At 45.7% G+C, this 67,845-nt stretch overlaps 2 protein-coding genes, 1 long non-coding RNA gene, 2 other non-coding genes and 2 pseudogenes across 5 annotated transcripts; 4 read left to right on the top strand and 3 right to left on the bottom strand.

The window, feature by feature from the left end:
- Positions 1 to 19,461: 19,461 nt before the first annotated feature.
- LOC136512164 (small nucleolar RNA R16) lies at positions 19,462 to 19,545 on the bottom strand. Its single transcript, XR_010772994.1, has one exon. It is a non-coding gene; the product is annotated as a small nucleolar RNA R16 (small nucleolar RNA).
- Positions 19,546 to 19,691: 146 nt separating this feature from the next.
- On the bottom strand, positions 19,692 to 19,785 carry LOC136512158 (small nucleolar RNA R16). Its single transcript, XR_010772992.1, has one exon. It is a non-coding gene; the product is annotated as a small nucleolar RNA R16 (small nucleolar RNA).
- A 1,981-nt stretch (positions 19,786 to 21,766) lies between these two features.
- On the top strand, positions 21,767 to 32,468 carry LOC136550645 (J domain-containing protein required for chloroplast accumulation response 1-like). The gene is made up of 9 exons (XM_066542276.1): positions 21,767 to 22,300; positions 22,638 to 23,239; positions 23,574 to 23,893; positions 24,060 to 24,153; positions 29,529 to 29,614; positions 30,692 to 30,751; positions 30,844 to 30,921; positions 31,249 to 31,425; positions 32,080 to 32,468. Exons 1-9 carry the CDS (start codon positions 21,963 to 21,965, stop codon positions 32,116 to 32,118), a joined length of 1,794 nt encoding a protein of 597 aa, XP_066398373.1. The 5' UTR covers positions 21,767 to 21,962; the 3' UTR covers positions 32,119 to 32,468.
- A 16,263-nt stretch (positions 32,469 to 48,731) lies between these two features.
- LOC136504839 (serine--tRNA ligase-like) lies at positions 48,732 to 52,452 on the top strand. Its single transcript, XM_066499869.1, has 10 exons — positions 48,732 to 48,959; positions 49,056 to 49,126; positions 49,226 to 49,393; positions 49,735 to 49,840; positions 50,249 to 50,442; positions 50,975 to 51,078; positions 51,164 to 51,347; positions 51,432 to 51,611; positions 51,736 to 51,957; positions 52,037 to 52,452. Exons 1-10 carry the CDS (start codon positions 48,827 to 48,829, stop codon positions 52,049 to 52,051), a joined length of 1,377 nt encoding a protein of 458 aa, XP_066355966.1. The 5' UTR covers positions 48,732 to 48,826; the 3' UTR covers positions 52,052 to 52,452.
- A 1,986-nt stretch (positions 52,453 to 54,438) lies between these two features.
- On the top strand, positions 54,439 to 54,980 carry LOC136504831 (uncharacterized). Its single transcript, XR_010771001.1, has 2 exons — positions 54,439 to 54,485; positions 54,565 to 54,980. It is a non-coding gene; the product is annotated as an uncharacterized lncRNA (long non-coding RNA).
- Positions 54,981 to 57,168: 2,188 nt separating this feature from the next.
- Positions 57,169 to 62,124, top strand: LOC136504827 (deSI-like protein At4g17486; annotated as a pseudogene).
- A 1,122-nt stretch (positions 62,125 to 63,246) lies between these two features.
- LOC136504816 (homeobox-leucine zipper protein HOX12-like) lies at positions 63,247 to 66,420 on the bottom strand (annotated as a pseudogene).
- Positions 66,421 to 67,845: the final 1,425 nt, after the last annotated feature.

The following is a 67,845-nucleotide window of genomic DNA, read 5'->3' as shown; positions in this document are numbered from 1 at the left end:
CTCCTGTCTTCTCCAGTCATGTCTTTGTCTTTCGTTGCTGGCCATTGCACTATTTTCCCTCTGCAACTGCTGTCTCCTATCATCCTTCCTTGCTCTCCTTTTTCTTCTACTAGGCCAACAGCCGAAGCCGTCCACACCAATGATTTTTCCCCTCCTCGGTTCCTGCCTGTGCTCCTGTCCTCGCTAGACCACTGGGTGCCACCAAGGCACAGCCACGTCGCTCCCCTGCCTCCTCACAGTCGTAGCCTCGTCGGCGTCCGCCCCACTCCCCTGTCTCCAGCGCCTAACATCCCGCTGCCTGGTTTTTCCTCACGTGCCAGAGCGCTTGACCCTAAGGCCCCGCTCGCGGGCTCCCTCGGCTTTTTCCCCACACGGGCACACGCGCAGCCCTGCTCGTCCTTTCTCGTCCACGCCGAACCCGTAGAGCTCCTCGGCTGCTGCACCCGTGTGTCCCCTCTGCCTCGCCGGGTCCACGCGCAACTCCCTGTGCCGCGTTTCCAACCACGTGCGAGCGTGCCCCTTTGCCCTGCTCTGCGCCGGAGTCACCATGCTGCGGTCCGCGGATGCCTTGGCACGCTCCAATGCTAAGGCCGCACCCGCCATGCCCGAGCACGGTGCCCCTCCTTTTCCCATGCTGCTCCGCTTTCGTGTGCGCCGTTGCCGCCTCGAACTCCCGCGGCTGCCGTGGCTGAGCGTCGGGCCGACGTGCCACGTCCGTGCGCCCGCACCCCGCCACTACGCCGTTTGGCCTCCTCGTCGTCGTCAACGAGCGCGCGGCCGGGTTTCGCCGCCGGCCGGTGCTCCCTCTGCTCCGTGCGCTCTGTCTCTGGGAAGGAGGAAGGTGAGACGGGTGATAAATCCAAGAAAGATTTTATACGGGGTTCTTTCCGCAAAATACTAGACTCAAGTAAATAGTGTTGTTGGACCTTGCCGTAATTTAAGGAAAGTTTAGTGGCCTTCTCACGTATGTGCCGCGCCTTGCCCCGCTCCTGGGCCATTGCTTGGCCGCTTGGGCCGGAGTCGGCCGTGCAACCCGCCCGCGCCAGTGTTCTGGGCCGCCGACCACGCCCCGCTGGGCCGGCCTATTTCCGCTGCATGGGCTGGCCGCTCAGTCACATGGGCCGCCCACGTTGCTGACGTCTGCTGGGCCTCGCGCCTCTGTGGGCCGCGCGCGCCGCACGTCCTGGCAGGGCCACGCAACGCCCTGGGCCACCGTCGGATGGCCGGCTGGGCCTTGTGCGACTGTGGGTTGCTGAGCTAGCTATTTTATTTAATATGGCTAAAGTTTGTAAATCTGTAATAAATCAAATAAAAATCATAAAATTGTGAAACCAATTTTGTTAGATTCCTAAATTCATGATCTACATGTTAGTATATTTGTTCACGTAGGTTGGTAATATTTTTGGAAGCTATATAATTAATCTATGATACTTAATATTGTAAAAAGATGAACTTGTAGGAATTTCCGTGGGAAATTGTTAATAGTGTTGACTCTAAAACTTTGACAGTAAACTACTACTATTTATAATCTACCCACTGTAAATTTAGTAGCTCAATAATAATTAGTTTGCTAGGTAGCTAATGATGCTCTATTTTGAATAACGATTAAATCGATAGATAGGAATAAAGAAACAACTTGGGTTTATATAACTAAACTAATTGTTGGGAAATAACGCCTTATCCGACAACGTGTATATGTAGTCTAAGTACGGACGTCGTTAGAATGAGCCGTAACTCGAGAGGCGTACGTCGTAGTTTACGAGTTACGATTGCAGTTGATTAATTACATCTTTGCATTGCATCGCATGCATATCATATAGGTACGATGATGGATCAACGGATCGCTCGAAGGATGATTGGAAATCCAAAGATGGTGTAATGGTATTCTCTCTAGGAGATGATGCAATGGGCTTTCTATTCAGATGCTGTGGATGATCTGAGGATGCTGATACTAACTTTTAAATATATCTTACCTAGGCAGGCCCCGGTGCATAACTCCTACTTTTCTGCAGTTTAAATTATATTTATGCATTAAGTTTCAAGGAGTTGAATGAAGCCCACTTGCATATATATCTTTATCCAATGAGTCTTACTAGTATGACATGATCGTGTAGAATGCTATGCTATAGGACTCCGGGAGAAGTTGAGTGATTGCCTGTCCCTCGCGAGAGATAGGAAATATATTATTAGATTACTATCACTCGGAAAATAGGAAAATGGTGGAAAGGAAATGGTGATCGGACAGGGATATGGTTTGGGTATTGGTGGGTGTAGGAAGTTGTGTCGCCGCGGAGGCGGGTCATAGCTTGGTTACACCGTTTTCCCTGTCTGGTCGGTTAAGGACCGATCATTGCATATGACTCTAGGTAGGTCACAGACTTATTATCCCGAGCACATACTTGTGTATGGGCGCTTGGAAGACTTGTTGCTCTCTTGTCATGGATCCGGCTCTTTCCGGACCGACTGCTAGGGTTTTATTTTGGTAGAGGTCCTTGCACCGCACTGAGTCCGGGACTCAGGGACGGGGGCTTGGAGTCCTAGTTTGGATGGGGACCTGGACACACGGGACAGGAGAGTGATGGGTTGGTCCTACTTGTGCCCAGGGTACAAGCGGGGCGTGTATTTTCGGGGTACCTAGCTGGGGGCATTGATTCGCGAATCACCGGGCTATCCGGTACGGCTTGTCTACGGTTTAACATCGTAGTAAGAACTGAAGATGAAAGATGGAAAAGGAAATATGGTTGCTTACCACCTGCTTGAAAGTAGCACAGGTGCTTACATAGAATGGTTAGTTAATGAACCAATGCGGCTATTAATAAAAATCGAACATAAGGACGCACGCTTAGTAATGCTTCCTGCAAATGTAATAAACCCACCAGCCAGATAGCCTTGCATATCCTTGGAGTCTTTTCTTTTCTCCTGTCGGATAAGTCTTGCTGAGTACAATTGAGTACTTAGGGTTTCGTTCCCCCTGTTGCAGGTGATAGGTGGACGCTTGAGCTGACCTTTGTGTGTGAATTCCTCCTGGTGGGCTCAAAGAGGATTTCCTTTACACTGTGATCGTAGTTGTTATTTATAACTTTCACCAAATGTTTTTATGAATGATAGTACTACAACTGTGTCATAATTTACGTATCAATAATTCATCATGCCATGATTAGATATTTATTTCCACTGTAATTCTGATCGCATGTCTATATTCCGCTGTATATTAAATTGTTTATAACTCTGATAACATGATTTCATCCTGCTATTATATTAATAAATATTGTACTTTGATGTTGTATTAAAAGTGATGTAAGAAATGGTTACGAATGATGTAAGCTTTATTCTCTCATTTGTGATCCTGATGACAAAAAAATATGGATTTTCAGGTTCTCCCCTGGGGTGTGCCTGACGGAACCAAGTAATTTAGTGTTCTCCCTCGAGTGCTTAGTGTCTAATGGAAGACAAGCACTCCTGTGAGGCATTAAATTAGGCGGTTCTACCACATGTCATTGAGCTACCCTCACTTTCGGGGTAGGTTCTTGTGGTGCCCGACATGTGGGCTTGGCGGGTGATGCCAATTAGCCGCCGAACCACCAAGTGAGCGGTCGACACAATGGGGACTAGCGTGTTGGCAAACACGTGAACCTCAGGAGAAAAATCACCGTGTCAACCTTGCTCTTCCCGTTGGTTTGCATCCTCGTTACACAAGCTTGTAATTACTTTTGCATACATTATGCTTATGTAGTTGCTCTTGTAATTAGTTAGCTTGTGTAGCTTACTAGTTGCCTTCTTGCTTGTGTAGCATAGAAGTAGCTTCCTTGCGTGGCTAATTTGGTTTGTGTGACCTTGTTAGTCACATTGCTTAGTTTGTGTAGCTAAGTATTTGCGCTCTCTAATTTGGCATTGGTTGCCTTGTTATTGAGCATTGCTAGTGAGCTTAGTTAGCTTTATGCTTTTGCTTACTAGCATGTGTAGGAGCTCCCTTGTTGCTTGAAGTACTAGTGGCATAGGTTTATGTGACATTGCTTCTAGAATTGGTTAAGTGAGCTCTTGCTAGCCCGGCACCTTTGTTGCTTAATTAGTATCTTTGGAAGGTGCTAGAGAACATAGATAGAGGGGTGTAGTCTTGGCTAGACCGATAGTTTTAATTCCACAAATGTTTTGGTTAGCCAACACAATTAATTTTAGAAAGGACTATTCACCCCCCCTCTAGCCTGCCATCTCGACCTTACAGCTACGCCATGTCCTCATGTTGTTTTGGTTGCTACAGCGCTCGCCCTCAGCCGCACAACCCACCTACCGAGCCCGAGGCCGACGTCGTACATAGTTTATTGCATCGCGACGCCGTGCTGCTGCGTGTGCGTGGCCGCACGTGGGCACACCTTCAATGACTCTATCCAAGCACTAACCGATGCATCGCCTATCCTGCGCTCTAGCGGTCATATCCCCACGCTGTTGTGCCTTGTCGGGTCATGGTCGGGCCATCTCTGCCGAGACCGTTTCCCACGATGTGGTGGTGGTAGTGCACCGCTATTTCTCTCCCTTTATTAATCACCAGCCCGAGGCTTCCCAGTCCAATTCCTCGCACCGGTGGGTAGCTTAGCAAGTTAGCTAGATGTCGCATTCTCATCGATCCCGACCGTGGTCCATCAATGATCAATTTCGATTTCTCCTCACCGCCAGTCATGTGCGCCGCTGTGACCAGAGGGTTGGGGGTAAGGCCCATAGGAGTGGTAACTGTTCAATTGCTCGTAACCCTGAATTCGCCTTGACTGCCTCCATCTATTGCTCGCGTTATTTTGGCCAAGGTGCTCATCGTCGGTAGGGTGACGCGCCAGTGTCCATCGTAGAGCGCCACCACCTCGTTCGGTCGCACGTGGCCAGACCGTCATAGCGCTCCCCTGCTTCAACCGTCAGTAGGGCATACCCCACAGTGAGCCACTGATGCTTATCCGCCACTTCTACTTTGCTGAGCGTACGTAGGCTCACCGGAACAGTCGTGCCGCCGCCGTGGATAGTTGCTCGCTGCTGCAGTCTATGACAGTGCGCCTCTAAGTCCCTAACCGCCACCCATCCTTGTGCGGTTAGTTGTAGATGGTGGTCGCCCCCTTAATTTCATCGTTGAGAACCTAGTTTGCCCGCCGTAACCACCTTGTGCCGTTGACCACCGCGGCAGCGCGTGCGGGGATCCCAAGGACCTCCCCATGGTAAAAGTGAAAATATCCAAGGGTATAGCTGCAAGATTACTGACGATAGGAATAGTGCTCATAGTAGTCATGTTATTATCTAAAAGCACGAGGGCTTTTATGCAAAGCTGTTGTCGCGCGCGGGTGCCCCGGCCTTGAGCCATGTTGGGCCACCGTGACATGCGCGTAGCCGCGCCACGCTGGGCTGCCGGGCCTAAGGGGGCTGCTGTCGGCCCTTTTCTTTTTTCTAATGCAATTTTAATTTAGTTCTAAGGTAAACTTATAAATTCAGTATAAAATTGTGTAGTTAACCAAAAAATTATGAAACCAGTTTTGTTAAGTTTCTAAAGTCATGATCTATCTGCTAGTATATTTTGTTCACATAGTTATATAATATTTTTAAGAGTTACCTAATTAATTTAAGATGCTTAATATTGTAAGATATAAACTTATTAGAATTTTTATGATAAATTGGCGATAGTGTTGGCTCTGAAACTTTTACAATAAATTCCTCACATTATTAAGTGCTCACTGTAATTTTTGTAGCTCCATAATAATTAGTTTACTAAGGTAGCTAAATGAGCCCTAGTTCGAAAATATATGTTTAATCAATAAAATGCTGAAATACCTTGGGATTTATAAACTAGAACATTTTTTCAGAGGCGAAGCCTTACTTGACGATGCGGATATGTAGACTAGTATATTAGTCATTTAAGCTAGCTCGTTAGCTTGCAGAGCGTAATAGTATTTTTAAGAGTTACGGTTACTGTTGATTAATTGCGTCTCTACATTGTATCCACGTATATCATAATAGGAACAACAATGGATCATGGAGTCGACTGAAGTAGCAGAAAAAGATGATGCCTTGATGATCGTGTCACTATGATGCAATGCAAACTTTTGATTATATCTTACCTAGGCAAGCCCCAGTGCATAACCCCTATTATTTTATACTTTATCTTATGCTTGTGCATTAAGTTTTAAGAAGTTGAATAAAAACCATTTGCATATATACATCTTTATCCTATGAGTCCTACTAGTATGTCAGGATTGTGTAGATTGCTATGCTATAGGATCCGATAGAAGTCGAGTAATTACCTATCATTTGCGAGAGATATGAAAGATATTATTGTTGTTATTATATTACTATCACATGGAATATATATGAATGATAATTGGAGATCGAGCGGAATGGTACTTTGGATCTGGACTTGGTTAGGCATTTGAGCGAGACTCGGATTGCACTTGTTTCGTCTGTGTAGATTGAGGACCATCTGTTGCTGTGGATGGTAGTCAGGTCACAGACTTATCATCCTGAGCACGTACTTGCTTATGGGAGCGGAAAGACTCGTTACACTCTTGTCATTGGTTCCGGCTCTTTCTGGACCGACTGATTGGAGGCGAGGAAAGGTGGAGGTCTAAGCACCATACTGAGACCGGGTCTCAAGTGTGGGGGCTTAGAGTCCAAGTTTAGATGGAGACCTGGACCCTGTGACAGGAGTGAAATGGGTTGGTCTTGTTTGTGCCTGTGGTACAAGCGAGGCGTGTATTTCGAGGTACCCAGCTGAGATATATTGATTCACGAATCTCTATTTCTGTGAGACGATACGACTTGGCTATGGTCTAGCACCGTAGTAAGAACTAAAACTTGAAAGGTGATAAAATGGTTCTGATCGCTTACCACCTGCTTGAAAGTAATATAGATGCTTACATAGAATGGTTAGTTAATGAACTAATGATGACTGCTAATAAAATTGAATATAAGGACACATGTTTAGTAATGCTTCCGCAGATGCAATAACCCACAAGCCAGATAGCCTTGCGTGTCATTGGAGTATTTTATTTTGCTCATGTCGGGTAAGTCTTGCTGAGTACAATCAAGTACTCAAGGTTGTAAGGAAAATGGACCCTTGGTCCATTTACTTTGGATTTTGGTGTTTGATGACCAACACAACCAAATTGGACTAATGAATTTGCAAGTGTTTGTTTTATAGTGCAATAGGGTGCAAGACGTGACTTGGACGAAGGCGACGTGATGATCCGATGATCAACACCATAAGCAAGACCTTAGGAGCACAAGAAAAGACACAAGATATCAAGCAAAGTCCAAGCACAAAGATAGGAACCAAGCCAGATGCAAGATTGCGAAGAAACGAGCTCACAGAAGGCATAGGACGCTGCACAGGACGCTCCGATCAAGCAACAGCAGAGTCAACAGCAGCGACCGGACGTTGCATAGGACGCTGCACAGGACGCTCCGATGCACAGGACGCTGCACCGGACGGTGCACATGACGCTGAGTGCCAGAGTCCGGTAAACATCAGTAAGGTTCCAGAGAGCTGTTTTCATGACCGGACGCGTCCGGTCAGTACTGACAGGACGCTGGTCAGAGTCCGGTCAGTAGCAGAAAAGCAGGATTTCGTCTCCAACGGCTATTTTCTCAGTGGGGCTTATAAATAGACCCCCCAATCGGCCATTTGAGTAGTGTGAAACTGAGGAAACATATCAAGGGTGTTGATACACTATTTTAGTGATCTCCACATGCATAGTGCTTAGTGTTTTATTAGGTGATTAGCATAAGTGCTTTGCGAAGTGCTTAGGTTGATTAGACCACCGCTTATGCGCTTGCTCTAGGTTTATGCCTAGTGTTTAGTGTGGTTTGCATATCTCTTGCCACCCCGTGCTTGCGAGCATAAGTGTTGTACATCGGAGGGGCTTGAAGTCTTGCGAGATCACACCAACCGTGTTTGTGGTGTGGCCGCCACCGTGTACCGGAGGGAACAAGGCCCGCGGCGTTTCGGCCGGAAGCTTGATAGTGAAGACGGCGGGGAGCATCTGGGAGAGGCTTGCCGAGAGGCACATCGGAGACCCACTTGCGTGTGGGGAAGGCCCGAGGCTATCCACGGAGTTATCAGACCGGGAGCTTGGCCCTTGCGAGGGATTCCTTGCGAGGGGCTCCAACGAGGACTAGGGGGAAGCTTGCGCGCTTCTCGATACCTCGGTAAAAATACCGAAGTCATCAACGGGAGTTTGCATATCTCTACCTTGCTCTTTAGCTTCCGCATTTATATTGATTACTTTACTACTTTTGCGGTAGAGATAGCAACACACTAGTAAAACCGTAGTTGCACATTTAGATAGTCTATCTTTTACATATGTTTTGCTATGGTTAGAAAAAGAGGCCATAGTTTTGAGTTAGTATTTTTAAGTTGCCTAATTCACCCCCCCTCTTAGGCGTCATGGTCCTTTCAAGGGTTTTATTCTCCTGTTGTAGGTGATCGGATGATACTTAGAGCTGACTCTTATGTGTAGAAACCTCCTGCTGGGCTTAGAGATGATTTCTTTCCCGCTACGACCATAGTGTTTATTTATAACCCTCACAAAGGTTTTTATAAGAAGATATAAAATCTGTTAGCATCTCTTGTATAAAAATGTCCACTATGTTAATGCTCCACCATGTCATTAAATTAATCTTGCTTGCTCTGTAACTCTGATAACATTGTTATATTCCGTTGTTATAATAAATTGAGATAATATTCTGGTACTGTAATAAAGTGATGTAAGAAATGACTTGAGAATGATGTAAACTTTATTATCTCATTTATGATCCTGATGGAAAAATATGGATTTTCGAGTAGTCCTTTGGGGTGTGCTCAATGAAAATGCGTAGTTTAGTATCCTCTATTGAGTACTTATTATTTAATGAAAGACAAGTACTCCTAGAAAATATTAGATTAGACGGTTCTGTCGTAATTCTAAACATATGTGAAGTATTATTAATGTATATTGCACCTCCCCTCGCCGGATAAAAAGCCAATTATCATGGCAATTCATCCACGAGTAAACGTCACACGACCTGATGATTTATTCCTACCTTGGGGTTCAAAATATCACTAGAATATCAGCAAATCCTTTTTGGAATTTCAGATTTTTAGCAAGGACCGAAAACCGTACTGAAATGAAATCCCAAATGTTGGTTTGCATTGCCTTCATCAACGGAAGGTTTTAGGCAGCTTGACATCCGGCGGATCGCAAAACTCGATCGATTCAAACTTTGTTCTTTCTCGGGGACCTAGAAGGAAGAATAACGGTCGAGCAGACTGCCCCCTTCATGCTTCTGAACATATGCCTAAGTATATCATTCATTATTTTCAACGTTTTTACACTCGAACTGTTCGTCGTTTTATCAGATGGTCCGTCGTTTTCGCGGACTGTCCATCGGTGCCAGTGTTCGTCCCAACGCACGTGTTCGTCCCTGGCGGACTGTCCGCCGCTCGCGCGTAGAGCTGTACAGGAGTCATAGCTGGCCGGCGTGGTTCCGGTGGCTCTTTTCTTCATGGATGCAGAGGAGGCTGTGGGTACCGCGGTTGGAAGGTGAGTGGATCAAGCTCAAGGTCCCCTCGGCGTCGGACGACGGCCGATGGCGAGCTTTGATCTAGGGGTAGAGAAGCTTGGGGTGCGTCCCCGGCAGATGGATTTGCAGCGATGGCTTCATCTACTGCGGCTCTTGTCAAAGCCTTTGTGCGAAGGAGCTTCTCTTGATCCAGGGCCATGGCGGCTTCATCGGCGGTGTCAGTTGGCGACCGAGACCTCTGGAGTTTTTGGGGAGCACAGGGTCTAGGGACCTTAATGTAATTTTTGTTTTCTTTAGGGGCTTTTGTGCAAGTTGGTCGGGACAGCTGTCCCCGTATCCTGATCGTACGTACCTGTATTTGTACGCGTCCCTATACATTTTCCTTACCTAGAAATACAGATACATTTTATAAAAAAGCACATTTTGTTTTACTATTTTAATTACGATAACGATCCAACATGAGCGTTCGTCCGTAACTCCTGTCCAGACGTGGCTCCATTAGAGTGGGCCCCATCTATCTCAGAAATAAAAAACAAATCCCCACTCTATGGTATGCTTATTCGCTCAGTCCCGAAGTAGCGTGGTCGCTCATGCGTCCGCCCTCTTCCCCCACCATGTGCTCGTCGGCTGCCACACTGTGCCCTTCCCCCATCATCGGCTACGCCATGCGCCCTCACTCCCTGTGCCGCTCACCTGCATCCTAGTCACTTGTCCCGCTCGCTCCCTCGTTGTCCATCCGTCGCCCATCACCGTCGAGCATCGCTGACCCTGCCATGGCCACTGGGGTGCACGTGCCGTGGCGCCCCAGGTCTTCCCCAGCTAAGCCAAGGGTACCCACGAGTGTGGGCGGTGCTGGTGGTGCTTGCGCGTCGCCGCTTGCGCTAGATCCCATTCCGACGGCTAAAATTGACCGGCCGTAGCCTTTTCCTCCCCTATATTGCAAATGTATGATTCAAGTATTTCAGATGCTTCAGATGTATGTTGTAATTGTTACATATGGATGTTGCAAAAGTAGATTGGGATGTTGCACATGTTGCATATTTTTGTAAGTGTTTTCAGTGGTATGTTGCAAGCGTTTTGAAAAAAAACATTTCATCTGTTTCAGACGTATATTGCAGCAAGTGTTTTATCTGGATGTTGCATATGTTTTACACACATGTTGCAAGTGTTTTATCTTAATGTTGCATATGTTTCACACATATGTTGCAAGTGTTTTATCTAGAAATTATAAATGTTTCACAAATGTTGCAACAATATGTTTCAAATATTTTATCTATGTTCGACGTATGATGCATCCAAGTGTTTCATGGGGGCACGTTGAGTGATGGGCGCACGGCCCAGGCGCAGGGGGATGGGGCGCGGTAGAGCTGGGGACTAGCGGACGGGGGCGCATCAAGCTGGGGCCAGCTTCCATGTCTCGCATACGCAGAGAGAGAGAGAGAGGAGGGGGTAAGGGGGAGGACCGGGGCGCAGTGGGGTGGGGGGGCAAGGTTCCAAGGTGCGAGTGCGAGGCGGATGGATACGTGTTGTGCGCGCGTCCGTCCAGATGTCCGGACACTAGCCACGCCGTTTTTATTATGACTTCCCACTCGTTGTATGGATATGCATAACCATGTTAGGTACTTATCAAGATCAAAATACTCAAAATTGGTAAGTACGTTTTGTAGAAATCTCTGTTAAAATATTGCTAACCCCCAGTAAATTTCTAAAATTTTCATGTCTTCAGCAAAATCCAAATCCAATATCCTACCCCCATTGTGATTATGTGCCTGTTTAATCCTATGGCTAAGCGTCCACCTTGTTAAATGGGTTAAACATAGACTAAGGGCCTGTTTGGATTAACTAAACTAAAGTTTAGTCTAGGTTTTGAATGCCAATTAGAAGACCTAAACATTAACTAATTATGGTCTAACAAAAACTAATAGAGGCTAATTGATGAATAGAACTTATTAGATTCTTTTTAATTAGACCATGTTTAGCCTATTATCTAACGACGGACTAAAGTTTAGTCCGGTGATCTAAACATGCCTTAATTATGGGATAATAAGTGCTAATAGACTCTAACCACCAATTAGCTAGCCTTCATTAGTTTTTATTAGCTTACATTTAGTTCTTTTATTTGGCATCTAAAAATAGGAGCTAACTGTTAGTCCCCTGGATCCAAATAGGCTCTATGCCGGTAATTTTGAGGAAGTAATCAATTTTAGATGTGGACAAAATTGAACAAACAAGACAATAAAGATCTTGTCGAAGTACCAGGGGCTTTCAAAAGTGAACTCGCAAAAGATAGTAGGGACTATAATTTTTTTCACCCATTCTTACACTCATCTTGACATCTATCACAATGCTCTTCACCGTTAAGCTATTTTCATAGTTAAATGAGACCAAATCGCATGGACGGGGACTTTGCGTATGCCCTGGAAGTATAAAAGAATATTATGCACCAATATTCGTCGACACTTAAAAGGCTTATATATTTGTTACCTTAAGATCTCCTTGGTATAAAAAACATATACACATGAGGACTGGGATATCGGTATCACACTAGAAAACATGGCGCGTTTTTGCCGTGCCCTGTAGCACTCCAGCCCATGGTTCTATCGCTAGGTTAATTTTTGTTTGTTTCTCTCCAAACAACGATGTTGTGTACTCCGTATATCTTTGTGGAGTTTTACTATCCTTTTTGCATACATGCTTTCAGATTTTTTGCTGGCCAACGGTACAATATTCAAGTAGTAGCAGAGATTGAGATCCCAAGGAAACTTTAATAAGAAAAGGTAGAAGATGAAAGTCAAACAGGGCATTTGCTGCCGTTTTTAAGAATGGAGCCAAACAAATTATGTTGTTTTGACTTCAGTTCAATGTCATTGGAAGAGGGACTTGAGTTTATTTTACCAGAACTGTAAGTCAATATACAATTGGGTCATATATAATTTCCGTGTTTTTACAAACTCTACTGCCCCATTTACATCCCTTGGCTGATTGGCCGAGGAACAAACGGCAGACAGTAGCAAGCTTCATAGTTACTATCTAACCTGGGCATAATTGACCGAAGACCGAACTGACCTAACTGAGGCCGAAGTTTTCGGTCACTAGTTCGGTCCTGAGTCCATACTACCCGAACTTTTTACGGTTAGTTCGGCTATATGGCTCGGGTAACCAAACTAACCGAACATTTGGATTTCGTTGACAAAATGTGTGCTTTAGACTATTATTAGTGATATAATATTAATTCTAGTGGGTTTATATCAACCATGACTCTTATCACTTAGTTTAATCTATATTTTGTATTGTTATTTTTGCCTTAAATAGAAAAAATATTGCTAAAATTTGCAACAAATTATAATATTTAGTAGTTGTTTTGTCTAGTCTGGTTAGTTCGGTCATGACCGAGACCGAACCAAACTAACCAAGACCGAACTTCCTTGGTCGTGAGTCCTAAATTAACCGATCAGTCTCCATTTTTAGATGACCGAACTTTCCAAAAGACCGAAGAACCGATCAGTTCGGTTTGGTCAGACCGAACGCCCAGGGTTAGTTACTACAGCAGGCAGAGAAAACTTTTAGTTTTTGCATTCTCATGTTGAGTCATGAAACAACAAGCAAGCGCACATTTTTGTTTGTATATCTTTGAGAAAGGGATCAAAACTTTAAAAAGTACACAAGTTCAGAGAAAATAACTATGTAATATTTTAGAACTTCTACGTCTTCCTGCTTGGACCTTCCTATGCCTTTGTTCAAAAGTGATAGCAGCAGGAACCGTTATTACCTGTATTTTTTTTTGAGCAAGCAAGATTTCTCATGTGCTGATTGCCAAGAAACATTGCTAGTTGCTGCCTCATAAATTATTACCTGTATTTGTTTAACCTATGCATGATAATAAGTGTCATTCATCACAAATCACTGGAACTCTGGAAGGTACCTTTCCATGGAGAAGGAAGGAACAAAATTTGCAAGCATACATGGGCACGACCCTTGGATGCCTGAATTGCTGTGCAGCGGTGCAAACACCGGAGGTGGACCAGACAACGACATCAACTCAGCTGATATCGGTGAGCACGCCGTCCAGGTTAAGGTCGACAATAACAAATTCACAATCAGGTGCTTTGGCGGCAATGGTCCATTGGTAAGCAATATATTGCAACAAATAGATGTTTCAGGTTCAAAGTGAACAATCATCTCACAGAGGCAAAGCATTGAGCACTTGGTGTGCATGTTTGCCCAGAAAAGACAGAAACAACGAAGTGGGTAGCAGGGGACGGACCTCGCAGCGTGGCATGCCGTTCCTTGCATGTGACGGACCTCGCAGCGTGGCATGCCGTTCCTTGCATGTGTTTAGGGAGTGTCTGCCGTAGCCTACGGGAGAGCAGCAACAGCTTGTGGATGAGCGAGGCACGAACCGCTCAGTGCCAGCGCCAATGGCCCGCCGCTCGCGCCGCCCCGTGCTTCACTCAGTTAGCCGGGGACAGGTGCCATCACCGCCACCCGCGCCGCATGCCCACATTGCGTCTCGTCGCTGGCCAGCGTCGCATGAAACTCGCGCCAGGTGCTGTCGCCGCTGGCCGCAGGGCTGGACCGTGGACGCGCCGCATCGCGGTATCGACTTTCACCATGTTGGCTGGTGGGTTCGGGTGCTGGTTTGGGCTGGCTGGTGCTGGTTTTTTATGAGAGTAAAATACTGTTGACTGATTGAATAAGCTTGGCTGAAACCAACAAGCAAACATGGTGTTTATGCCAAATGAGGAAGACGGGCGGAGACCCGCGAAGGTTCCCGATCCATCGGTCGAAGCCTGAACCGACCCGCAATTGAACGGCCCACATAGCTTCATTGCCAGATCCAACATCAACGGGCTAACGGGCGACGTGGCTTAATCGGGTGTCCGAATCAAGAATGGTTGGCATTATCAGCACATTTGCTACTAAAGTCATTGGACCTGAAGATTTGGCACATGAAGAAGGCCGGTGGAAGTTGGGCCTCGTTAAGGAGCATGTAAATAGCTGGCCCAATAGTGTAATACACGTATTAGCAAACTCAAAGTGGACCTAGCCCATGCGAGAGGCGGTGTCTTGTGCATCTACCCCGTTGGTGCTTCTTTGTATTTATAAACTTGACATGGGAGAAGAGAGGGTTATGTTATAGTTTATTTTTTTCTCTATTAGAAAGTTTTTTTAGAAGATTCAGAGATCCCTATGCTATTAAATTTTCATGATGTCTTGTCTTATTTTGGTATCTAATCTCTATTTACGATTCTGGCACCAAAAGCGGGCACCTGATAGTGCCACGTCACCCGCTAACCCGCGAGCCATTGGATCTAACGACGACGCGAGCTGGACCGTTCAATCTGGGTCATAGCGGGTCGTTCCCGTTAATCCGCGAACACAGTCGCGAAACGTCGCGAACCCGCTCGTCCTCTGGGCGCTAGCCTGCCCGCGCGCAGCTCTCGGCCCCCTTCGCGGCCGCCTCCTCGGCCCCGGCGCATGGGCCATGGCAAGCGGCAGCTTGTCACATTCCTTGCATCCCCAGATCTAGATCGCCGCTCCCCACTGCTCGCAGCCGCGGCGGTGTCGCAGTCGCACAAATTGTCCATGAGGCTGCGCCTAGGACAACGAACTGTGCTTCCTCATCCCCTCTGTTGCCGCGGCCCCTCATCGCCACACACAACGGCACCACTTTTGCAGCCACAGAGGCATCAAATTCGGCGGCGGCGAGCACATAGTCTTCCACGTGGCAACCATTGGCCAGCAATTCAGCCTTGCTGCCGAGACGCTGCTCCTGCTGAGGTCGTCATGCCGTGCGATGCGGCCAAGGCCGCTGCCGGCACGGAAGGCTACCACGCATGTCGCGCTCCAGCAGAAGGTTATCAAGGCGCATCACGAGGCCCTAGCTGTCTCCGTCGCCGCCACCAAAGTACGAGCCTCTGGTTGTCTCCGTCGCCATCACGATGGTACGAGCCGAGCTTGAGAGTGAGGTGGAGCCACATTGAGGTTCAGCGACAGCGTCAAACTGTTAATATTCCACGCCAAGACCACGGGCCTGCTTATGCTCAAAAGCTGTTTGGCGAAATGCTGCAGCACAGATTCTTCCAAGTGCACGCACGGCGTGGTATGGTAATGCAGGAGATGGCTGTGTAGCTTTTCCACGTGATGCAGACAGAGGAGCTGGCACTCTGCAATCATCTCCAAGCACAGCCAACAAGGGCGCATCTCTTGGCAAAGTGCCATCACCAAGAACCTACTCCACTATGCCAAGCAATTTCAGGTATCAAACACTTATTTGCCCCATTCTAATTGTATTTTTTAATCTGTGCTCCACACATTGACATTTGTGCATGATTCACTTTGCAAAATCTATAGGGTCTGTACCCTCTTCAAGTTAATATACAATCATTGAGTACCTTTTTCTTTAAATTTGTCATCATGGATCATAAACGTATAAACTAACTTATCCTATATCTTAAAAGTTAAATCTTACTCTCTCTCTCTTTTAAAAAAAAGAGGTACTGTTAATTTATCATTCACCTTATCAAAAGTTCAGCCTCTACAAAGGATTAGATCAAAAATGATATTCACATTTTTACCACTGCTCTTGAACCATACTTGCAAGCACACACTTTAAATCCATACTTGCAAGCTTCTCACTGCTCACTTCGGATGGAAACTACATATTTTTTCTCTGGATATGGTTCAAATAGAGCTCTATTTGTGCCACTCCACTCACAGCCGTGCTCAAACATGTTTCGCTTCCATTTTCTCATTAAACCTATGCTTCCTATTATCCTTAAATTCATAAATTAAATGTCCTAAATAGCATGAGATTCCACTATACCCTTATGAAGTATATAGAGTACTACATGCATTTCTATTACAAGGAATGCAGCTACCAGTTGCACATCTGTGCACCATGCCAGTGTGCTACACTGTGACAATGATCGTAGTGTCGTGCCTTGGCGCTATCTTCATACACTCGAACTTGATCTGCAATTATGGATTTAGCTATACAGCATATTCAAGTTTGACCTCTACTTACATGATGAAGCCCTTCTTATCATCCTTTGCTTTACAATATCTTGCATGTTGCATGATTGAGTTGAAAGAAGACAAATCTAGGTATATATGAGATCTATTAGGTGTGGGAGGAAGGGAGGGAGGGATTTTGATTTTCTGAAGCATGGTTCACAGATTAAATGAGGACGGTACAAGGTCCATACAAACTCGATCATTTATTACTTTTTCTCAGCTTGTCAGTACTCTATCTTGCAATTGCTAAAAGTGTGCCAACTAAATAGAAACCACATAAGTGAATATTCATCTGCCAATATTATTGGCTCGCAATTGTTATTGCATATTTTAGCATATCGTCACAACAGCATACACATATGTCAGTTCTGTGAAACACAAACAGATTGACTCTCCCATTTGTGCTGATCTTATCAAAGTCAAGAACATTTATTTACAGGGGAGAAAAATGAAGGTGAAGAATGGCAAAAACATCCTGGTCTTCAGAAAGTTGACAAGGAAATGTTGATTAAAGGCGTCGACACCATGATCAAAATTGCACTACAGCTACTGTCCAAGAAGCATCAAGCGGTGACTCGTTCCAACTTATTGCCAGACCCCGCTGATGAAGATGACGCAGAACAGGAGCCGGATTGCTGATGGAGCCTGGAACTTGCCGCTCTCTTTTCAGCCCAGTGTTCTTTTGTTGGCTGTAGTTATCAATCTCAGGGTTGTAATCTGGCGTGGTCTGTTAGGCTTTTACTTCATACTGTGTTCTGGACGTCTGTCTGTTCTGTTTGCTACTCTGATCAGGCCTTAAAACTCTGCTGTATTTCCGTTCTTCGTAATGGAAATGGGGAATATCCCTAATTCGAAAAAAAAAGCATACACATATGTCAAAAACTTTAGAGCTCATGTCCTAAGTTCGGATCGATCACAACTCACAGGCCACATGAAAGGACGACTCAAAATATGTCTTGGCTGGCTTGCTACTGGCAAAGGTGCGGCATTTGCTACTGGCAAAGGCGCGGCAATGCCTCGCCTGGTTTTCTAGTATCTTTGAATTTTGAATCATTTCACAACCCCTGGATATCAAATGAATTAAACTGTAGAGAGTTGTCAATAAGTTCATTAACTTCCCATTGGGTGCTTAAACATTGGATATCAGATGAATATTCTAGGAAGTACAAATTCTTGAATGTTAGGCTGTTTTCAGGTTAGTACGAAACCGTGTGTCTATTCTGTGGGCTAAGACTAAACGATTGAACTGATATTTGATATGAAGTTCAATTCTGATTGACCTTCGCCCATCTGTTGTATGCATCGTTCCCCTTTGTTGGACACTTGCTCTTGATCCTCGACAATTGGTCACCTCATGAAATCAACAGAGGGCATCTTGGACACATAGAATTCACATGTTTTAAATTAATTAGCCTAATGGCTACCAACCTCATTTAGACTTGTCTGAAGCTGGTAACTTGGCCTTCACTAGCCCAACTATACCCAGTATTTCAGAGCTTTTCTTGCCCAGCAGGAATATGCATGAATTTTTTCGTTTGTGGTTGATGTTTTGTGCATTAGTGTCCAAATAATTGTAGTGGTAATGTTGCAATATGTCTAAGTTAGTAGCTCAGCTTTGTTCCTGCTCTGTTCGGTAGCAACGGCAAGCACAAGCAGTTAGCTTAGGTCCACCTTGTCATTTGCAGTAGCAACAATAAGCCAATAAGCTATATGTGCGCAAGTTCTGGTCACCTTTAGGTTACATAGAAATTTTGTTTATTTCTCAGTTAATTTCACTTGTGAAGCTATATTGGTTTAGCAGTTTGCGTTGTTGGTAGGAGCAGAGCAGTTCAGTTGCAGCTATACTTGGTAGGAGCAGTGCAGTTCAGTAGCAGATATAACCACCGTTTTTCAGAAAGTTCAGAGTATTTTTTTAGAAAGTTCAGAGTATTCTTGCTTTAGTGGAATTCGTACAGGGTAGTAGCTTGAGAGGCTTTAATTTGTGACATTGCCATTTCATGCAATAGTGAATCAATCTTTCAAGCAATTATTAGCAATTCCTTTGAGCAGCGGTTTGTTCCTAAAAGATATTTGTTAAAAAATATCTTTAGGATGATATATAGTTAAGTAAAAAAAAAACTGATGTGAACTAGCACTTGGTAAATTTTAAACATCAATTACACCTAGCATTTGGCCTTAAATGTTGAAGCTTCGCAAGCTTTAGCTTTTGTTTCTGAGTAGTTTTGCGAGCTATTTCAGAATGTTTCAGAATGCTTCTCCAGGATCAGGAGCTTTTCCAGGAGCACTAGATGTTATGGTATGGCTTTTCCAGAATGCTTCTCCAGGATGTTATGGATATATTGTTTGGTGACATATTTGCATTCTGTGGTTCCTTTGTTACTGCCTTTACTTATCATTGTCACTCATCAAGACTAAGGGGTCAAGATATTGTTTATGATGAACTACCAAGTCCAGTAGATGTAGGTCTTGTTCTGCAGTATTCTGTTTTATGAATTGATGTAACACTGTCCAGTAGATGTAGGTCTTGTTCTGCAGTATTCAGTTTTATGAATTGATGTAACACTCTGTGCACACCGATGGCTACAGCATGATTGTTCATTTCTGGTCAATTTGCTTCAACAGGTTACCATACCAAAACAAAACTTTGCCTTTTTTTGAATGCTGTATAGAAACGATATCATTCAACTGCATCTGAAATGATTGAAGATGGATCGATCATAATATATGATGCTCAAATAAGCAAAACTTTGTGAACAATTAGAAAATTGTAGTTTTATCATCTGAATATGCAGTTTTATATATGCTTTGCGGGAAAACCTTTCTGACGATTCCCGAAGAAAAAAGTGGTACAAGACCAAAATTTGTGTACACTGGATCATCCAACCAGTCCATTAACATTCAGAAACCTTCGAGTGATGTTGCATCAGATAATAAGCGGAGTTTTTAGTCCACACAAGATTCAGTGTATAGCATAATATTAACCTGTCATCACTTGCCAACATCTGCTTTGTAACAGAGATAAAATCCTAATTCTTAACATTGCCAGAAATGTTTTTTTTTCGAAAGAAAGTAGCAGCGCTTAACACAGGCATCAGATAATAAGCGGAGATTATTAGTTTTCGAAAAAAAAAGTAGCAGCGCTTAACACAGGCATCAGATAATAAGCGGAGATTATTAGTCCACACATGGCAGTAATTCCATTGAGTGTGTAGGATAAAGATTTACACATCACTTGCCGTCGTAATAAGCGCTTGATTCGCATTCCAAATCAAAAACCAACAAACGAGCAGAGCTGAATCAGAAAGATCAGCACGAAGAAATTTTGATTAAACCATTTGACTCCAGAGCAATGCAAGGCTGCAAAGGGTTGGTAAGTTAACCATGTCGCTCTCTGCACCAGCTTTGCTTTCTCAGGTTCTTTGGGCTTCAATCGATGATTGAGCCCATCCCTAGAAGAATTTAAGCAAGGCGCAACAGTAAATTGATTAAAACAAAACTAATTGATCTGAGCTCAGAATGATGCGTAACCCAATCACGGAGATTGATCTCAGATGTCCAGACATAGAAATAATTAAGCATCTTCATCACAGCACCAATACTTTGACAAACTCGAAGAGGAATTAAAGAGTGAAAACAAGCAGATGGAAGGGCTTTGGTTCTTTCTCTCGGATGCCAACCCGAAGGAAGGCATGTAAACTGCAGACGAATCAACACGGCATCAGATTCAGACCGCCCGTCTGCTTGTAATCTCTTCACAGAGAAAGATCCAACAGCAAAGCCACGCACAACCAAGGGAAGAGAATATCGACTGTTATTGAAATTGAAAAGCAATCGAGAGAAGCAAGAACAGCGGGCGCCTCGCCGAAACGAGGAGATGCAAAGCGTAGGGTTGTGTCTGTATAAATAGAGAGGAGATTAGGGTTTCGGTTCTATTGGGCCTTTGGAGGCCCAACAGGTCACGCGTTGCAGCCTGCAGGGCTTATAGGGCGGCCCGCCAAGTGGATTAAGTCCAATGCCAAATGGGCCAGTTCGCGTGCCGAAAGGAAATCTGCGCGGCGCCACGTGAGCTGCAGGTGGCCGTTTCGCAACGGGAACGCCATTACTATTTGTCTATTTTGAAGCATGTTATTATAATTTTTTGTTTCCCACAAAAATACCACTAAATACATATAGACACAGTCTGAGTCCAGCTGCAGACGTATACGAAGACGTATACTTCATCACCCTTGTCACTGACACGCATGCCCTACATGTCATCTTCTTCTTCCTCCTCTCCTCCTCTCCTCCTCTCTCTCCATCCCGACGCGGCCGCGGCCACGGCGAGTAGCAGCAGAAGCAGCACGCCGAGCAACAGCAGCACGTGCCCGAGCAGCAGCAGCAGCAGCACACCGGCAGCAGCACGCGTAGCCATGGCGGGTCGGAGCTCCTCCGCCTCAAGCTCCCGTGCTGCCATGGCGGACAGAGCTCCCACGCGGCCATGGCGCACGCCACGACAGGCGGAGCTGGCGGGCCAGAGCTCCTCCGCCTAGAGCAGCAGTAGCAGCAGCCCCAGGGGCGAAGCTCCAACCGCCGAAGCGTCGACTCCGCGGACGGAGACGATGGCGCGCCCGCCTCCAGCTCCGGCCACCACGAGAAGAAGCTCCGCCTCGTCAAGTCGTCATGGGGCTCCACGAGCTGCTGCTTGCCCATTCCTGGTGGCGCCAGCGGAGCTCGAGGCGCAGGAGCGTCGGCCCGCCATAGCTGCGCGCGAGCTCCACCCACCATGGCCGCACAGCAGCTCCGCCCGCCATGGCCACCCGGGGCTCGAGGCGGAGAAGCTTTGGCCCGCCATGGCCACGCGCGCAGCAGCCGCCGAGACCACGTGGCCACGTGGGCGAGCAACAGCCTCCTCCAGTCGCCCCCATCCCTCCACTCCTCCCGTCGAGCACACTGCCAATGGCGGCTCTCGCCCACACCCCTTCGATGTGCCCATCAGGAGAGAGATGAGGAGAAGAAGAAGAAGATGATAGGTGGGGCCCACATGCCAGTGGCAGGGGAAATGAAATATACGTCTTCGTATATGCATATAGCTGGGTTATCCATACGTATTCAGTGATATTTTTGTGGCAAACGAAAAATTATAATGACATGTTTTAGACGAATAATAATGGCGTTTTTTCGAGAAAATTATAATAGCACGAATCCAATTAACCCTTTCGCAGTCCGACGCGGTAGTGTGGCAACGGACAAGCAAATCTGGACCGCCGATGGCGATGGCGCCCCAGCCGGTGCACGCCGCTGCGGGAACGCCAGCCATCCGAAATCCAAGCGCCGCTCGCCCGCTCCCCGCCACAAGCTCCTCCTCTCCCCTCCTCCCACCTCCCTCCACACTCCAGAGGCAGCACGTGCTCGAGCACCGCTAGGCCAGCCGCACCACCATGGCGGGCGCGCCGCCCCGGAGGTCGGACGTCGACTTCGCCGACGTCTTCGGCGGCCCGCCGCGCCGCTCGTCGGGGAACGAGCAGCGCTCGCGCCGCGGTTCGCCGGACAGCTCGTCGTTCGGGTCCGCGACGAGGGCGCGGAGCGGGGGATCGGACACGCCCGTGTTCGGGGACCGGGGGAGCTCTGACCGAAGGAGGCATCCCGGGGAGGAGTTTTACAAGGACATATTCCCCGGGAGCGAGGCAGCGTCTCCCAGGCGGGGCGGCGCCGGGGATTGGGGGGATGTGTTCGGCGGGCCGGCTTCGCCTGTCTCCACGGCCCGCCCGCGATCGAGGTACTACTGTTTAACTTGTCACATAGAAGGAAGCGAGCTTTTCAGCAAAGTGATATCAAGCTAGCAACAATCGTCGTACTAACGTATCTGGAAATGTGGGCATTGTGATTACGTAATGCTTCCTTATGTTTACATATCTGTGAGTTTAGCTAATAACTGGATGGTTTACATGGAGATTATTTGTTGCTCGTCGATCCATCAAACTTGAAAACGAAGGGAAGCAATAGATACGACGAGTCCATCACTGATCACTCTTAGCTGATCATTTCTTTTATTATTTTGTAAACCACATCTTTGGTCTACTTTGGAATGTACAACCTCTACCTGTTTCTTGCAGCTTCTCCATGCGGGTCAACAGAGGCACGGACGGTTCAGTGCCTACTTCTCCCTCTCGGCAAATATCCAACAGAAACGATGATGGGACATCTTATGCTTACAGTGTTCCAACTTCCCCCAATGCATCCATGAATAATTACCTTGCCCAAGGGGCAGCCCAACAACATTCAAAGAAGAATCCCTTCTCTTGGCATCGCTATCCATTCCTATCTAGGTTCCGTTCTCAAAGTGGAGAAAAGAAAAGCACATCTAATTATGTCAGCTCCATGGACAGTGAATTTGAAGAGACTCCTGTTAACTTGGAAAGTATCATGGCCAATAACAAGTTCCATTTTTCCTTCTATAAGTGGGCAGGCAAAGGAGCCTTGTTAGTGTTGCCAGCTACTGCACAAGAAAAGTCTGCAGACATTATTGGACTGAGAAGCTTCCCTCAAGTGGTCGTTCAAGGTATTGATCTGATTGATTATGAAGACAACATGTCAACTGCCACTGGAACATCCAAAAGTCAGACAGATTACGAAGATTCCAAATCTGGAAAACATAGCACAAACTCAGTAACCAAGGATGGAGCTATTCCTTTACTCTCCGAGGACTACATGCAAGGTGATAACGCCAAAAATGCATGTATTCTTTTATTTAGTGTCGCGAACATTTCATTACTGACATGTTCTTAGATCTCAGCAGCTAAAAATACTGAACCTATCTGCTCTAAGTATATTTTGGCCCTTTGCATGGTTAAAAAGAGCAGAGTAACTAGATTTCTATTATTAAGTTGAGTACAAAGTGCATTCAGCTTATCAAACTCTTGTAATAGCAAAGGGCATGCCCTTTTCTTATGGACTTAATCAAACTGTTGTTATTCAAAATATATAAATTCTTGTTTGCCCCTTTTCTCTTCATGAATAGATGGATTCCAGCTTATGTCATTTCTCTGCAGGAACGAAACAGAGCAATGATCATACAAAGAATGATGTTTCATCAGCTAGCCTGAGTTCTAAAATTTCTCGATCACCTTCAGAAAGAAGTCGTAGTAGCAGGGTAAAGGAAAAGGTGAAGGGTTTTATAAAACTGTTTAGCCCTGAGAGTTCACCAAAGCGCAAACGAGCACCGGAAACACAAGGCCAAACATCTGTCGGGAAAAATGGAAGCAAAACTGAACTGCAAGATAAGTTTAGCATATCCAGTTTGGAGGCCAATGAGGATGTGGAAACGGCACAAATGAACAGCCAGAATGCTTTTATCACTGAACCTTTTCCAGTATGTCAAATCTAGATTATATATTTACATGCATACATATTTCTCTGAATGTTAATATTATTTTATGAATTTTAAGTACTCGAATTCTTGAATATTGTCTTCTTTAAAATAGAGATTTTTTCAATAGACAGATATACACATTAGATTAGTCTCTTGATTGTTTCAGATGAGTGAAGTGCAAGAGAGGATGGACAAACCAGTTCTGTCAGAGAATAGTAAAATGGATACAGCTATGGGAAGTAATGAAGCCGCTTCTAATGGTAAGCTCTGACAGGGAGGGATTCTCCTAACTGTGCTTGTGAATGAGTTGAATATCCACCTCAATTTCAAGAAGAAACTTGGTGTTATGTTCGGCAAAGTCTATAGACGCCGTAGTGGCTAGACTCAACCGTGTGCCGAGCTGGGGGGGGGGGGGGGGGTCACCAGGGGGCGCACAGGGTTGGGTTAGTTGGGATTCATAGTCATTAGGGTTTGGTTAGTTGAGATTAGAGAGTCCTAAAAGATAGGGATAGTTGGTTAAGTTGAGTCCTATATGTATCAAACTTTATGGATCAATAAAGGGCAGCCTAGGGTTGAGTTTATCTCACCTTGGTCCCTGGGCGTTACTGTTCACGACCCATCTCTTGCCGCAAGTCTTCAGCCAGGCGCCGAGCACGGCGCCGCCAGTTCATCATCGAGGCTTCAAGTCCAGGCCCCGCACCTTCCACTCCTACAGTCTTTGGTCCATAAGCCGCAACAACCTGGTATCAGCCATGTCTGCTCCTGAGGACAGCAGACCCGGGCCGTCGATTGGGTGTGGCTCGCGTCCTTCCACATGACCGGCAAGGCCCAGATGTGGTATACCGTTCTCGAGCGGGACGCCGGGCGACCGACATGGGATGAATTCAGTCGACTTTGTCAGCAGCGGTTCGGGCCTCCCCTCAGCACCAACCATCTCGCTGATTTGGCACGGCTGCCGTTCTCGTCGAATGTTGAAGCTTATCTGGACGCTTTCCAGGCCAGATTGGCGCATGCAGGCCGCCTCTCGCCGTACCAGCAAGCACAGCTATTCACCGGTGGACTGCCGGATCATATCCGTGTGGATGTCGAGCTCCACGATCCGCAAGACCTGCAGCAGGCGATGCGCTTAGCACGCGCATATGAACGCCGGAACGGACCTCAACAGCTGGCTCTACCGGCGCCACCGGCGCGCCCTGGCCGCCGTGTCTTCACCGCCGCCACGGCGTCGTCCTCAGTATCAGCCGTGGTACCGACCACCTCAGGGCCATCTACGCGGGCGTTCAAGAAGTTATCACCGGCGGAGATGGCGGAGCGCCGCAAGCAAGGCCTCTGTTACAATTGTGATGAGCAGTATGTCCGCGGTCACAAGTGTGCCCGCCTATTCTATTTGGAGGCCTCGGACTACATTGTGGAGGAGCCGGAGGACAGCGATGAGTCAGTCCAATCCACAACAGCGACAGCAGAACCGTCCCCGATCAACACCGAGGCCCCGCGGATCTCGCTTAATGCCATCACCGGCATTCGAACAGCAACAACGATGCAGCTCTACGTTCAGGTTGGGAATACACAGCTTGTCGCTCTCCTGGATTCCGGGTCTACGCATAACTTCGTGCGCGCGGACATCACTCGCCGCATTGGCCTCCACTTCCAGCCATGCCCGGGTGCAAGCGTCCTCGTCGCGAACGGAGACCGCGTCGCATGCAGCGGCCTCGCCACAGACGTCGCCATCAGGATTGCAGATGAAACGTTCACGGTGGACTGCTATTCTATTCCGCTGGATGGCTACGACATGGTCCTCGGCATCAAGTTCCTTCGCACATTGGGGCCCATCTTGTGGGATTTCGACGACCTATGCCTGGCTTTCACAAGGGCAGGTCAACGTGTCTTCTGGAGAGGGATCGGCTCCACATGATATGACGTTCAGTCGACGCGCCTCCATGCTGTACAACCGGACGGGCCGGCCCTATTACAGACCCTACTGCAGGAGTTCGACGACCTCTTTGTGGAGCCGAAAGGACTGCCGCCGGCTCGACATTGTGATCACCACATCCACTTGTTGCCAAACACAGCACCCGTAGCAGTCCGGCCGTACAGATACCCGCAACTTCAGAAGGACGAGCTGGAGGCCTAGTGTGCTGCCATGCTAGAGCAGGGGATTATCCGGCCGTCAACTTCGGCGTTCTCGGCTCCGGTGTTGTTGGTCAAGAAGCCGGATGCATCATGGCGCTTCTGTGTTGATTACCGGGCTCTGAACGCGCGCACGGTTAAGGACAAGTTCCCCATCCCAGTTGTGGAGGAGCTGCTTGACGAACTTGGCGGCGCACGGTTCTTTACGAAGCTGGATCTTCGTTCCGGTTACCACCAGGTCCGGATGCATCAAGAGGACATCGAGAAGACGGCGTTCAGAACACACCAAGGACACTTCGAGTTTCTGGTCATGCCATTCGGCCTCACCAATGCGCCGGCAACATTTCAAAGCCTAATGAATGCCGTCCTACAGCCGTTTCTGCGTAAGTTTGTCTTGGTTTTCTTCGATGACATCTTGATCTACAGCCCCTCGTGGACAGCACATCTACAGTAGGTAAAGGCGGTCCTGTTAGCGCTTCGTGAGCACCAACTGTGGCTCAAGCGCAGCAAGTGCTCATTCGCCGAGCCCTCGGTGGCGTATCTCGGGCATGTGATCTCAGCTGAAGGGGTGGCCATGGACATCACCAAGGTGGAAGCCGTAGTGACATGGCCGCAACCGCGCTCGGCGCGCGGCCTACGCGGATTCCTCGGTTTGGCCGGCTATTACCGCAGGTTTATCAAGGATTACGGCGCCATCGCGGCACCCCTGACCCGGCTTCTTCGGCGCGACGCGTTCTCCTGGTCGGATGAGGCTATTGTGGCGTTTGATTCCCTCAAACGAGCACTGTCTACAGCGCCAGTGCTGCAGCTGTCGGCGTTTGACCGGCCCTTTACGGTGGACTGTGATGCGTCGGGAACGGGATTCGGCGCTGTTCTTCATCAGGGCATCGGTGCAATTGCATTCTTCAGCAGGCCCTTTGTGCAGCGACATATGAAATTGGCGGCTTATGAGCGTGAACTGATCGGTCTCGTGCAGGCCGTGCAGCACTGGAGACCATACTTGTGGGGGCGCAGTTTTGTGGTACGTACCGACCACTACGCGCTAAAGTTTTTACTGGACCAGCGCTTGTCAACGCCGCCGCAACATCATTGGGTAACCAAGCTCTTCGGATATGATTTCACAGTGGAGTTTCGGCCAGGTACATTCAACATCGTGGCAGATGCTCTTTCCCGCCGTCACGATGACGACGCTGCTGCTCATGCTATCTCTGGTCCGTCATTTGAGTTGTTTGCTGAGCTACGAAGGGAGGTGCAGGAGAACCCGGATTTGCGCGCCCTCCGAGACACGGGTGTCGCCCAGCGCGGCGCGCCGTGGCGCGTGGTGGATGGACTGATACTTTACGGCAACAGGGTGTTCATTCCAGAGGGGTCGCCGCTTGTGCCCATGGTACTGGACCTTGCTCATTCAGCAGGCCATGAAGGGTTCCAAAAGACTTTGCAGCGTCTTCGCTCCGATTTCTTCATCGACCATGACAGCGGGCTGGTCCGTGACTTTGTCCGCTCTTGCGCCGTGTGTCAGCAGAACAAGGTGGACTCCCTCCGACCAGCCGGTCTCTTGCAGCCCTTGGAGGTGCCTTCGCAGGTGTGGGCAGACATAGCTCTTGACTTCATTGAAGGGCTTCCGCGGGTCCATGGAAAGAGTGTCATATTGACTGTGGTGGATAGATTTTCGAAACATGCTCATTTTATACCCCTCAGCCACCCGTACACAGCTATGTCAGTGGCCAAGGCGTTCTTTGAAGGCATCGTTCGTCTCCATGGGTTCCCCAATTCAATTGTCAGTGATCGGGACCCGGTCTTCACAGGACACATTTGGCGGGATCTCTTCAAGCTTGCCGGTGTCACGCTCCGACTCAGTACAGCATTCCATCCGCAGACGGACGGTCAGTCGGAGGCGGTCAACAAGACTATAGCTATGTACCTCCGGTGCATCACAGGTGACCGCCCGCGCGCATGGCTTGAGTGGCTTCCTTGGGCAGAGTATTGCTACAACACCTCTTATCATTCAGCTCTCCGCACATCGCCGTTCCAAGTTGTTTACGGTCGACCGCCACCGGCCTTGCTGCCTTATACGGCTTGTTCCTCCCGCACAGATGCTGTTGATGCCCTCCTGCAGAACCGAGATGACTTCCTCACTGATGTGCGTGCCAGGCTGCTCCAGGCTCAGGAGTATGCCAAGCGCCAATATGACCGCACTCATCGTGCTTTGGAGTTTCAGGTGGGTGACTGGGTTTGGCTCCGCATCCTGCATCGTCCTACACAGACACTACTGCCGGGGCCAGCGACGAATCTAGACTAAACTGCTGCCGGGGTCGTACAGATTCATGAACTCAATCTGATGGGGTCGTAGCTGGCCGGAATACGCGGGGTTCCACTGATTCGTACAAAGTTATCGGGGTCGCATGACCCCGACACATGCACTGTGGCTTCGCCGCTGGCCGGGGCGTCGCGGCAAGCTCAGCCCTCGGTTCGCCGGGCCGTACCAGATCGTCGAACGCATCGGCGAGGTGGCATACCGCTTGTTGCTGCCAGCTGGAGCCAGGATTCACGACGTCTTCCATGTCGGGGTGTTGAAGCCGTTTCGCGGTCCTCCACCATCTACAACGCCGGCACTGCCTCCACTTCACCAGGGACGTCGCCTGCTCCAACCAGACCAGGTCTTGCGTGCACAGCTGCGTCGCGGGGTCTGGCATGTGCTCATCAAGTGGGCAGGTCTTCCGCAAGCTGAGGCAACATGGGAACCGCTCGAGGATTTCCGCGCCGAATTCCCCACCTTTCAGCTTGAGGACAAGCTATTTGTCGAGGGGGGGAGTGATGTTATGTTCGGCAAAGTCTATAGACGCCGTAGTGGCTAGACTCAACCGTGTGCCGAGCTAGGGGGTCACCAGGGGGCGCACAGGGTTGGGTTAGTTGGGATTCATAGTCATTAGGGTTTGGTTAGTTGAGATTAGAGAGTCCTAAAAGATAGGGATAGTTGGTTAAGTTGAGTCCTATATGTATCAAACTTTATGGATCAATAAAGGGCAGCCTAGGGTTGAGTTTATCTCACCTTGGTCCCTGGGCGTTACTGTTCACGACACATCTCTTGCCGCAAGTCTTCAGCCAGGCGCCGAGCACGGCGCCGCCAGTTCATCATCGAGGCTTCAAGCCCAGGCCCCGCACCTTCCACTCCTACAGTCTTCGGTCCATAAGCCGCAACACTTGGAATTTAACATAACCACTAACCATTGTTTGTATTGGTTTTTCTTGATTATTCCTACATCGAAAGAAAGACCACAATAGGCTTTATTGATATGTGTTTACCATAACATTTTGGGACCTTGCTGCATAGGTTATTAGCTACAGTTGAGATTTTTTCTGACGAATGAACCCGTGTTTGCGGATGGGATATAAGTAACACAGAAATTCCCAAGCACATGCTTTCTATGATATTTTTTCATTAATTATCATATCATGAACTTGTGTTCTTGTTCACATATATGGTATTTCTTCTTTTTCTGTTTTTCAGAGTCCATCCATGATCATACAAAAGACAAAGCGGACAACACAATAGAGCATGAGGACACACACATTGAAGATCTTGATGGATGTGTGGTATGTGCAAACTGCAAAGTCTTTATATATTTTTTTAAGAATGATTATTAGTAGACAGGCAGTCGGCAGATGCGACTGTAATATTGGTCAATCCATCAACCAAATCGTTCATACAACTAATTGTGCCGACCAGATACTGTTCCCATCAAATGTCCTACAGTGTCTTGGAAGCTGAAATTCAGCATTAGACTGGATACCACTAGGTGACTTACTGATTCGTATGTGTTTCCACCCAATCAAGGTTCATGACAGCTATAAACTGGCCTAATTTAATTGCCAAATACTCCAACCCTGGATGATTTGACAAACTTATTTTTTTTAATCCATTATTTAGCTCAATATGAAGGGTGGGCCTGGTGCGAGCGGTAGAGTCTTACCGCCTGTGATCGGAAGGTCCCGGGTTTGAGTCGCGGTCTCCTCGCATTGCACAAGCGAGGGTAAGGCTTGCCACTGACACCCTTCCCCAGACCCTGCACAGAGCGGGAGCTCTCTGCACTGGGTACGCCCATTATTTAGCTCAATATGACATGAAAAATCCTTGCCAAAGCTCCAAGCCTGGATGGTATGATCAATTCTGGTGTTGTCCTACTTATTAAAAAGTGGTGTTTTAATATGCATTATAGTGGCATTTAGCATATATTATTGGCTTACTGCACATCAGATACCTGGTGCACATTTTGAGATTCAGTTCCTACACCTCTGATCCATGGTTAACACTTTGTTTTGGCGAAACACAGCTCCAGCACCTTGGTATCCACAAATGGGCCTCTGAGATTCTAAATTTACACCCAATAAGTGTCATTTACTGCTGTATTAAGGAAATTGACTGAGGGGCGTGGGTCTGTGGCAAAGAATGTCAACCTACACTCCTACAGTCATCATGCAGTAATAAAATCAGCATGGATTTGTTTTACAATATAAGCTAAATTATTATTGATCCATAGCTAAAAGTAAACTAGAGACTAAACATGTAGGCAAAGATTGTTTTATTCAGGTGCATACTTTTACCTGTTCCCTGTTATATGGAGTGTCCTCTTGTTATGTCTTTGCCTGACAAATTTATATTTCGTCAATCAGGTTGAGCATTTCTCTGAAGATCCTGTTCTTCATAATGATCAGGAAAAGGAGCTAATAAAGGTACTATATGGAAGTCAAATCTGTGACCTCTAAGTCTTCTTGTTTCACTTCCGTATTCTATTTGTCCAATTTTATTGTTTCCTTGAATGTAGATATCAGAATCTAAAATCCGTGAATGGTCAAGAGGAAAAGAAGGAAATATTAGGTCATTGCTTTCAACACTGCAATATGTAAGTGCAAGAGTATCAATCATATATAATGTCTTACAGTATACTATTGCTATTTTTTTTCTTCCTAAGAACGATAGATGTGTTTATCCTATCTTTTGCTCTAACCCAGGTTTTGCTTATGCTATTGTTCTTTCTTAATGGCTGATGGGATCAGCCCGATTTTATATATATGGAAGAAGCATTCTAGATATTTTATTCTTGTTCTACGTCTTCTGCAAATTTTGAAAATGATTTCCCTATTGTTTTATTCTCTTTGAAGTAGACCATACATAATGTCTCCGCCACTTCTGGTTTTCTTTAAATTACAAAAGTTTTGTGCTCGTTTAGGTCCTATGGCCTGAGAGTGGATGGAAACCAGTTCCTCTTGTTGATATAATTGAAGGAGCAGCAGTCAAGAAGGCTTACCAGAAAGCATTATTATGCCTTCATCCTGATAAGTTGCAGCAACGAGGCGCTGCCATGCATCAGAAGTATATAGCAGAGAAGGTTTTTGATATTTTACAGGTACACTAGATTTATCACAAGCATATTTCTGATTTATTTAGAAGGGCGGGCCTGGTGCAAGCGGTAGTCTTAGCGCTTGTGACCGGAAGGTCCCGGGTTCGAGTCGCGGTTTCCTCGCATTGCACAGGCGAGGGTAAGGCTTGCCACTGACACCCTTCTCTCCAGACCCCGCACAGAGCGGGAGCTCTCTGCACTGGGTATGCCCTTTATATTTCTGATTTACTTAGGAATTGGACGGTGGATAAAGCTAATCTGAGATATACAATATTTGAGAATGGAACTGTGGAGGCATGCGATCCCAGCTTTATCTGGCACCATTTAAAAACATTTTCTCCTGTGCTTCAGTGTCCGTGCCTTTTCCCCCCCTTATGGAGCAGTATGTAGATGATCCTGAAATGAAATTATAGATAATGCATTGTACATATTCCACCTATGATATTCAGGAACCATCCAGTTCTATAAGAAGTAGCATACCTATCTGAATGTTTTTCAGGTGCTATTAATTACTGTTTCCCTTGTTGAAACACTTCAGCAGTCAAATTATGCTTTTCCGGTCTAGTCCTATTGTGCATTTGTATTGATGTTCTACAATGTTGGTATCTTATTTTCCTGTCAACAAAAACAGTTGATATGCTTTCTCTTATATGTGTGCAGGAATCATGGAAGGAATTCAATTCAATCACTTTTGGATAGCATTAGGAGTTTATTTTGTTATTGCATTGGCACAATGATCAATCGCACAGACATTGTGTCCCGGTGTCTGCAACAGTTGGTTCAAATAACCTAGAAAAATATAGCAAATGGGCAAAGAGAGTTCGGTTTATGAATTTAGGCGCACTGGCAATGCCACCCTCCGCCTTTTCTTCAAAATTCCGACTGCATGTAGTATTGTTTTTTTTTTTTGACAACAGTGTGTAGTATTGGTTAATCAGTTCTATTGTATCCAGACGATGACTGAAATATCATATGAGAAATGCTTTGTGTACAACCATTTGATGAGTGCCTAGCAACTGATGATGTACAAATTTTGCCTGACCGTCTGAAAGTGCATTTGTCCCCTATGTGGGTTTTGGTGTATTGATGACATCCAAATTAGGGACTAATGTGATCTTAATGAGATATGTTGCAGCTATTAGTCCCATGAAAGATTCAAAGAGTTGATAAAGATGAAATGGTATCCCTCAATTTTTGAAGTTGTAAAGGCGGACGAACTCAAAACTATCTCCAAATGTTTTAATTTTGTTTTTGAGTTTAGGATCCGCCGTACTATAAAGAGGGATGCAAGTTTAGTTGGTCTGAGGAAGATAGAGTGCTTAAGCATTTAAATAAAATCAAAAGAGAGTCACTCTAGCACTTCACGCGTACTTAGAATAATTTTCTGTGACTTTCGGTGTCGGAAGTCCCGACGTAAGTCGGAACTCCCGACAGTCAGAACTCCCGACCTAAGCCAGGAGTCCAGGCACCTGTGCTTCTGACTACTCGCTGTCTGTGCTCGTCGGAAGTCCCGACAAACGTTGGGAGTTCTGACCGTCGGAAGTCCCGACGTTCGTCGGGAGTTCCGACACTGACCTGACCCTAGCCGGGAGTCCCGGCATCTGCGGTGCTGGCTGTTTGTTTAACTGAGCACGTCGGAAGTCCCGACGAACGTCGGGAGTTCCGACCATCGGAAGTCCCGACGTTTGCCGGGAGTTTCGACACTGACTTTCACCCGTGGACTTCTGACTCGTTGTGGACAGTGTTTTCTGTTGTAGTCGGAACTCCCGGGATCTACGTCGGGACTTCCGACGTAGATCTGAACGGTTGGATTTTCACTTGGAGTATAAATACTCCTCTCTTCACTTCTAACCGTAACGGACTCATTTTTCACAGTTGACTCACTTCGTGCTGAACAGCTCCCAAGCAACAAAAGCACCCCTCTCCTTCCTCCCTTGCTCTAATCTTCGATTCCCTTAGGTTTTGAGTGAAAGGAGAGTGGATTAAGTGAGAGCATCACTTTGGAAAGCTTGAGCACTTGATTTCTTCGTCAAGTCGGTTGATTTTGCGTCTATTACTCTTGAGGCTTTGCCCCTAGCCGGCTAGGCGTTGCCCTAGAGCTTCTATCTTGTGGAAGAGCCGTAGGAAGTTTGTATCACCCTTTGATTTCTTAGTGGAAAGCTCAAGTGACCTTTGTGGTCGCTTTGAGAGAGGCAAGGAGGTGGAAAAGACTCCGACCTTAGTGGTCACCTCAACAACGAGGACGTAGGAGCTCCTTTGTGGAGTTGCCGAACCTCGGGATAAATCCTTATGTCCCGCGTGCTTGTTGTTGTTGTGATTACTTGAGATTACTTGTATGTGTTTGTCTCTTTGTCTCCAAAATCCCCATTTTAGGGTTTGGTCTCGATCTACCGTTTGGAGGCTTTACGACGTCAAGGGAGTGACCCAACATCTTCACCAAACCACAAGGAAGTGAGGTTGTAAGATTATTTATCCGCAAAGTTAAATTTGGCACTGCTTTTCTAGTTCACGTAGGCGTCGGAACTGCTGACGTTTGCGTCGGAACTTCTGACAACGTCGGGAGTTCTGACCCAAACGTCGGGACTTTCGATAGTGGCTGATAGATTTGAACTTAGCATTTGCAGTAAATTTTTAGATACGCCTATTAACCCCCCCCACCTCTAGGCATTGTTAGATCCTTTCAATTTGTATCAGAGCAAGGTCTTCTCTTTGCGTTTCACCACGTGAGAAGAAACAATGTCGGAGACCGACAAGATGCAAGTCGTTGCCGTCGAAATGGCCAAGAAAATAGCTGAAGAGTTGATGAGTACTCAAGTCAAGCTCTTTCAAGATGAAATGAAAAAGATGCAAGATGAGATGAGCAAGTTGAAGGAAGAATTGAGTAAGAAGGTTGATGATGCAATAAGTGGCAAGAATGATATTAGTGACAAGAATGAAGCAAACAAAGATGCCGCTAGTGATATTGGAGCCGGTGAGCATACTCATGGAAAAGGAATATATTCACACATGAGTTTTGACTATGGACAAATCATGAAAGGTTCAACACTACATACTCCGTCCGTCAATATTGGCAAGCCACCTCACTTTGATGGAACAAGATACACCGATTGATCTTACAAGATGAAGATGCATCTAATAGCCGCAAGACTTTGAGAAGTTGTGGATGTTGGTGTGATGATTCCTACCGATGAAGATAGAGAGATAACTCCGGAAGAAGTGCACAACCTCCATCGAAATGCACAAGCCGTAGCATTGCTTGTGTCAAGCCTAGCTCCGGATGAGTTTAGAAAAGTAAATGGAAAGGAAAATGCAAAGCAAATTTGGGATACTTTGAAAGTATCATTTGAAGGAGATAAAAGTGTGAGAAAAGGCAACATAGAGTTACTTCATGGTGAATTGGAAAGATTTGTATTCTTGCAAAATGAAACAACACAATCCATATTTGATAGGCTCATGGCATTGGTCAACCGCATAAGAGCTCTTGGTAGCAACGAATGGGATGACAACAAAGTTGCTAGAAAGATGTTGAGAACTTATAAAGCCAAGAACAACATGCTAGCGTCCGTGATCATGGAAAGGCCCGGTTATGATGAGATGACACCTCAAGAAGTTCTTTCAAAGCTCAAGCATCATGAGTGTCTAGATGAAGATGCAATCAATGCTCACAATCAAAATCCTAATGCAATGGGATTCAACAAGAGTGTCGCCCTTAAAGCAACTCAACAACATGAAGGTCAAGGTTCAAGTCAAGAAAAGAAGAAGAAAGTGAAGGATGATTCCTCAAGTGGAGAAGAAGATTCCGATGCGGAGGTTGCATTTGTGATTAGAAATCTTAGAAAGTTTATGAAGAAGAAAAGCAATCGCAAGACCTATGGTGATGGTAAGAGAAGGTTCAAAAAGAGATTTTGCTATGGATGTGGTCAAGTTGGTCACTTCATAGCCGATTGTCCTAATGAGAAAAAGAAGCACAAGCATGACAAGGATGAAGATAAGAAGAACAAAGGCAAGAAGAGAGGTGAAGCTCATCTTGGGAAAGAATGGGAGTCAAGTGATAGTAACTCAAGTGATGATGAGAAGAAGAAGAAGGGAGCCGCAAACATCGTCATCCACCACTCTTCTTCACCGACCATGATCTTTCCCTACTCAACTTCACCACCAAAGCTCTTCTCCAACCTATCTTCACCACCGAGGCTCTTCTCCAACCTCATCGACAACGACTACTACACTCCAACTTGTCTCATGGCAAAAGGGGAGAAGGTACATACTACACCCATTTCCTCTAGTGATGAGTATGATAGTTGTGATGATAACATAGAAGAAATTGAAGCAACCATGATAAAAAAATTTGGTAAAAAGGCATTCACTAAAATAAAAATGTTAATGAAGAAATTAGAGAAGAGGGATAGATGCTTAGAGTTGCAAGGAGATATAATTACTCAAGAGAGAGAGAAAAAACCTTGCACTTGAAGCATCTATCGCCGAGGAAAAGATAAAGGTTGAGAAGTTAACCGTTGAATTGTCTTTAGCCAATGACTCAATTGGGAAATTGACTAAGGAACATTCCTCGGTTAATGATCAAATAGCTAGCCTTAAAATGAAAAGAGTATAGCTCAAGAAAGCCTCACAAGCTTGGAAGAAAAATATCAAAATCTTGAGCTAAACTATAGTACTATTTGGGCTAGCACTTCAACTTCTCCTAAGGCAACCGAAGTCTCTAATGTCTCCACTAGTGATGGTTGTAAAAGATGCTATAAAATTGATGTAAATGCATATGCAACTAACCTTGTTGAGTTAGAGAAGAAAAACAAGGAGATTCATAGGTTGGAGATGATTGTGAAGAATGGGTGCAAGTGTCAAGAACAATCCAACAAGACTATATACAAGTCATCAAGGCACCCATCAATCAAGGAAGGCATTGGCTACAATAGGTATGATGGAAAAGCAAATGGAAGGAACATGATAAATGATGTGCCTTGTGTGAAGTTCAACAAGGGCGTTGCTCTTGATGAGCTAATATGCAAGGCCAATAACAAGGTCTATATTCCAAAGATCCAACCTACAAATACCAAGACCATCAAGACAAAGCAATCCGATGTCCTCAAGCCACAAGCACCACTTTCACGGTGCTATGCAAGTGACTATATGTGTTGTTGGAGCAAGGATGGCAAGATTGTGGTTAAGTATGTTGGTGCCCAAAAGAGAAAGGAAATTATGAAGAGTGTTTGGGTGCCCAAGTTTTATGTGACTAACCCCTTAGGACCCAAATCTTTTTGGGTACCTAAAACAAAAGCATAATTTGTTTTTGTATGAATATTCCTCTGGTGGAACAAGTTGGGTGTTGGATAGTGGATTCACCAATCATATGACCGGAGAGAAGGACATGCTCACATCATTTCAATCAAGTCATGATCAAAGTGGAAATATTGTGTTTGGTGACAATGGAAAAGGTGAAGTATTCGGTTTGGGTAAAATTGTAATATCAAATGATAATTCCATTTCCAATGTCTTACTTGTGAATTCGTTGAGATACAATTTGTTGTCCGTTTCACAACTTTGTGAGATAGGTTACAATTGTCTCTTTACGGATAAGGGTGTGGAAGTCTATAGAAGGGAGGATTCCTCTATTGCATTTACGGGTCATTTGAAGGGGAAACTCTATCTAGTTGATTTCACATCAAATAGAGTAAATCCTGAGACTTGTTTAATGGAAAAATCTAGCATGGGTTGGTTATGGCATCGCCGACTTGCCCATGTTGGGATGAGGAACTTGGCCAAACTTCAAAAAGGCGAACACATCCTTGGACTAATAAATGTTTCTTTTGAGAAAGATAGGATTTGTAGCGCATGCCAAGCGGGAAAACAAGTTGGAGCTAAACATCCCGTCAAGAATGTTGTGACAACCGAAAGGCCATTGGAGTTGCTTCACATGGACATATTTGGATCCGTCGCTTATATAAGCATTGGTGGTAACAAATATGGCTTTGTAATTATTGATGATTATTCTCATTTCACTTGGGTATTCTTTTTGCGTGAAAAGAGTGAAGTCCAAGGAATCTTCAAGAAGTTTGCGAAAAGAGCCCAAAATGAGTTTGATGTCAAAATCAAAAGAGTTAGAAGTGACAACGGGACGGAGTTCAAGAACACCAACATTGAAGAGTTTCTTGATGAAGAAGGAGTCAAGCATGAGTTTTTGGTTCCATACACTTCACAACAAAATAATGTTGTGGAGAGGAAGAACCGAACGCTCATAGAAGCCGCAAGAGCAATGTTGGATGAGTACAAGACCCCAACTAATTATTGGGCGGAAGCGGTCAACACGGCATGTCATGCCATCAACCGCTTATATCTTCACAAGATAAGAGAGAAGACCGCCTACGAACTTCTAACCGGTAAAAAGCCTAAGGTGCACTACTTTAGAGTTTTTGGATCCAAGTGTTTCATACTTAACAAGAAATCCAAAAGTTCTAAGTTTACACCAAAGGTTGATGAAGGTTTCATGCTTGGTTATGGTACTAACGAACATGGATATCGTGTTTTCAATAAAAGCACCGGTTTGATTGAAATAGCGGTAGACGTGACTTTTGATGAAACCGACTGCTCTCAAAAAGAGCAAGTCAATGTTGAGAATGTAGATAATGAGGAAGCCCCACATGAAGCAATCAAGAAGCTTGCTATTGGTGAAGTAAAGCCCATTGAAGACGAAGATGAAGACCATGTGTGTGCGTAATGATCTTGATCCAACCATTCATCATGTTTCATCAAATGAACATGGTGAAGTCTCCGCAACAAGAAATAATCAAGATGGGAGATCAAATGAAGCATAAGGTCAATCTCATGAAGATGGTGTCAACAATGAGCGAGCTCAACCATAACTCAACAATGAAGAAAGAAGTGAAGTCAACCCTCCGCAAGCTCATGATTGTGATCTTCCAATCAATCATGACTGTGATGATGATGATGATGGCCCTATCCAAAGATTAACTCAAGTGCCACATCCTAGAGTGCATCAATCCATTCAACGGGATCATCCCGTTGATAACATATTGGGGAGCATTCAACGAGGGGTAACTACACGTTCCCGTTTAGCAAGTTTTTGTGAATATTACTCGTTTGTTTCTCCTTTGGAACCTCGTAGGGTGGAAGAGGCACTTGATGATCCAGATTGGATGATAGCCATGCAAGAGGAGTTGAATAACTTCACTCGGAATGAAGTCTGGTCCTTGGTGGAAAGACCCAAGCAAAATGTGATTAGAACCAAGTGGGTTTTCCGCAACAAGCAAGATGAGCATGGCGTGGTAACAAGGAACAAGGCAAGGTTGGTGGCTCAAGGATTCACTCAAATTGAAGGCTTGGATTTTGAGGAGACCTATGCACTGGTGGCTAGGCTAGAATCAATTCGCATTCTACTTGCCTATGCTGCCCATCATGATTTCAAGTTATATCAAATGGATGTGAAGAGTGCATTTCTCAATGGCCCTCTATCCGAGTTGGTGTATGTAGAGCAACCACCGGGCTTTGAAGACCCCAAGTATCCAAACCACGTCTACAAGCTCGACAAGGCGCTCTATGGGCTCAAACAAGCCCCTAGAGCTTGGTATGATTGTTTAAAGGATTTCCTACTCAAACAAGGTTTTGAGATAGGAAAGGCCGATGCTACTTTGTTTACTCGCAAAGTCAATAATGATATCTTTGTTTGCCAAATATATGTCGATGACATAATATTTGGTAGTACTAATGTGGCGTTTTGTGAGGAATTTAGTAGGATTATGACAAATAGGTTCGAGATGTCCATGATGGGAGAGTTGAAATTCTTTCTTGGATTTCAAATCAAGCAACTCAAGGATGACACGTTCATAAGTCAAACCAAGTACACCAATGACATGTTCGAACAAGTTTAACTTGGACAAGGCCAAGCCCATCAAGACACCCATGCCAACCAATGGACATCTTGATCTTGATCAAGGAGGAAAGGACGTCGATCAAAAGGTATATCGCTCCATGATTGGATCACTCCTTTATCTTTGTGCATCTAGGCCCGATATTATGCTTAGTGTGTGCATGTGTGCAAGATTTCAAGCTAATCCGAAAGAATGTCATTTGATGGCCGTTAAGAGAATTTTTCGGTATTTAGTGCACACTCCTAATCTTGGCTTGTGGTATCTTAAGGGCTCCACTTTTGAGTTACTTGGCTATTCCGATTCGGATTATGCCGGTTGCAAAGTAATCCGAAAGAGTACTACCGGAACTTGCCAATTTATTGGCCGTTCCTTGGTGTCTTGGAGCTCTAAGAAGCAAAATTCCGTTGCTTTGTCCACCGCCGAAGCCGAGTATGTGGCGGCCGGCGCTTGTTGTGCCCAACTACTTTGGATGAAGCAAACACTAAAGGACTTTGGTTGTGAGTTAACCAAGATTCCACTTTTGTGCGACAACGAGAGTGCCATTAAGTTGGCAAATAACCCTGTAAACCACTCTCGAACCACGCGAGTAAGATGCCTTGGTGCGGCCAGGCGGCTTGGGAACAGCGGCACGATCTTGAGTCTTCTTAGAACGCTTTTCCCAAGTATTATGAACTCTAAATGACTTCAAATTTGGTCAAATAAAAAAACAACACTTTGACTCTAGTATTATGAACTCTAAATGACTTCAAATTGAAAAGTTTTGAATACCAAGTTTGTTCAACTCATCAAGATCTACAATTGTTGTTTTGGTCAACTTTCCATTTGAGATAGTTTGGATGGTTCAAATTTGTGATTTTTAAATTTCGATGTTTACAAACTAGTTTTCGGAACCCTAGATGTCTCAAATTGAAAAGTTTTGAATACCAAGTTTGTTCAGCTCATCAAGATCTACAATCCTTATATAGGCTATTTTTTCATTTGAGAAAGTTTGAACAAAATGTAGTTCAAATTTCACAAGTGTGTGACATAGTTTCAGAAAGTCTATATGAGATTCAAGAATTTATGACTAGTGTTTGATAAAACTTTCTCAAATGGGAAAATGAGCTATGTAACAATTGTATATCTTGCTGAGATGATCAAACTTGGTATTCAGAGTTTTTTCATCTGAGGTCATTTAGTGTCTCATTTGAGCAAGTTTGACCAAGTCAAATTTGGTCAAATGAAAAAACAACACTTTGACTCTAGTATTATGAACTCTAAATGACTTCAAATTGAAAAGTTTTGAATACCAAGTTTGTTCAACTCATCAAGATCTACAATTGTTGTTTTGGTCAACTTTCCATTTGAGATAGTTTGGATAGTTCAAATTTGTGATTTTTAAATTTTGACGCCTATAAACTAGTTTTCCATTTGAGAAAGTTTGGATGGTTTAAATTTTGAAGCACTAAATGATTTCAAACGAAAAAGTTGTAAACAACAAAGTTTTATAACTTTTTGAGATCTATAATTTTTATTTTGATCATTTCTCCATCCAAGGTCGTTTGAATAATATCCGGATAATATCCGTTTTTAAATATCCGGATATATCCGATACTTAACCGGATTATCCGATATCCGCCGGATATCGATGATATTACATCCGTATTTGATATCCGCCTAAGATATCCGTTTTAGTATCCGTATCCGAAAAAAATTACGGATATCTGAGTAACTATCCAGATAAGTGTTCATATTTGTTCGGTCGAACGGACGGTCGAATAAATATCCGTACCGTTTTCATCCATAGTGTTTCCCGTGGCCATGGCCGTGGTGACCAGGGGTCATTGGCTGCCGCTCCTCCTCCTGTTGCTACCCCTCCTCCTGCTCCTGCTCCTGTTGGGGCTGAGCCGATGGTTGATGAAGAAGAGGAAGCGCTGGATCGTGCCGGACGCACCATTGCTGTTCCACCGCTTCGCACCCCGACTCGTGGTCCGCCAGGGACATTTCAGCTTGTTCCATTCACCGATGTGTCGCCGGTCATGAGGGAGCCCTCCATGGCTCCGAATTCGGCTAGTGGATGGACGCCTCCCCTTCTAGTGGATTATCGTCACCGAGTCAAGGACATCCGGTACAACAGAGCAAGGAACCTGTATGCAGAGGATGAGAAAGATCTCCGCCTTGAGTATCGTTTCTGGCACCCCTTCCATTATGATTTCTATGATTCCATTCTTTATCGGAAGTTTTTGAAGAAGAAGGAGCCACCGGTCCTTCAGATGAAGTGCATTGATGCATATTATCTTGGCAAGTACAAGGAACCCGAGCTGGAGCAGATGGTTCGAGATATACAATCAATGGGGCTGTCTTACCTGCTAGCGTTTTGGAAGAATTGGAACAATGAGCTGATTTGTCAGTTTTATGCTTCTTATCATCATGAGAGAGACCAGACCGGTGCTGTGGACATTATTCACTAGACCACGGAAGGCAAGCACTATAAGGTGGACTTTGTCGATTTCTCTCGCCTTCTAGGTTTGGGTCACAGCGACCGGACTGCAAATCAGTTAACTGAGTATGAGGATCTTGCTTTGGAGGAATATCAATATATGTATCTTGAGGGCCACAGGGCTGATGGACAGACTGCTTTTCTGAAGCCATATTACTATGTTCTGAACAACATCCTGAGACAAATATTGTATCCGAAGGTAGGTGACTCCACCTTTCTTCGTGATGATTCACAGAAGGTGCTTCAGCGATTTGGAGATGAGTTTGAGAAGTTCTCCATCAGTCGCTATATATGGTATAAGATTCATGATGCTTCTGAGGATCTGGTGAAGCACCTGCCCTATGCACCGTACATCATGCATATCATAGAGCATGTATCTAGCATCCGTTTTCCCTATGACTCTGAGCATAAGGTCCTCAAGATATCCAACAAGACCTCTATCATTGCTGCTAGAGAACTAAAAGAAAAAGCTGAGGCAGCCCGTGCTATAGGGAAAGGTCCTTCGGGTTCTCGCTCTCACCGTGGTGCTGCCACCACTGCTGCTGCTCGGTCATCCAGTGACGAGCCCCTTTCTTCGTCCTCCTCCGGAAAGAAGCCCAACAAGTTCAAGTTTCTAATGACCTACATGTTTGGACAGTGTTGTGCTAGTGCTCAGCGTGAGCACGACATGCAAGAGAGGCTATATCGATTGGAACAGCAAGCAGGAATTGTATCTTCTCCTCCACCGCCATTTGTGCCTCCTCGTGATCCGTTGGCTTTATATGATGAGGCTTCTTCTCGCCCACATGGCAAAGGGAAAGCAACTGAAGACGATGAGGAATATCAAGAGGAAGAAGATGATGAAGAAGACAACGATGGTGAGGAAGGTGACCAAGGCGATGATGATGACTCCGATGATGAGTAGTTGGTTTCTCATGCGGCCTACCCCTTTTGGCACTTGTTGACAAAGGGGGAGTGTTAGGCTTTGATTTATTGTAATAAGTTAGTTGGTCTTTATGTTTTGGAACTTTAAAACCTTTAGCGTGTATGAACTATGTCGTGTGGTGGCAACCGTATGATGGACAACTATCTATTTATATGTGTGTGATGGATGATTGTAGGATAAGTTATGTTTTAATCTATCTTATTTGCTTGTGCTTATCTCTACTTGTCATGATGAATGTTTTTTTTGTATGGCCATATATTACTTCAAGTTTCTACTTTGAAATCTTGGCCATCATACTTCTTTTTACTTGCTGTGTGAAATAACATGTCATATTGCATCTCTTTTCACCGATACTTATTTGTTCACACATACTTGTTGCACCCCACGAATTGCAAAATTTAGGGGAAACTTTTGTCTTGGTGTATGCAATCATGTATACATGATTCCAATTGAAATTCAAATTCATGCATACATCAAGGGGGAGCTCTCTATAAATTTTGGGGTTCAAAAGTTTTAAAATCTTTCATTCTTATAAATGCCTAAGTTGGTTGTCATCAATTACCAAAAAGGGGGAGATTGAAAGTGCATTTGCCCCCTATGTGGGTTTTGGTGTATTGATGACATCCAAATTAGGGACTAATGTGATCTTAATGAGATATGTTGCAGCTATTAGTCCCATAAAAGATTCAAAGAGTTGATAAAGATGAAATGGTATCCCTCAATTTTTGAAGTTGTAAAGGCGGACGAACTCAAAACTATCTCCAAAGGTTTTAATTTTGTTTTTGAGTTTAGGATCCGCCGCACTATAAAGAGGGATGCAAGTTTAGTTGGTCTGAGGAAGATAGAGTGCTTAAGCATTTAAATAAAATCAAAAGAGAGTCACTCTAGCACTTCACGCGCACTTAGAATAATTTTCTGTGACTTTTGGTGTTGGAAGTCCCGACGTAAGTCGGAACTCCCGACAGTCGGAAGTCCCGACCTAAGCCAGGAGTTCCAGCACCTGTGCTTCTGACTGCTCGCTGTCTGTGCTCGTCGGAAGTCCCGACGAACGTCGAGAGTTCCGACCGTCGAAAGTCCCAACGTTCGCCGGGAGTTCCGACACTGACCTGACCCTAGCCGGGAGTCCCGGCATCTGCGGTGCTGGCTATTTGTTTAACTGAGCACGTCGGAAGTCCCGACGTTTGCCGGGAGTTCCGACACTGACTTTCACCCGTGGACTTCTGACTCGTTGTGGACAGTGTTTTCTGTTGTAGTCGGAACTCCCGGGATCTGCGTCGGGACTTCCGACGTAGATCTGAACGGTTGGATTTTCACTTGGAGTATAAATACTCCTCTCTTCACTTCTAACCGTAACGGACTCATTTTTCACAGTTGACTCACTTCATGCTGAATAGCTCCCAAGCAACAAAAGCACCCCTCTCCTTCCTCCCCGCTCTAATCTTCGATTCCCTTAGGTTTTGAGTGAAAGGAGAGTGGATTAAGTGAGAGCATCACTTTGGAAAGCTTGAACACTTGATTTCTTCGTTAAGCCGGTTGATTTTGCGTCTATTACTCTTGGGGCTTTGCCCCTAGCCGGCTAGGCGTTGCCCTAGAGCTTCTATCTTGTGGAAGAGCCTTGGGAAGTTTGTATCACCCTTTGATTTGTTAGTGGAAAGCTCAAGTGACCTTTGTGGTCGCTTTGAGAGAGGCAAGGAGGTGGAAAAGACTCCGACCTTAGTGGTCACCTCAACAACGAGGACGTAGGAGCTCTTTTGTGGGGTTGCCGAACCTCGGGATAAATCCTTGTGTCCCACGTGCTTGTTGTTATTGTTGTTGTGATTACTTGAGATTACTTGTATGTGTTTGTCTTTTTGTCTCCAAAATCCTCATTTTAGGGTTTGGTCTTGATCTACCGTTTGGAGGCTTTACGGCGTCAAGGGGGTGACCCAACATCTTCACCAAACCACAAGGAAGTGAGGTTGTAAGATTATTTATCCGCAAAGTTAAATTTGGCACTACTTTTCTAGTTCACGTAGGCGTCGGAACTGCTGACGTTTGCGTCGGAACTTCTGACAACGTCGGGAGTTCCGACCTAAACGTCGGGACTTCCGACAGTGGCTGACAGATTTAAACTTAGCATTTGCAGTAAATTTTTAGATACGCCTATTCACCCCCCCTCTAGGCATTGTTAGATCCTTTCACCATCGAATAAAAAAGTGATCAATCTTCTATTTGAATGTTGATTTTGTGTAATGTAATATATGTTAGCAGCAGTAAATATTTGGTAATCATACTCCAATCAAAAAACAGCAGTGGTATGTATTACCTCCGTCATTAAAAGAGTGCCTAGGAACTTTCTTAAGTTTGACTAGATTTATAAAAAATATATATTATCAACATTTATATCACTAGATTGATTAATTATCAAAATATATCCCATAATTTATCTAATGATACTTATTACATATCATAAATATTATTTTTTCCTACTTTTTAGAATTATATATTTTTATATTTTTGTACATGCTTAGTTAAACTTTGAAAAGTGAGATATAACACTCTTTCAGAGACGGATATAGTAGTAACAAGGGGGCTGCTTGGTTGGTTGGTTACCAAAGATTGCCATACCAAAGATTTAGCAAGAAAAATTTGCTAAAACTAAGGCAAGAATATTTGCCATAAATTTGACATGCTAATTGTGAGGCCTTGATAAATTTTGGTAGCCAACCAAATGGTTGTCAAATTTTTGAATTGCCTAAGTTTTGGTAACCAAATTTTGGCCTTCAAGCAATCAGGCCCAAGGTAACAACAAGGAGTGGTTCGGTGCTGTACTAGTGAAGTATTGATATATCCTTGGGCAGAACCAGAATAGCAAGATCGCATTTTCTTCTCTCGCAGTGTGTATATGGAGACGGTCAAAACATTGCACTCGACCGAAACACTCCTACATCCCGTCCGATTCACACTCGAACAAGTCTTAACGTAGCTTCCGTAGGCACCAAGTTCCTAAGCCAACGATTCCGATTCACTTTCACGCTCGAACAAGTCGTAGCCACCAAGTTTCTAACCCAACGATTCCGATTCACTTTCACGCGCGAACAAGTAGCTTCCGCAGGCACCAAAGTTCTCATATAATATAAAGTCAAAATAAATAGGAATACTGGTACGCAGGAGCCAAACGCTGCAAAGGCGATTTATCGGCCCAAATATCGTGCCAAGCCCACGCCCAAGAGAAAATTGGAAATTTGCCGCGGGTGGGCTTCGCCCAAATGCCATTAAATTTGTGAGCTTCGCTGAAATGCCCTTATGAAATGAGTCCAATACGTTATAACGTCATTTTGAGGTTTAAATCCACTTTTAATATTTTTCGCCCAAACTTTTAGCCTAAACTAACCATTTTGCCCCTGAGCTCATTGACTCATGCCCTTTCATCTCTCTCCCTCTCCCTCTCTCGCTCCCGTCGCCTCCCCTTCCTCTCTCCCTCTCCCTCTCTCACTCCCGTCACCCCCTCTCTCTCCCGAGGTGGTGGCGCTGCGGCGGGCCCCGAACGCGATGGCCTCCCTGCGTTGCGCGTGGCCGTGGGCCCCGGCAGCGGGCGAGCCCGGCTCGGCGTGGCGCGCCGCTGTCGCGCTGCATCTCTCTCTTCCCCCTCTCCCGATTGTAACATCCTAATGGGCCAAAGTGGGCCCAATCCAATCCAGTCATGGGCCGGTGGTACTGTAGCAGAGAGAAACGGGCCTGTTAATGTAGCATCCGAATTACGGGGATACTGTAGACCGAGTACCGCTCACCCGAAAAACGGGCCAGACAAATTTGGGGTACTGTTCACCCATGTTACTGTAGCACCGCGAAAAACATTGCGCACCCTGTTTAGTACCATACTGGAAACTCTGAGATCGCCGGATCGACTTAAATACCAGGGTCAAGAACGCGTAGTAACCTTTGGTTAACCGTTTTGAACGAAGCGAGGACGAAAGTTCAAGCGGGTTGCTACTCGGGTGGGACCACTCCTCGGAAGAGTGGGCCTGGGCCATGTATGTCGGGACTGGTCGTTACATTTGGTATCAGAGCCGACTCTCGAGGTTTCACGGGCACGTGGGGATAATTGCGCGGGTATGTTGTGTGCATGTGCGTGGACCCGTTGTGGACACGGCATGGCATACACATGCGCCGGCACGGGGCCACACAAACGTGTTGAAGAGAGGAGGATCCTGGAATAAATGCCACACAAACGTGTTGAAGAGAGGAGGATCCTGGAATAAATGTCCCGAAAGGGTAAGCTGATCTGGCATTCGACGGGGACGTCGAATCCTTAGGGGGATGATTGTAACATCCTAATGGGCCAAAGTGGGCCCAATCCAATCTAGTCATGGGCCGGTGGTACTGTAGCAGAGAAATGGGCCTGTTCATGTAGCATCCGAATTTCGGGCTACTGTAAACGAGCACTGTTCACCCGGGGGTACTGTTCACCAGTGTTACTGTAGCACCGCGAAAAACACTGTGCAACCTGTTTAGTACCATACTGGAAACTCTGAGATCGCCGGATCGACTTAAGTACCAGGGCCAGGAACGCGTAGTAACATTTGGTTAACCATTTTGAACGAAGCGATGACGAAAGTTCAGGCGGGTTGCTACGCGGGTGGGATCACTCCTCGGAAGAGTGGGACTGGGCCATGTATGTCGGGACTAGTCGTTACACCGGTGTGCAGGTGCACCGTACGGGCCCGCTACGCTGGCCGTCCTTCGGCGAGGTGGCGCGCCGCGGCGACGGTGGCGCGGCGCTGGCGGCCCCCCTCCCCTCTCCCTCTCCCTCCATCTCAATCTACCACTGGGCTGTGCGCGCGGCCGACGCAGGGCAGGGCAGAGGCATGGCCTTGCAGGCCAGTCGTCCTCATCTTCCCCCCTCTCCTCTCTCCTGCTGTGGTCGCTCATGGTGCTCGTGCCCGGAGCCGGTGGGTCTCGGCGGTGCCGTGGTTGGCACAGAGCAGTCTCAGGTGCTCCCGTTTCCTCTTGTATTTTGGGATTTTGCTTTTGCCTCTCTGATTCGTCCATTCGATGACTTCGATTCGTGTTCTAGGGTTTGGCCTAGAATGCCTGTTGTTCCAATGTTTACCTACTCTGTGTTTATCTGTGAAAGGACGGCACCAATTGGCAATGACACTACTTATCTCAAAGATGAAAAAGTCTCCATTGATGAGATCAAATTAACACCTCTGTGTGGGATTCAAGGGATTGTGTTTGTGATTTTATTTTTGCAGTTTTTTTTCTCAGTTTTTCCCTCTCCCGTTCTTGCTTCGATTCTTCATTTTGAGACCGATTTAGTTCGTTCTTTTTTGCTCGGATTCGTGCTATGATATGAGTTGATGCTACCCCTTAAGTGAATTTGATTGAATCGAGTCGAGCACAAAGATATTGAATGAATTTCGTTTTTGGGTAGTTTTTCGTGTTCTTGGCCGTGATCTAATTTTCTCGGAGTTTGGGTTGAAATTCGGCGACGATCTCTTAGAGTATGCTCACCAACTCCCTTGTGATGGCCTGTGAAAGGTTTGGTCGCGATTTGTTTTGATTTGGTCCAGTTTTTCATCGATTTTGTGACCGTCGGTTTCCTGTTCTAGATTTCCAGTTCTTTGTTTCTTTCTGCTTGTTCGTCGTGGGAGGCCGAGCAACAGGAGGCGCGTGCTCCCAGCGCCAGTCCAGCGACCGGCCGCTCGCCCAGGTGCTCTGCTCAGCGGTGAGCAGCTCCACCGCTCAAACCCCTCTCTGTCTCCCACCGTCTCTCTCTATGCCCGGCGACGAGTAGCACCACCGCCCGCACTTCTCTCTCTGCTCGTTTTCTCCCACCGATTCAACGAGCTTAGGGGCAAAATGGTCACTGAAGGCTAAAATTTTGGCTGATTTTTTTTTAAACTAGACTTAAAACTTAAAATGTCATTATAGCGTGTTGAACTCGTTTGACATTTCAGCGAAGCCCACAAAATTAATGCGGCGAAGCCCGCTTCACGTGAGGGCAAAATTCCTATTTTCTCCACGCGCAACGTCAAGCGAAGGAAGACTACCCTAACCTCGTGCCCGCTCGTTTCCTTGCTCGACTTCATCCCCTCGCCGCCGCCGCCGTCGCAAGCGACGATGCTCGACATCAACTTGTTCCGCACCGACAAGGGCGGCAACCCGGACCTCATTCGCGAGTCCCAGCGCAGCCGGTTCGCCTCCGTCGAGCTCGTCGACGAGGTCATCGCCTTCGACAAGGCATGGCGCGAAAGTAAGTGTCTCCTCTCCTCATTACCCTGCCCCCATCAAACCTCTTCTAGATCCCCGGCCGGTCTCTGACTCCCATGGGTTCCCGTTGCTGCTGCAGGGCAGTTCGAGCTGGACAAGATCCGGCAGGAGCTCAACGCTACCAGCAAGAAGATCGGCAAGCTCAAAGCCGTACGTTCCGTCTCAAATTGCGAATTCTGCGATGCACTCGTTATCCCTTTCCTTCTCGGGGTTCTGGGTTTCACGTGACGGTGGCGTATTTCTTTGCAGAGCAAGCAAGAAGAGGAAGCGAAGAAGCTCATGGAGAGCACAGACGAAATTAAGAAGAGGTTGGCAGCCAAAGAAGTTGAGGTGCAGGAGGCCAAGAACACCCTCGACGCCAAGGTCACGACGATTGGCAACATCGTGCATGAGTCCGTGCCAGTCAGCGATGACGAGGTGATTTGTAAATTTAGCTGGTGGTTGTTCTAACTATTTCCTTTCCACTGAAGAACTGAACGGCTGAAAGAAAAATAATTTTTCAGTAACTGTTAGATCAATTTTCAGTAACTGTTAGATTGTAATGTGGCAACCTAACTGTTGAGCCACTGTCAACTCCAACCCTGATTCTCACCCGCACCCTTTAATTGTTGGAATTCTAATTGTGCTTTAGGGTTCTACATGAAGATAAAGAAAAATATTGCATTCCTATTCTGGTCCAATCTTGAAATTGCAACTGGTCCCTCTGAATTTGACCTAATTGTTATAAATTTCAGCTGAACTGATTAAACTACTTGCAGGCAAACAATAAAATTGTACGGACATTTGGTGAGAAGAGAGTAGAGGAAAATTTAAAGAATCACGTGGACCTTTGCAGGATGCTTGACATTGTCGCATTGGAGAAGGGTATATGCTCTCAACTTTTCTCTATTTACAAGTGCTTTCTTACTGCCAGTATTGCTTGTTTAAGACTGTTTCAAAGCTATTACAAACCAATTGCCTATATCTCTTTTCTTTCTGATTGTTTTCGGGAGTAACTTGCTAATTTTGTTCCTTGCTGGCATTCTGGTATGGCTGCATGTGATTGTGTGCTGCCTCCGTTAACTTAACAACCCTTTCATGGAGAATGCGTAGTTCCATATATGTATTCGTTTTATATATCATATTCAACATGCTTCTAGCAATCAACCTGCTTCAACTAATTTTGATGTGTTTGTGCTCTTTGTTTGCTTTCTTGCTGTGATTAAGAACATTTGTGGAACAGGTTGTCGAGTTTGCCTCTCACAACCTTTTACCTATTTACATTTTTTGCAGGCGCTGATGTGGCTGGTGGCAGGGGTTTCTATTTAAAGGGCGATGGTGTCTTCCTTAACCAGGCATTGATAAACTTCGGGCTAGCTTTTCTGAGAAAACGGGGATTTGAGCCAATGCAGACTCCCTTTTTCATGAGAAAGGAAACAATGGCAAAATGTGCCCAATTAGCCCAGTTTGATGAGGAGCTTTACAAGGTAAGGCTGATGAAATATTCCCTACGTGCATGTATTGTTACAGTACAGCTATCTACATTCATAGTTTTATGACCTAACATAAATTATGCTTCCCTAATTTTTTAGTGAAAGATAACACATACTCTTCCTGTATCGGTTTACCATAATACACTCCTCTTTTATGATAATTAAGATTCTATACGAATGAAAATATATAATACATTTGGTCTTCTTTTAACTATCTTTCAAGTTCTAATGTTTTTCCGTGCTGTTATAAAAAAAACTAATTTCCATGTAGTCAATATCAGCAACATTACTTCTTGTTTGTTTTCAGCCCATCTGTTTCATTACGATTACTCTGGGTATGATGGTTTTAGTCATAATAATAGTTTGATTATTTGGATGAATGTTATAGTTTTGATCTTTGATTTTGCATATATTTTATGGACTATCTATATATCTGTTGAAAGATTTCACCTACAAAATCTGTCAGTTCTCTAATAATAGTATCTCATTTTATTACAAGTACATTACTAGTAGTTTCATTTGTCAGGTTACAGGTGATGGTGAGGACAAATATCTCATAGCTACATCAGAGCAGCCATTATGTGCTTATCACCTAGGTGATCGAATCTACCCTGCTGAACTTCCAATTAAGTGAGTAATTTTTTATCTTCAGTTTCTTTATTGTTTAGTGACGCACACTATCGTATTTAATCACAAATAAATTACATACGTATAGATATGCTGGGTACTCTACATGCTTCCGGAAGGAAGCTGGTTCTCATGGAAGGGACACAGCTGGCATCTTCAGAGTTCACCAATTTGAAAAAATTGAACAGTTCTGCATTACAAGCCCAAATGACAACGATTCCTGGGAGATGCACGAAGAGATGCTTAAAAATTCAGAAGATTTCTATAAGGAGGTAATAATCAGTGCGTTGTGATCTTTATAACCCAGGTTGTCCTCCCCGACTTTTCTAAACATTTCTTTAATGTCCATCTTGTAGATTGGGCTACCATACCAAGTTGTTTCCATTGTCTCTGGTGCTCTTAATGATGCTGCTGCTAAGAAATATGATTTGGAAGCATGGTTCCCCGCATCAAAGACCTTCCGAGAGTTAGTATCCTGTTCAAATTGCACTGACTTTCAGTCAAGGAGACTTGGAATTGGGTATGGCCAGAAAAAGGTAAAGGTTCTGTGCCACTTTGATTATTGTAGATGTGTCATTGTTCTCTGCACCGTCACCCAGAGTACGTTTAAATCTTACCAGTTACTAACTCTTAACATTTCCGATGTATGACAAATCACAGAATGATGAGCAGTCCAAGCAGTTTGTTCATATGCTGAACTCTACCTTGACTGCCACTGAGAGGACTCTCTGCTGTATTCTGGAGAATTTCCAAAAGGAGGACGGAGTCGAGGTGCCGAAGGCACTGCAACCTTATATGGGTGGAATAGAGTTCCTTCCTTTCAAGCAACCTGTGGATGTCAAACAAGCTGCTGACTCCAAATCAAACAAGTCCAAATCAAAGGTTCTTTTTTCTTGCCTCTGCTGCCAATAGCATTTGAATCCATATTTTTGTCTGATCTTTTTGGCTCCTCTCCTGACAGGGAAAGGCACCTTGAGCTGGATGAGGAACAGACTGAGAGCTGGATGATGCACGTGTAGGTGGAACTGTTGGATATTGTGCATCCTTATGTTAATTTTTGGGCCTGTCAGTACTCATAGCATGACTATGGAGTTGCAGGTTTTGGTTTCTTGGTCACCACATTGGATATTGTGCATCCTTGTTAATTATCTGATGACGTACTTGGCATACTTATATTGCATAGGATTTCTCGAAATCTTGATATTTGACCACCACCATCCCTACCCGCTGTGTTTATTGCGTTGCCACAGAACACTGCCTGTTCGTCTCTGAAACGAACAGGTGCTTTTTGTAGCACTATTAGTACCGGTATGCTGGTGATTTTTATCTTTTTTGAATGATGGTTGATTGGTCGATTCTGAAAAGGCATCTTATGTTAGTGGCATGTTCTTTGAAATGCTGTTGTGGCTGGAACTTGGAAATGCTCATACGCATGTTCCTGGATTCTAGCGTTGCATTTGCTGTATGCAAACACCGGTAACTACTGTGTTGGTCAGGTGCTGAATTCTGTCTGGCTATGCTTTCCAGGCTTTCACTGCTCAATGTGACTGTAGCCTTGAATTCGCCGAGTCTTCAAACTAACCCCTTCCCCTGCCATTGTTTGCCTGTGAGGCTGGCAACAGCATTCAAGTTTGAGAATCCCACCCTGAATCCCTGATGCCTGAGGGTCTGTAACACTTGAATTGCAGGTGCATTTGCTAATAAACCGAAGCAAATGTGTATGCAGTGCATCGCTGTGCAGTGGTGCACTCTCTTATGCGTGCGTTATTTTTAAGCAAAATATTTGCAAGGCTTCTGTAGGTCATTTATTTGCATTGCTACGGACGTAGTACTTGGGTAAGGACGTAAGGTGAGGAGACCTGTCAGGAGCGCGATCACGATTCACGAGTCCAAGAGGTTCCCCGTATCGTATGCCAGGGTGAAAACGAGCACTTGGTTCCTAGACTAGACTAGACGCCAGCCAGGGTGAGCCAAGGGAGATTTATGGTTCGCCGACGGGGACAAAGGGACCGGTAAACCCGTGCAGAGCCTGCGCCATTACGCTACTATTCATTCATGCGAGCTGATGGGCACTGTCAGCGGAAATAAACGGCCCATGATTAAGGTGAGATTGCGGGCCATGGGGGATCTCTCTCTCTCTCTCTCTCTCTCTCTCTCTCTCTCTCTCTCTCTCTCTCTCTCTCTATATATATATATATATATATATATATATATATATATATATATATATATATATATATATATATACACACTCGTTATATTTGGCATGTTGTTAGTTGTTTAGTAGAGAAATGCCGAGCAAAGTTGAGACAAACAGGAGGGAGGATGTGTGCGCTATCGAGACTGGCGACCGAATTCGATCGATCTTGTGCCCTTGGGAGGTCTGGGAGTTAGGCAGATGTGCTGGCCACGTTCCTCGATTCCAATTATGACGATGATAGCTCCTATGCACTGCAGTCAACTAGGTGGCATTGTAATGGGAAATTTGTTGGTGTCTGGCTTTTCTGGACAACATGATTTCCGATGCTTCCGTTCCGTTCCGTTCCGTTCCTAATAATCATGTTCCTGTTCGATATACGAACTCGCAGTTCCTAGGTAAACGGCTTGTCAGCATCATTTTGTACAAATGCACGGTACTGAGACCGGTCTGCAGAAAATTGACTACACGGTAGACGGTACTGAAATTTTATCTGCAGAAAATCACCTACTGGGATTTAGTCTGTACTCTGTACAAATGATGTACGGTGGAGGCCTTTTCTTTTTTTACTTTTGCGAACAATAGTTTTTTATTTTATTTTATTTATGTAAATGGCAGTGGCAAGTGTTTTTCCGTGACTATTGAGTTTCACATGGCACTAATTAACTCCCTGTGAACTTTGAAAATCCCGTGCCATTTTTATGCAGTCATTGAGTTTCACATGGCACTAATTAGCCTAAAGATTCCAAATGGCTTCCATGAATTTCCCGTTGAGAAAAAAAAAGAATACAGATTCAGCCACCGAGGATCCAAATGGCAATGGCATTTCGCGTCGCTTTAATTAAAGATAAAGAGACAATCAGCGCGCCATGGTGCCCAATCGGCTTTGAGATCCTGAAAACTTTCCCGGTTTGTTTGTAGTAAGCACAGTACAGTAACCGTACAAGCTTTAACATACGCTTCGAAAAAATATGGTTTAAGTTTCTGACGTTTCGCGGTAAAAGAAAAACTTTTTGTTGTACTAACACCATCAACGTACATAGTTACGAACTGGATTGCTTTTGCCTGGATGAGAAGATCACATTCACATTTCTTCTTTTCTGGGAAAAAAATCTTTGTTGCATCTGCATTCTAACAAGCTTCTAGTAAATAAATCAAAAGATTCTATGTCAAACAAGCTGCTGACTCCAAATCAAACAAGTCCAAATCAAAGGTTCTTTTTTCTTGCCTCTGCTGCCAATAGCATTTGAATCCATATTTTTGTCTGATCTTTTTGGCTCCTCTCCTGACAGGGAAAGGCACCTTGAGCTGGATGAGGAACAGACTGAGAGCTGGATGATGCACGTGTAGGTGGAACTGTTGGATATTGTGCATCCTTATGTTAATTTTTGGGCCTGTCAGTACTCATAGCATGACTATGGAGTTGCAGGTTTTGGTTTCTTGGTCACCACATTGGATATTGTGCATCCTTGTTAATTATCTGATGACGTACTTGGCATACTTATATTGCATAGGATTTCTCGAAATCTTGATATTTGACCACCACCATCCCTACCCGCTGTGTTTATTGCGTTGCCACAGAACACTGCCTGTTCGTCTCTGAAACGAACAGGTGCTTTTTGTAGCACTATTAGTACCGGTATGCTGGTGATTTTTATCTTTTTTGAATGATGGTTGATTGGTCGATTCTGAAAAGGCATCTTATGTTAGTGGCATGTTCTTTGAAATGCTGTTGTGGCTGGAACTTGGAAATGCTCATACGCATGTTCCTGGATTCTAGCGTTGCATTTGCTGTATGCAAACACCGGTAACTACTGTGTTGGTCAGGTGCTGAATTCTGTCTGGCTATGCTTTCCAGGCTTTCACTGCTCAATGTGACTGTAGCCTTGAATTCGCCGAGTCTTCAAACTAACCCCTTCCCCTGCCATTGTTTGCCTGTGAGGCTGGCAACAGCATTCAAGTTTGAGAATCCCACCCTGAATCCCTGATGCCTGAGGGTCTGTAACACTTGAATTGCAGGTGCATTTGCTAATAAACCGAAGCAAATGTGTATGCAGTGCATCGCTGTGCAGTGGTGCACTCTCTTATGCGTGCGTTATTTTTAAGCAAAATATTTGCAAGGCTTCTGTAGGTCATTTATTTGCATTGCTACGGACGTAGTACTTGGGTAAGGACGTAAGGTGAGGAGACCTGTCAGGAGCGAGATCACGATTCACGAGTCCAAGAGGTTCCCCGTATCGTATGCCAGGGTGAAAACGAGCACTTGGTTCCTAGACTAGACTAGACGCCAGCCAGGGTGAGCCAAGGGAGATTTATGGTTCGCCGACGGGGACAAAGGGACCGGTAAACCCGTGCAGAGCCTGCGCCATTACGCTACTATTCATTCATGCGAGCTGATGGGCACTGTCAGCGGAAATAAACGGCCCATGATTAAGGTGAGATTGCGGGCCATGGGGGATCTCTCTCTCTCTCTCTCTCTCTCTCTCTCTCTCTCTCTCTCTCTCTCTATATATATATATATATATATATATATATATATATATATATATATATATAGTCATAGTATAACACTCGTTATATTTGGCATGTTGTTAGTTGTTTAGTAGAGAAATGCCGAGCAAAGTTGAGACAAACAGGAGGGAGGATGTGTGCGCTATCGAGACTGGCGACCGAATTCGATTCGATCGGCAGATGTGCTGGCCACGTTCCTCGATTCCAATTATGATGATGATAGCTTCTATGCACTGCAGTCAACTAGGTGGCATTGTAATGGGAAATTTGTTGGTGTCTGGCTTTTCTGGACAACATGATTTCCGATGCTTCCGTTCTCAATAATCATGTTCCTGTTCTATACGAAACTCGCAGTTCCTAGGTAAACGGCTTGTCAGCATCAGTTTGTACAAATGCACGGTGCTGAGACCAGTCTGCAGGAAATTGGCTACACCGTGGTAGATGGTACGGAGATTTTTGCCTTGTTTGCTTTGCTGAAAAGTCATAGATGAAAGTATTGTTTACTGATTTGTTGTGAGAAAAAAACGTTGTTCGTTCGTTGAAATAGCACAGCTTATAATACAAGGGAACATGGCCTTTATCCATAGAAAATCGGCCACTGAGATCTAGTCTGTACAAATGATGTACGGCGGAGGGTTTTTTTCGAACAATAGTTTACTTATTTTATTTTATGTAAAAGAAATGGGAATGGCAAGTGTTTTTCCGTGACTACAGATTTTCACATGGTACTAATTAACTCCCTGTGAACTTTGAAAATCCCGTGCCATTTTTATGCAATCATTGAGTTTCACATGGCACTAATTAGCCTAAAGATTCCAAATGGCTTCCATGAATTTCCCGTTGAGAAAAAAAAATACAGATTCAGCCACCGAAGGTCCAAAGGGCAATGGCATTTCGCGTCGCTTTAAATAAAGATAAAGAGACAATCAGCGCGCCATGGTGCCCAATCGGCTTCGAGATCATGAAAACCTGTAAAAGCTTTAACATACGCTTCTTTTTTACTTCTTAACTTCGCAAAAATATGCAGTTTAAGTTTCTGACGTTTTGCGGTACAAAATCTTTTTGTTGTACTAACACCATTAACGTACCACCTAGTTACAAATTGGATTGCTTTTGCCTGGATGAGAAGATCACATTCACATTTCTTCTTTTCTGGAAAAAAGATCTTTCGGCCTGTTCGTTGGTTGGTTTCTGGGCTGGTTTAAGCTAGCTGGTGCTGATTTATTATGAGAAAAAAATACTGTTGGCTAGCTGGTTTAGGCTGACTGAAACCGTCTGCATTCAAACAAAAGTAAATACATCAAGAGGGAAGAGTCAAGAGATTCTGGCACTTTGCCCCCTGAAACCCGTCCGAGCATGCACAGCTCTCCATGCCCATGGAGAGGCTGACCATGTGTCCTTTCTCTCGCTAGCCACCACTCACTCATCGATCAATTCAAAATAAAAATGCCGCAGAGCTTTCAAAAAAAAGGGAGAGAAAGAGGTAAAATAAAAAAGACAAGTCGATAAATTACAAAACAACCCCACCACCAGTGGGCCCCCCTGTTCCACGGTGCTTTTCCCCAGCCATCACGAGACCTCTCTCCCAAGCTCGCCGAAGCCAACCAACGCCACCACCACCCCACCATCAGTTACTACTGCTGGCCTCGCCTCCAGGCTGCTCCAGGAATCCCCTCCTCCTCCTCCTAGGATTCTTTCCCCCTCTCCAGCTCCCCCATCCTCACGTCCAGCAGCCGCCTCGCCTGCACTGTGCTGCCGCTGCCGCTGCCGCTGCCGCCTTCGGCAGCACCGTTCGCCTTCCGGCCTCCGTCCTCTAGACTCCTCGGTTCCCGCGGTAAGCCGCTGCTCGCTTTCTTTCTTGGCAAGAGCAACGCAGCGAAGATCCTGGCTTGGATCTGCGCTCGCCTGCTTTCTTGCGTTTCTTGGCCTGTTCGATTCTCGGGGTGCTGCTCGGTTCTTGGTCCTGTGGATTGGGACCGCCGGACGTCGGTGGAATTATGGCTTTGTCTCTCATGTCAACATCGCCTGTTGTGCTCTTTCTCCCCATCTGGAACGCGTAGTACGGCCGTGGATTTATTTCTGGGGGTTCAGTCTGTTAGCGGTACCAGACGTTGCTTTCCTAGCAATAGTGCGGCACTGCGGCTTACCTGCTTGTACTGAAACAGTTGGTGAAGTTCGGGTGGTGCCGTGATGTGTACATGTCTTAGGCTTCTCTGCAAGCTTTCATACCTAGTAATGGAGTCGTGTGGTACATGATTTCAATTGCGATTTGGTACCCACCTAGCTTGTTTCATTCTTGAAACCGAATGCTCCCTCTCTCTTTTCTCCTGGGTGTTTGCTAGACCGAATAAACATCCTGCATTGCCCAATGCCCACAACAAAAATGTAATAAAAGCATTCTTTAACAGATCTGATCTGTCCACTGTCTTTTAGTTGTACTTACCAGTACCTAGTACGAGGGTTCATAGTTCAAACTATAGCGACAATTGTGCTTCTTAGCTCTTCTATGTACTCGTTCAGCAATGCATTGTGTCAGACTTGCTGTGCTAGATTTCGAAACCACAACTGTATTGTGGCCCACTGGCCTTGCCTGTCTTAGTTTTACTGTCCATTGTTCACTCTGAACTGCATTGTCTTTTTTGGGAAGATTATTGGAGAACTCCTAGGCCCCTGGATTTTCTTGTACGTTGGAGCTTTCAAATTTTGCTAATGCATAACCAGCTAATAGTTGGACAGAACACAATGTACTAGTTTGTTTTGGTTTTCTTATATACAAGGCAAATATGTCTAAGATTGCAATAAATATAGGATATTTTTTTTAGAATGCTTCTATTTTGCAATCTCTTGTTGCTGGCCTATTCAAAATCCAACCAAATTCATTGCTATTACTGTGTAATACAATCTTTAAACTGCTTCCAAGGAAAAAGATTTCAGAGAACAACTATGGTGGCTGTCTTATATGATTTTATCAATTTCTTGTGGTTCTTGAAGTAGAGCCTTCGTATGCTGATATCTCATTTGATTATGTGAAGGGAGGGCTATGAAGTTAAGGACAAAACGGCCTGAATGGAAGTCCCTCATGCCTCTACAACTGAGCAGATTGAGCAGGAAATCTGCCATGCGTTTCTTTTTGTTCCCCAAGGTTCAGTCGGCTGGTCAATCACCAGATGATACCCCAGTTTATCTTAATGTGTATGATTTGACACCAATGAATGGTTATATATATTGGGCAGGCCTGGGCATATTTCACTCAGGAATTGAAGGTTCTTTTCTCTGCCATATGCATCTCTACTTTTCCCCAGTTAATACATAATCAAATGCTGGTTATTTGTATGCTATTTCAATGTTTAGCTAATTTCTCCTCTATCCTTGAAAAATTGTAGGACTAGTACTAAAGTAAAACAGCCATCTTCTTATTCGTTTTAGCTAACATTGCTATCTAGTATTGTGATCTATCTGCTGTTTCACCCTATGAAGATATTGTTTTTGTTGTTGTTGATGTTGTTGTTGTTGTTGTGTGCATTAAGAAAACAACCCTTTGCTACATTAACAATCCTATCTGCATATAGGCTTTGTTCCTTGCCATAAATTCTTTTCTGGCCATTAGGGCCTGTTTGGAACATGGGAATTTTTTGCCGAATCCTGTGTTTTCCCTGTGAAATTGAACTGATTCTTTTGAAACTCCTGTATGGTTCATGTAAAATTTCTGCCTTCCAAATAGGCCCCTTGGGTATGAATTGTTTCACCTTGCCTAGATGAGCTACATATTTAGATTTTTTTGTGCTGTCATTGATGTGTGATGTGTCTAGCTGAAATCGTTAGATTCACTAGGTGTCATTTTACCTTATAGAAACATGGACGATAGGGGTGGGTTCAATGTTATATACTTATATTGCCTTTTGTAATATGAAATAAAATATTACAATATTGTAGAAAAAATATTTTTCTATCTACTGGGCTTGGAAGATGATTGCTTTTCTTGATGTTGTTGGGTCCATTTTATGTGTCAGGCTTCAGAGTACCAAACACCTTTTTCATCTGAGAAAGCTTGTTTAAAAAGATGAAATCAGTACCAAACACCTTGGAAGTAGGGATCTTTACAGATCCAGAATCCACTTTTATAGGGTTTAATAGTGATTTAAGAAATTTTCTTTAGGTTCCCTGCTTGTGAAATCTCTAGTCATCATCCTCCGTTCCTCCCTTATGTTACACATCTTTATAGATCCAGAATCCAGTTTTAGAGGGTATAGTAGTGATTTAAGAATTTTCTTTAGGTGCCCATGAAATCGCTAGTCCTCCTCCCTAGTCCCTAATGCTAGCTGGATCTAGGAAAGAAGAGAACTAGGGAAGGATATGGGAGTAGGAATGGTGCACTAGTTTGGGGAAGTCCATGTGGAGAACTTGGAAAATGAGGGGTAGTCTCCGAGATGGGTAGCATCGGTCACCGGTCAGATATGTGGATGGGTAAAGGAAGTAATTTAGAAGCTCGTTAAATACTCAATGCCACTAGCAACTATCCGTTAATAAAGTTGCACCTGAAATTCTGAATGATCCAGTCTGGGTTGTTAGGTCCTGTCTAATCGTGCCAGTCATTTTTAACAATAGTAGTCTTTTATTGACTAGCCTAGATCTTTCTTCAGGTTCACTTTTCACTTCGTGCTCTATTAATAAAGTGTACATTCTTGAATGTAGTAGTTGTCAGAAACGAAAGACTGAACTATATGCGATGGCATGATTTTTGGAGAGTATGGATTCATGTGAATTTAAATGATGCAATTTTTCAGCTAGCTTTGGAATATTTTAAAAGGGTGATCTGTGTAATTATCTTGCTGACTGCCTCAGATATTAAATGATAGTGGCATTGTCATTCAAACCCCTATTCGAGACAATAAAAAGTTGTCATATAAGTTCTGTTGTTGCTTGGTTTCTCTACAATAAGATTTCTCAACTGAATTCTCACATGACATATATTTTGATTGCCTCTCTTTTCCATTAACAGTTCATGGTGTTGAATATGCATTCGGAGCACATGACTTCCCCACCAGTGGGGTCTTTGAGATAGAACCTCGCCAATGCCCTGGTTTTAGGTTCAGAAAATCAATATTTCTTGGTACAACATGCTTGGATCCAATCCAAGTTAGGCAGTTCATGGAGCTACAGTCAGTAAACTACAATGGAGATACTTACCATCTTATCACAAAGAACTGTAACCACTTCTGCAAGGATATGTGCTACTAAGTTGACCGGTAACAAAATTCCCAAATGGGTGAATCGGCTCGCAAGAATAGGTACCATAGCTTTACACATGTGCTAATGCTTATACTAGCTCATTGATTCCACATAGCAAAGGTGATAGTGATTTAAGTGCTACTTGTGCATAGTCAGAGTGCATTACGCGGCTTTAACTGTCATTGCCATCATTTTTCGCTCTATATTATTGTTTGCACTTTACTTTCTAGAAATGTGGTTTACCCTGGTTTATGAATGTCTTGCCTTCATTTTCCATAAGTGTTAAGTACTTTTCCATCGCACCATATCACAGTGTAACTCAGTAACTGTGCACTTGATATGTGAGTGGCATTAGCTGAATCATCCTGCAAAGAGGCGAGATGTCTCTAGTGACTAGTTTCATCCACAAAGAGCACTATAATTTTTTGCCATATGTTTTCAACAGGTTGTTGAATTCAACAGCATGCCCAACTAAGGGAACTGTGGCAGCTCTGATTTTGTAGTTTGATGCCAGGCCCTGTGTTTCTACTTTCTAGTTCACTTAGTAGGACTGTTTTATATGTACATGCCTACATGGAGTTCTTGTTGTAACTTTCTGGTTCATATTATGATGATCAAGTGCATCTTTTCCTTGTAGGCGCCATCTGCAACTGCCTTCTCCCAGAGTCGCTTAAGATCTCTCCAGTTGGCCATGATCCAAATAGTCAATCTGAAGACTCAGAGAAAAGGCGTCTGAGGAACCCATTTAGCTGTTTCTCTTCAATCTCGAGTCACCGACAGCTGCCGTCATCTTCTCCTTTCCCATCATCTCGTGTGAAAGAGGGTCTCCCCCATTGTTCCTCGCGGAAACCCTGCACGGGCACGGCGTCTCTGAAAAATAGGTAGCCTGGCGCCCCTGTGGTGTAACTTCCGGTACCATGTCGTTGTGCTAATTCTTGCAGTGTCAACATCTGGATTGCACGGCAAGTGCTGTGCCGTAGCTTTCTGTCAGGTACTTGTTTTTGGTCGCTAAAAGTCAGATGCCTGATGGCTGTATCATGTAAAACCCAAGCTTCGTGTGCTGATTTGCCTCGCAAGCTCTGTTGGGAGGGGTGAATTTTCACTCGATTCTACCGCCTATGTACCCTACTCGGTGATTTGTATATTATTAATCCATTATTCTTTCAGCTGTTGAAAAAGCGCCTTGTCGTTCCTGGAATCATCGCCCAGCTTTTTCGTAACGACGATGCTTTCTGAAAGGAGTAACATTTGTGGACTGTAAAAGAAATTCCTCAAGGTTGATTTTTTTCTCTCTCTCTCCAGTATTTCAGGATCTGTACCTCATCAATCATACAAGTGCACAATTTTGTGACTGCTGGACCAGAGAGTTGATTGGACGGTAGCACCGAAATGGGTGCCGAAAATTCTGATGCCTGCCTGTTCCAATCCTATAGTACAATTCCATGAGGGAAGCACACCGGATAAGAATGCCTACAGGAGTAAGCAAAGGTAGTAGTAGTGCAGTAGTGGTGGTGCCCTTTGGTGCTCAGTTCTCCGCCGTGCCATGAGCCATCCCCACACCTGTCGCCCTTCAGACACAGAGACACTGCACCGGGGCGACGGCGTAGTACGAGAGACAGAGACGTGCTCCTCTCCGTGCCCGCGCGCTCCGCTCCGCTCCGGTTCCCGACGAAACGGAGGTCGACGTCACGCAGCGGATGATTGATCCATCGACGATCGGGTTGCGTTGGGTTTGTTCGCTTCGTCGTCGTGCCGAGTGACGGGAGCCGCCGCGCTTTTCGTCAGGTCATCTCATCTTTACCAGGCTTATCTCCCAAGAAGAGAAAAAGCGACGAGTACTGATGCATGGCCTTGATGCAATCATTAGCTGTGGATAACGCTCTCCTAATTTATTTATTTTATTTTCCCAGACGACGCATCACTTGTTTAAGTGCAGTCAGTTAGGATGCCTCGATCACAGAGTTGTAAGCGTTGGTCTTTTGTGTATGCTCAACATAACAAGTAACAGTGTTTAAGTGGAGAAACAAACACTGCTTGAATGGTTAGCAGAGCTGGTTGTACTTGTACCCCGAACCACCAATGGCCTAAGATTTGACATCATGTGTCTCCCCACTCCCCAGTGAGGCAGTGACTGATTCCGATTACTAACAGAAGACACCAAAACATTTACAACCATCTTCTGATTCCGATTACTCCCATCCCTCCCCCCCCCCCCCCCCCCCCCCCCAATATTACATCACAGAGACCATTAGTTCATGATAAGCACTTGCGTGATAATCCACACAGATTTACAAAGATTACCAGCTACTAATCTACATGGCTTAACAAGTTACTGAATAGACTTAATTACCGTCACGACATTGACTGATAGACGCCGTACTGATTATACTAGCGATTTGATTGCTTGCTACTACTGCTACGCGCCCTGCACTGCAAATCGATCCATCCATCCATTTACACGAAAATACCTAGCTGATAGCCGGTCAATCCTTCCTCGTTCATGCTCATCGATCGATCAGTTGAAGTGATCGTAGACTACTCCGCCGAAGTAGCCGCCGGGCGCGAGGTCCATCATGTTCATGTAGCTGTTGTAGGCGTACTCGCTCATGTAGGTGAGGTCGGCGGCGGCCTCCCCCGGGTCCACCCCGAACTGCCCCACCAGCGCCGCCGGGTGGTTCGTCACCGTCGAGAACGACGACGAGCTCGGGCTGCTGCTTCCTGCTGTACCCGCTCCGACGCCGCCGGCTGCCGCGGCAGCCGCGATGAGCTTCCTCTTCTCCTCCTCCTCCTCCGCCAGCCTGTCCTTCATCTTCAGCAGCTGCAAGACGACGACGGCGCGAAACACGCGTGCATGAAGTTAGTAAGCAGCAGCACAGCAGCAACGGGGAACGAAAACAATTCACCGTCACCACACCGAGATCGAGCGAGGTTCGTCACGATGTGGCCATGTGTGTAGATTTAAATTAGGGAAAATTGGTTCATAGCATTCAAAGATCACGACATTCGAAAAAATACTATTAAAAAACGTCTACCACCAAAAGAACGAACTCTTATCTTCGACTAGCATTCTGTCACGGTGACTGCTGTTGCCGTGAATTTCTTTGTCGAGACACATTTCTTTCTCAACCTAGCTGCCTAGTTGGGCATGGACACGCTGATAGGCAGCGACACATGCCCTACGCCGCGTGGCTACCTCGCATGGCTCAGCCGCGCCGGGTCCTCACGACGGCGGCACGCAGCTGCCTCACGCCCTCACCTCCGTGGACACTGCCAGGAGACCAGTGCCCTGTGTGCGACTATGCATACGTGCATGATCATCTATCAATGAGCTCATGGCGCATGCAAGAGCAATCGAGTTTGCGTGCATGCATATAGGAGTACTCGCGATGGCTGGGACCTGGGACGACGTCTGCCTGTGCCCGGTCCACTCGCCTGTGCCTATGCCTGGACGCCAAGCTTGGAGCCGCCGATCTGCTCTTAGCTCTCACCATCACCGTTCCCCACCGTTGGCACCACCGTACCACTACCGAGCCGTGTGTCCCACCATCTTCGTCAGTATGTTCTCACCCCTGCGCACGATAGCAAACAACTCCGGGCCGAAGCCACGCCATGTCGCCAAAACTACTGTTGTCCACCACCATGGCCTGCTCTCGGTCCGTTGTTGCTGTTCCCATGGGTGCAGACCACCAGCGCATCAGCCGAGCGTACCACCACGTCCGTCCGGAATTCTTCCGACCGCGGCTCACCTGAACTGGGCAAATCCGCTCTGGGACGCTGGATCCTGCCGCCACCAGGTGCGTTGTTCCTGCTGCTCGCCATGGTCGTCGCGCGGGGAACTCCCGCGGACAGCTCCAATCGGAGACGCCTCCACCAAGCCAGCTACACTGCCGCGTCCACAACCACCGCGTGCACCTCCTTCGGCCGAAACTTCGCTGGCAGCCCTGCTTCGCGGGCCGCCTCCGTCCTGCTCGATGCCGGCCGTAGACGCTTGTTTTTTCCGCATGGTGAGCCGCCCCATCACTCTTACTCAACCCCGCACAAGCTATGCCCAGAGCAGCCCCTCTAGCACCCCACACACCTGACGTTTACCCGCGCCGACCTTGTAGTCGCCGGGTTCGCCATTGCTGCATGTCGTTGCATGCCGCGTGAGCACGGGCCCATGCTCATACGAGCCATATTAGGCCACGTCACTGACATCGATAGGTGCGGCCGGCCACCGCGAAGGCCTGTCGGCTGGTCAGTCACGACCGCTGTGCCCTCTTCAGGGCGAATCGGGTTATGCCCGTACGCCGACGTGTGTGCTTTGTTTCTATGAAATGGGGAACAAATGTGCCTCAACAGAGGAATTCACGGCAAAAGCGGCCACCGCGACGGAATACTATTCAAATGTAACAGTCCCGTGACATAATACTATTTGAAAAGGTAACGGTTCATTCTTTCGATGGTATTTTACATAATGGATGTCTTTAGATGGTATTTTTCGAATGTCGTGATCTTTATACGCTACGAAACAAGTTTTCCTTTAAATTAATTTGGTGTGGCTGGGCGGAATAGTTGTTACCTCGGTCTCGAGGTGGCAGTTCTGGAGGACGACGGCGTCGTGCGCGGCGCGGAGCTTGGAGAACTCCTCCTCCATGAGCTTGCTCTTGTGGCGGGCGCGGCGGTTCTGGAACCAGACGGCCACCTGCTTGGCGTCGAGGCCCAGCTCGGCGGCCAGCTGCACCTTGCGGGGCGTCTCCAGCTTGCGCTCCTTCCTGAAGCTGAGCTCCAGGAACCGCACCTGCTCGTCGCTCAGTCGCCGCTTCTTGGCCTGCTCGTCCCCGGCCTCGCCGCCATCCGCCGCCGGCCGCGGCTTCCGCCTCCGCCGCTGCCGAGCCTTCTTCTGCTCACCACCTGGTAGCACATGTACATTATTGCCGCTCCGTGATGAGCGAGCTCCCAATCTCTCGCTCGTTCAGGTAGATAATAATATCATATCATCCATGGATTACTCGATATACACATATGGTACTGGTACCAGAGATGATATACATATGAAGCACTCACCGTCACCGGAGCCGGGGGTGGCGGCCTCCGCGAAGCTCTCGGGGAAGACGAAGGGACGGGAACAGCAGCCTCTCTTCCTCCTCGCAGCCCATGGTTCTTCAGCTAGCTACTCGAGCAGATTACACTCCTAAAACCACCGCAGGGACAGCAAGAAGAAGAGAGCTGCTGCAGCTGTTTCTTTGTACGTAGCTAGATCGACTGATGCTCAGTTGCTCACTACTTCGAGTTCGATCAGTCGCTGTTGATGGTTGCTATCTACAGGCAGCTTTAATCTGTGCTCGCTCTGCCTCTGTAGTCTGTACTAAGAGTAGTGGATGTTTGTATAGGAGTGTTAGCTGCGCTGGGTTGCCCAGTGACCAGCGGCTGTGTCCTAGTCTGTGAGCTCGGAGTCCGCCGGCCCCGTGATTTATAGGCGCTGGACTTGAAGAGCGAGGGGGGCGCTGCTGTTGCTGTACCCCTCCCTACTTGGGTTGGTTGGGACTTGAGGGAGTCGATAAATTTTGGTGTGGAACGTGGAGAAAGCAGGCGGTTTTGTCACTGTCACACGCGCTCGCCGGCCGAGAGGAGCTTTGCGTGCGTAGCTGCTTGTAGTGCTGGTAGTTTATGGATAATGGAAAATTAACGAGAAGGGAGGGGGTTGGGGGCAATCGGTAAAGCGGGGCAGCAACAGCAGCGATCGAGCTTATATTACTTGCCAACCAGTTAGCTCCATCATCATCATCTCGCGATTAATATAACAGCAGTGCCGGCCTCCTTTTGTCAACAAGGACGCGCGGCACGGCCGGGCGGAGACGGATCGGATCGATCGGTGGATTTTAGTCGCGGCAACCGGAGTTCCTGCTGGGTTTTATTTCTTACCGCTAGCTTTCTGCCGATGCCGATGGGTAGCTGCATGCCGCACGCCTGCCACCAGCAGCAGGGTAAATTTGACAAGTTCGCGGAGCGTGACGGCCGGGAAGGTCGAAACAGTACGCGCGTGTGAAACTTCTCCAAATTAAATAAATCGTCCCTCTCCTCGTTTTGAAACGCTAAAAAGCAGTACTACTACGTTTTAAAATAGATGACACAGTTGACCTTTTTAGTTCAAAATTAGTATATTTTCGCCTTTCTACAAAGAAGTAGATTGTATTCATCTTACAACAAATAGACAATCAAGTGTGTGCATATATATCCAACAACTTGCAAAATGCTCAATTTGTGAGAAGAAGTTGAGAAATTAGTGCATGTACGGTCCCAACACTAACACCACACATACATGGCCACGCCAGATGATGATCTTTAAGGGGATTCACTATTGCTGGGAATGAAGTCATAGCACACTTGGCTCATCCATTGCTTGGTTCGTTTGAGAAAGCTTGATTGTAGGTAGCCTTAGTAGTCTTTCTCTCTCACCCCGGTTCTAGGCCACCACAAGATACTCTATGCTACGTCCACCTCTGCGCCGCGAGCTGAGTGAACTTGTGCTCCATTTTCATTCGAACATACAACCTAGTGTCCATGCTTTATTTGGTAGAACACGAAACCACAAACTGATCATCATATTAGTGCACGTTCCCTGTAGCGTGCAAGATGTTGGTGTCTTGCATTGGCCATCGAGGTGGGAGGCCTAGGTGGGGGGTGCGAATAATGATGTTGGGTTCTCGATGACTTTCACCCCGCGACATCCGAAAAAAACTTTTCCCGTGCACTGTTTGACAAGGCTAGCTAGGGTGTTATTTAGGTCAGACCTTGCGACATATGTGCTATTGACATTGGACCTAAGATGATAAAGAGTTGTTGTCGTGACA

The sequence above is a fragment of the Miscanthus floridulus genome, chromosome 1 (assembly GCF_019320115.1).
Source record: "Miscanthus floridulus cultivar M001 chromosome 1, ASM1932011v1, whole genome shotgun sequence".
NCBI classification, from domain to species: domain Eukaryota; kingdom Viridiplantae; phylum Streptophyta; class Magnoliopsida; order Poales; family Poaceae; genus Miscanthus; species Miscanthus floridulus.
The sequence above is the reverse complement of the archived record's forward strand: the minus strand, read 5'-3'. Positions and strand labels throughout refer to the sequence as shown.

Bases quoted from the DNA above. Each gene is read 5' to 3' on its own strand.
- LOC136550645 (XM_066542276.1), top strand. From the start codon at position 21,963: ATGGCGGGCGCGCCGCCCCGGAGGTCGGACGTCGACTTCGCCGACGTC. The intron at 30,922-31,248 runs GTAAGTGCAAGA...GTGCTCGTTTAG, and splicing joins TGCTTTCAACACTGCAATAT to GTCCTATGGCCTGAGAGTGG. The intron at 31,426-32,079 runs GTACACTAGATT...ATATGTGTGCAG, and splicing joins AGGTTTTTGATATTTTACAG to GAATCATGGAAGGAATTCAA.
- LOC136504839 (XM_066499869.1), top strand. From the start codon at position 48,827: ATGCTCGACATCAACTTGTTCCGCACCGACAAGGGCGGCAACCCGGAC. The intron at 49,841-50,248 runs GTATATGCTCTC...CATTTTTTGCAG, and splicing joins CATTGTCGCATTGGAGAAGG to GCGCTGATGTGGCTGGTGGC. The intron at 50,443-50,974 runs GTAAGGCTGATG...TTCATTTGTCAG, and splicing joins TTGATGAGGAGCTTTACAAG to GTTACAGGTGATGGTGAGGA.